This window comes from Ooceraea biroi, chromosome 11 (assembly GCF_003672135.1).
Source record: "Ooceraea biroi isolate clonal line C1 chromosome 11, Obir_v5.4, whole genome shotgun sequence".
Classification (NCBI taxonomy): domain Eukaryota; kingdom Metazoa; phylum Arthropoda; class Insecta; order Hymenoptera; family Formicidae; genus Ooceraea; species Ooceraea biroi.
In genome coordinates, this window is record NC_039516.1 from 5,922,244 (window position 1) to 5,994,332 (window position 72,089).

General features: G+C 45.1%; 1 protein-coding gene across 2 annotated transcripts; it reads left to right on the forward strand.

Annotated features, from left to right (window-relative positions):
* The first annotated feature begins 3,486 nt into the window (after nucleotides 1-3,486).
* Nucleotides 3,487-49,175, forward strand: LOC105275856 (T-box protein H15). Of its 2 annotated transcripts, none has more exons than XM_011333016.3 (6): nucleotides 3,487-4,715; nucleotides 22,775-23,030; nucleotides 26,895-27,168; nucleotides 30,278-30,442; nucleotides 45,746-45,822; nucleotides 46,226-49,175. In XM_011333016.3, exons 1-6 carry the CDS (start codon nucleotides 4,223-4,225, stop codon nucleotides 46,821-46,823), a joined length of 1,863 nt encoding a protein of 620 aa, XP_011331318.1. In that variant the 5' UTR covers nucleotides 3,487-4,222; the 3' UTR covers nucleotides 46,824-49,175. The 2 variants fall into 2 exon arrangements, with proteins under 2 accessions (XP_011331318.1, XP_011331319.1); XM_011333017.3 differs by having other exon boundaries at nucleotides 46,238-49,175.
* Nucleotides 49,176-72,089: the final 22,914 nt, after the last annotated feature.

Genomic DNA, 72,089 nt, shown 5'->3' on the forward strand with positions numbered 1-72,089 from the left:
GTCTATGACTATAAAGAGATTTGACGATTTATTAATTGGAGGATGTAAATAAATATAACGAGACCTTTGTATTTTAATTAATTTTGATTTTACGATAACTGAAATTTTAGTAATGGCTTAATTATTGTGTGTGTGTGTGTGTGTGCATGTGTGATGTATAATATAAATATATTTAATGCATTTGAAGTTACACCGTGAGATTCTCCTAACTGCCGTTTTTAGAAATTTTATTTTCGCCCGTCGTAATTAGCGATCTCGGTGCAAAATTAGCGATTGTTTAGATTGATTAACAAAATTAATTCGATCGAGTCACAGTTGCGAATTAAGCTCAGCTTCTGCTGAAAATTGGGCCCGATAACACGGTAATCATGAGTGCATCGATGCGCTCACCGTTCACATCCGGTCGCAGGAGTAAAAGCGGGATCGATAGCCGATCGCACGTAAATATATTGGTCCGCCGAATCGCGTCACGCCTCGATTAACTGTTTCGCACGGTTCGCAATTTGTACGCGAATGATTACATTTACCACCCGCGGGATAATAATACAATGCAGCGCGCGAATCGCGAGATTTTTAACCCCCCGTCCTCTCTGCTCCTCCCTCATCCCTAACCCTCCTGCAGCGGCGGCAACGGCAACGCAACAACAACGGTATCGCGCGTTGTTTCTCCCGCGATGTGCCGCGCTGTGTAATTACGATAATCCGCTGATGATATAATTTACGAGGCCGCATCGCTACCCGCGCATTTATCACACGAGGTAATTTCCTGCTTTATTATAATAATATCCGGGGTAATATGCCTCCGCCTGCGCGCCGAATACCTTCTTATTTTCGAGCATGCCGCTTCTCTTCGTTAACCGGCTCGTACCGCCTTAGCGCGACGTTAATTATTTCGCGCAGTTGCCGACTTGTGCGTTTTCGCGTCGCCGCACTTGGCGGTGAGATCAGGAGATTGTATTAAATCTTTCACTTGCAATCGGGAGATATGTAATTTAGAAACTCGTGATTTATCTAGAAAAACGTGGCATGCGATTAAAAGTATCATTTCGCGAATCTATTAATGGAGAACATGTTTTCAATTGCAACGGAAATTTTTTTCTTCTTTTCTGACAATGTTATCGAAAGAGATTATCTATTTGTAATATATAATATTTCCGTCTTATGTATTTTAGACAAAAATACCAATAATTAGAAAACATATATATCTTCTTTCAAAGTCACAAATTCAATCGTAATTGACGATTCAGTTACGGTACAGTAGAGAAATCTAACTGTGCTGTTTCGTGCAGACTTAATGTCGATGTCGAGGTTTTTTTACGGGGATCTCCGAGCCAGTTAAAGCCAAGACTTATCTTGAAATGTTACGTTCGAAACCACTCGCGAGATATTCGACGAAATAATATCTCGGAATACAAGCGGGCGAGTACGGGAAAGAGGAAAAAGCGCCAGCGATGCAGGGTAAGCGGGCTCCAACCCCCATTCATCTTCAACGCTCGTTCCGGCCGAGGATAACGCTATTTCGACCGTAATACTTCTGTCGGAGAATCGCCCAGCGGAAAAAGTAGTTCGGTATTGCAGCTGCTGGCGCACGCGCATTTCCCGGTTCCTCGACAAATGGCAATAACGACGATAATAGCGCGTCGAATCGCAAAGATGTAGGATAAAGGGAGATCTTGAAAGACCTGAGTAGATATAGACCCAGAGCTGTGAAGTATCGTTTCTATCGATCCTATCGATTGTGATCGGAACTCGACGATTCGCAACGATACTTAATACAACTTTCCTTACTTCATGTAGCGTCACTTTCGACTTTTTAAGAAATGATGGTTCGTTGATGTGGGAAACATAGAAAATCGAAAACGAAAAACTTACAAACTTGATGAAGTACTTCTATAAATGTAAGAAACGTTTAATGGCATTAATTATTTTTTGTTTTCCTTTCTTTTAATATTAAATGGTGGATTATTTCTTTATCATAATCTTTCATGATTGCTTTCCGCAATCCTTTCATGGCATTGATTTTTATCTTTTAATGAAGAAATACAGGTACAAATATAGCATATATAAAAGTGTTCAGTTATACAACAGAATCATGACCTAGGAAAAAAAAGACAGGAAGATGCACAGAATGCTCGATCAAAATCGTCGTGTGATCGGCAAAGTGCGACGTTTCCGTCTCTGCGGAAGTGTTCATGAGTATCACGAGAGAAAGGTACCGATCACAGAAAGGCTAAGAGAGGTTTGAATGATAGAGGATACGCGGTGGGGGTACGAGATTGGGAATAATAAGAGCGCGATCGGCGAAGTGTGGCACAGCCGCAGTGGTAGACGTTGACGGGATTTCCCAGAGAAGTGCACAACGATATACTCCCACGTCTCCGCTCGACGAGCGGACGAACCCAGCCGAAGCGAGCCATCCGAGCAACCACATCAGCCACCCGCCTACCCACCGCCCAGCCAGCCAGCAGCGAGCTAACCACCCACCTGCGTTAGCCACGGCAGCCGTTGTCGCTGACGCCGACGCCGCCGCCGCCGCCGCCACTCGGTCGTGTTTAAAGCTCCGCCAGTAAAACAATAAATTGCGCTCGAGAGAACGGCTGTGTGAGGAAGAAAGAGAATGAGAGAGAAAGAGGAAGACAGAGGAGGTGAGAGAAGGCGTAAAAGAAAGAGAGGTGAGAGTCGCGGCGTACTAGCGCGGAGGAAAGCGGTCCCTGTCAGCAATTGCCCCCTCTCGTAAGAAAAAATGGCAGCTGCCGTGGCTGGATGGCGCGTACGAGACCATAATATCGCGCACCATCCTACCTCGTACTGTACGTGTGGACGTCAGCGCGCGAGCGCGACGGGCGGGGCGGGCTGCCACGATTGGGAAGGGCGGAAGGAGGGGTAGACGAAAGAAGGAGGCGTGAGGAAGAAGAGACAAGGACATGGAGAGAAATAGAGAGTTGAAGAGAGAGATAGAGAGAGAAAGAGAGAGGAGAGGCAGACGGCAAGAAAAAAAGTAACGTGCGACGAGGAGGGATGATCTGAGTGAGTAGCGACGACTACGATGACGACGAGGACGATGATGCCGAAGACGACGACGAGGACGACGGCGGCGACGACCACCACTGAGGCTGACCGAGACTCCTCCTGTGAATGTTCGAGCGTGTGGTGTTGTATCGTCGGCTCCCGGTTGGCAGTTTCGGTCAGACATCAGCGCGAGGAAAAGAGAGGGACGAGCGCAAGAGAAACGATACGACATAATAATGTGAGGTGGCTTCGCGCGAGAGAGAACCCGAGGGCGGAGCCGCGTGCTGAACCCGGGGGCGGAGCATGTTGGTAAGGTCCCGCCCACCGACATCCGCAGGCACACTGTCGAGTATTCTCTCCTCTCGCTCTCACTGCCGTGTTTTACCGTCCCTTTGGCTCGTCGTCCGTGCTCGATCGTGTGGGGGGTGGGGGCCGAAACGAAGAGGCGACCGGCGGTGGCGCGGGTCAGTCTGTCGGGCAACCGGTCGGTCTGTCGTTCTCTGCTCTGTCCGCGCCACGTTACGCTCGCGCGACCCAACCGTAAACGATACATCAAGCAGCTCTGCTTTTCGCGCGTGCGACAGAAGCGACCACGTTCCCGCGACGACGTGACTGCTCCGACGCTGTTGATAGAGTGGCACTTTAGCGATCGCTCGTCGGTGATTACGTCGGATCATACCTAATACGTCGAACACCGAATGACAACCTGGCCGGTTATTTAGCAACGTTTTAGTGTTGTGCTCCGATCCACTGCCGTACGCTTTGATCAGGACTCTGTTCCGATTCCAACGGACCCGGTCGCGCTCTATTGGTCACGCGACGTACGAGACGATCACGGCTGACCAATCCGCACCCGCGGATAACCCCTGTGCACGAGAATTCGCTCGCGACTGTCTTACACTCCCGCGCGCACGTGCGTGCACGCGCGCTGTCATATCTTCGCGCGCACGCATGTCAACGACACGGGGTCGAAGTTGACATTCGCGAGCAGCAGAGAGGATGCTGATGCTGCATGACCGGCGCGCAAGGCGTATCGACAATAGAAAACTGTACCGTTTTCCGAACGGCCATTGTCAGCACAACGGTTATCAGCATTGTCGTGGCACACGACGCCCGTAACGACGTCGCGACGTCAAGCAATTCGGCTCGCGGACGCGCCCCCGGCTAGTTCATCAATAGACCCCACGTGGCCCAGGAAGCAGCGCGCGAGGTGATGTTGCTGGAGTCGCGAGGCCTCACCGGTAGGAAGAGAAACGGACTGACACTGACCTCGTTCGGCGGCGGTGGTGGCGGCGGTGACGGCGGCGGTGGCGGTGGCGGTGGTGGCGGAGGAACCGGCAGCGAGGAGGACGACGAGGAATCCCGACATCATCTCTACCTGGGTAGGAAGATGCAGGGCGAGGGCACCGCCGCCCCCGCGGTATCCACCGGGTTGTCCGGATGCGCCGGCGACGACGGCGACGAGAGCTCGAGTCCGTCGCCGAACAGCAGCCTTCTGAACAACCTCAACAATAACTGCAATTCGAATCGGCAGTGCGCGACCGACTTCAGCATCGCCGCGATTATGGCGCGGGACTCGCGTCAACAACAGATGCAACAACAGCAGCAGCAGCAGCAACAACAGCAGCAACAGCAGCAGCAGCAGCACCACCACCACAGGCATCCGCAGCAGCAGGCCGTCGGCGGCGGCAAACTGCACCAGCACGGTGAGTCTCTTCAGGGTCGATAGAAGTCGGTGGTCAAGCCCGGAGATTCTGAAGGTGTCGTCAAGCAGGTTCCTTTAAGTGCAACGAATTTTGAAAGTGGTTTGTTAATGGCAGGATGTGAGATCGATCATCGATGGCAAAATGGGATCATTTGAGGAATCATACGCATATGGAAATTGATAATACTTCCGTTCGAGAACGAATTATCAAGTATAGAATGTGGAAAAATGATAATTCTATGTATAATTGAAACAATTTGCTGCAAGCCTGAATATCGGAAACACTTTACATGGGTTTTTAATAGTTCTCGTAAATGTCACTTTCAATAAGGGGTGAAAATGCTAGTTATTAATTCTTATCATTAAGGAAGATTTCTTTTTATTTTTTTAATGATTTTTTATGTTATACTTTAACACACCAAACCGTTTTGATTCTGTTTCTTCAGCAGATGTTATATTTCATACATTGAAACTATATTAGACTAATTCTGCAAGCAATAATTGTGGCAAATTTTTATTTATATGTGTATCACCGTTGCATAATAAATACTGTTGATTTATTTTTTGAAATTTTTATGGAATTGTTTCGCAATTGGTCGTGCGGGTCTTACAACATATGCGAAAACTTTACGAGCGTGTCAATTACGCTTCACCGATAAAAATTAATTGGTTCCGCAAACTTTGTTGCAACATGTGCGTTGCATTGTTACTGTTACGATGAACCATTATGTATATTCCTTTTGTTTAAATAAGCTATAAATTATCTAATAGTCCTGTATAAGTATTTCGCATATCTTGGATAACTTTTGTATTATTTTAATATATATAGTATAACATATATTTTTTTCTTTTAATTATGTAATAAAAAAAGGTAACGTGGATAGTTTGAATGAAATGGAATCAATTTTAATATGAAATGGAATCAATTTTAATATAAAGATATGTCATTTTATAATTGAATGTCTGTCGATTCTACGCATTTGATTTCATACTGTTACTGTTACATGTACTGTTGACCGCGTAATTTAGTTAAACAATATGTAGTTCTAATCTTGACTCGTGATTCATTCAAACATGTATCAAAATCTTTAGAACTAATGACGAAATAGCGATATACACCACAAAGTGGTAAATATGATCGTACGTGTTACATTTCAGCATCATTAATTCTCAGATCAATTTCATTTGTTAGTCCGAAAATTTCGCAGTATAAATTCATGTCGTTTTCTTGGCTCGGGAGAACTCATTTCTCGACAGTCGCGTAATTGACATTTCACGTCAGTGTATCAACGCACAATTACTCGCGTGCCTCGCCATAATGGTGACTCTAATTTATTGTTAGGAGTTATCTTTGTAGGGAAACGCGATCATAAAAATTTAAAATCTTCAGTTTTCGTAAAACTTGAAATGTCAAGATCTGTCAAAATTTGTGTCCAATCTTAAACATTTCATATATTTTCGTAAGAAAAGTTTCTTCGTAATGTACTGCATATTTCTTTATTCATCAGTACGATCGCGATTAATAACGTATATTTTATAACAATATTTGATATTGTGAATTGAATTCTGGAATATCATTGAAATGATTATACATCGATACGTTTGTCGCTAGTGCTTTTCACGAGTCATCGCGAGATGATATTTGCCTCGAGTTCACCGTTAATTAACCGGCAGCTTCATTGCACTATTACGTTTATTGTTGTCGTGTCGCGTCTGCGAATGGATCGTGGCCGTTCGCCGACACGATATTGCGCGACTCATAACTCTCTTCTTGTGGCGCTTCTCTCTTGCCGGCGCATTAACCCGAAGAAAAATCGCTCACCCCTTTCGGTACGGCCATCCATAACGTTTAATGCGGCCATTCCCAACGAAAATGGCGAGGCCAGTCTATCGCACAATTTCTGCGTGGTACCCCCCGACCTACCTGTCCGCCGTCACGGATCATTATTTTTATTACCCCGTTAAAAACTTGCCAATTAATTTTCGGCCATTAACGTTTATCGCGCGCTTTGTTCATACTCTGATCCTCGTTGAAGTGTTTCGATGTCATCACACGTGAGTGAATCATGATAGAATTGCAAACAATTGCAGTGAAAACAAGTGAAACAACCACAAGGAATCAGAAAAAGAATTATTTTCCAAATTTTAATTCTTTAACACGATTTTATCTACATGAACCATTATATAATTATCTTTATACACATGTGTTTATTTTAAAACCTCACTTTGAAAAATGGACGTCTTAAATTATAATGAAATAATCCATTTTGAATTAAGAAACGTTCATTTTTCAGTTTTTAATCCTTTCCAATTTATAAGAAAAAGAATTTTATAAATACTCCATATACAATGTCTCTTTACATACATCAACATTCTTTACGGTATCAGAGCGGCTGAATGTTTCGAATACTTGCAACTAGTTCTCGAACTCGTCAGCAAAGTCGCCACTCGAAAAATGAACGAGACATGCCTCGATGTTGAGAAATAAAATATGGTGACAACCTACTCGATGGGGCATGAATTGCATGTGGAAAGTTTCCGGCTTGACATCTTCGTACGTTCAAGTATTAATTCCGGAAGTTCCGATGACGTAGGTCGAAACTTGGACTATAATTACCTGTCCGCCGACAATTGTCAACGTTAGCTGTGTAAAGCTCCAACACTTGATGCTATCGCAAAAATTCTAACACGAGTAATATTATGCTGATAATATCTCTTTGAAGTGTTACTGCACACCAATAATTAACATGATTATTAATGATAAAATAATTATGTAACAATTTTAACATGACAAGAATATTTTCGAATATTCTTATTCCGATGAGGACAATATATTTATATAATAATAAATTTATTATTATATACCACATATATAATATATAGTAATACAAGTTGTAATACATTTCATCTTATACAATATTACGAAAATAAAATTCATAAGAATTGCATTAATAATTAAGCTAATTCACAAGATACCAAATTTAATACAAACTGATATTCTAAAATTGTCTCGCTACCTTATATTCAGCACACCTGTCTGCATCTAAAATATTTGCTTATTAAAAAAATATTCGTGATTAAGCAACGGGTCGAGCGTAGAACACACTCGCTGTCGCGTTTTAATTCGCGCATTTGCGGACGTAAAAATGTCGACGGGGAAAATTACAAGCTGGCGCGGCGCCCTAATGAGACCCTCTAATATAGAAATTGTTCCGAACTGTGATTATCGAGATAAATGGCCAGCGAGGGCCGCAGCATAGAGCTGGGGACGAAAGCGGATCGTTTTTGTGGGGAAACGGGATAATGGCTCGTCACTTTCGTTTCTTTTAACGACCGAAAAAGGCGTCCGAAGCGAGAATTCGCGCGGCGAAGTCGTTCCGTAATCTGTCGCGCATATTTGGATAGCTATATCTCGTAAATGGAAGGTAAATCGACTTAAGTGAATGCTAGAAAGTCACACAATATGCGCACAAATTGCTGCATTTAATAAGGAAATTATTAACGTGACAGCAAGTGTAACAGAAATTATAGTATTTATAATTAGAAATTATAGCACTAGAAGTGCATTATAAATTATTGTTATTAATAATATAGCAATTAATAGCTCCATTTTAATTACTTATTAATTTACGAAAATGGAATAATTGAATTCTAAAAAGAGATTTCTATTGTAAAACCTTATTTAAGCGGTTGATTCTTTTACAGTACTCTTACTAAAGTGCATTGATTGATTATCATAACTAGATTTATCAGAGTACAAATACTGTTACTTTAATTTTGTTGGAATTTATAATTTTTCGTCGCATTATCTTCATGTTATTATGAGCTGAATTTTTGATGTATAATTTATTTCATTAATTTATTCTTGAAAAATAAATAACACTGAATTCTGCTGTTCCGAGATATCGATATCAGTGAATATAGATATCTTTATACATAAGAGATAATGTAGCTATCTCTGAATTTATTATACAATTCATGTGCGTAGCAATTTGCAAAATATATCTGCAATAAATTACGTTAAAAATCGGCACTTGGAGATGTGCGATTAATTTTTAATCAAACTTAGGCATATCATGGCAGTGTTATTTTCGACATGCTTCTTTCGAAAATCGTTTGCAGAATATTTGATTATGCGACTGATAATGGAGATTGGATTTGTAGTGAATTTGTGGCTCGGGTAACGACCGTAAATTATTTCGGCGTTAATGAATTATTTAACGTGCTCCGGCGTGAATGAAACGGTAAACAATGTGACCATCTAAACCGTCGAAATCCGTTCTCGCGAGATAATCAGCCGCGAATATTTTATGCAAAAGAAGGACTGCATGACTGCGGCATTTTGTCGCTTTAAAAACTCGTTAGAAAAATGCACGAGACAATGGAATCCGGAATGCCCGACACGATTGTGCCTTGTTTAAATGCAAATGAATTATGTTAGGCGTACATACATGTGTTAGCAAAGGGAACAAATGAATAGATGAGTATGTGAATGGCTTAATAAATAAACCTAACAAATATATATTTCGAAGAGATAATAAGAGAGAGTTTAACGAATAATAAACGTTTCTGCACAGAATATATATATTTGTTTATATAAGATAGAAGTAGTTGTAAACGTTGAAAATAATGTAGAAAAGATTTCTTTTTGATAAATACATATTCATTACATGCACATATTTATATGTGCATATGCATATAGAAGATTTATTTCTGGAAATGAATAAAAATGTTTATGACTCTTCAAATAAGTGGCTCTCTTACTTCCGGTAAATTCACTTTTCAGCACATGTTATCTCGTCGAAATAATCGTTTCGGAAATGTGGGCGAGGTATACATTTCTATTCCAACAATTTGTATTCAAGCATGCCTGTTGGTTTTATATCACGATAGCTGAAGGATAATCTCGCCAGTTCACCACGATTCACTATCGGAATAGACTTCATCGGGTAACGCTTAGGAAAAGTTAGGCGAGATTTACTATCGGGCCGCGCAAGATAAGGGACGCTGCATTATTCAAGAACACGTGTCACGCCTAATTGGGAATGTTACTCACCTGTCAAACGCATATTTTGCTTAGAATCACAAATTTCGATTAATCGACCGGTGGTGAGATTCAAGCGGGCCCATTAGAGGAAAGAACGGGCGGAACAACGAGGTTCGAACCACTCGATGTCTGAGATGCGCATAAATTGTTGCCGTCGTGCTAATGAATTATTTAACGCTCGACGCGCATCAATGAAATCCGTGTCGTGACTAGAAATGCTCAAATTTAGCATTATCGATATTTAATCTTTCAAGATTGACTCTCTTCACTCCACATTACAAATCGAAAACCCAGAAGGAGAAAAATACATACATATTTATATCCTATAAATACTTAAAATCTATGCGACTGATTAAAACAGGCATCGAGACTGTACACATTAGCCAAACCGTTAAGCAAAAACAAATTATAGAAATATTGACACTTGATCCTGGACCAGGCACGCCCAAGTTTGTAATATCAGCAGGTGCGAGAGCTGCGCTTGTAATTACCTCAATAATTTATCTCACAGTTTGTTCCTTAACGCATTAATCTCACATATTGCTAATACATGTTGCTCATACGGCAAGGTTTTTAGAGCAATCTCAATTGACCCGTAAATATTACGGTTAACTTTTGATCAGTCGATTCCATTTTCTTGCCACGGTACACTGGCTACCGGAATGGCGTAATTGACACCTCGACGGTGTTTAATGAAATAGCGTGGCCGTAAGCATGAGGCCCAGTCGAGGCGAGGGCCCGAAAAACCCGTTGTGCTCCGCGTATCGGATCGACCAGGTGAGGTGTCCCATCGGAATTCTGGAAACGGCCGTGGCCGCTCTCTGGGCCCAGCCAGACGTCCGAACGAGACTCGATGGTGTTCGGTTTCATCATCGCGTATCTTGGACGCCCGCGGCGAATAATCGCCCACGAAGATCCTACGCGGCGCGAAATTTACGGTCGGACTCGCTGCAATTCACCCACGGAAACGGGCCGCCATTCCCAAATAAACTCCGGCAAACGGCGGCATGAATCGAGCTCTTCGCCGGGAACACGCGTGCACGCACGTACACGTACATGCACGCACACGCGCACGGGCGCACGAGTGCGCGAAGTAAATCCGCGATCTCGCGAACTTCGTCGCATCGTGAAACTTTGCTGCGACAGAGTTTTTTTTCTACCGAGATCGATTTTCATGACGCGAATCTTGAAGAGGGAATTTTCAACGGCGAAAGAGGAGGAAAGAATTATACTTGATATTTCCGCATAATTAGGAGGATGAAGAGATGGTATCTTTATTTCATCGAGACAAGTAAATGCACGAGTCAAGTTTATCAGTCAACAATATGAAATATGAAATATACTTTTGCGAGTCCTTAGCTCTCCGTCATCGAAATGGACGCAACTATTGATTCCGCTGTTGTATATAACTTAATAGCTGATTTCAACAGGCTTTTCTATATTCTTCTATCTGAATATATGCGATAATTTCAAGTTCTAAATTTTTTCTAAATTTCTCTGCTATACCATGTAAAGACGAACGTCAATTCCAGCATCAGAAAAATTATCGAGTCGACGTGGAGCACGACTGTCAACGACAGTTCGAAATTCCTAAATGCAAGCACCGAAAAATAATGTAGCGACTTATCCAGGACATTTTTATTGGTAGATACGCGCTTATGCGCCCCATGTCCTTATGTAAATCTCCGTGTGTGACGACGCTTGTGTGCTGCTTGATGCCGTTGTTTGCCGGCGTTTGTTTTCTTGCACCTTCGCTCGCACGCCCGTGGCCGAGAAATTTAAATGAGATGTTAAAACGAGGAAAGTACCGTGCGTCGTCGAACGACGGAATCGACGGCCGTTAGGCGAGATTTATTTTTACTATCGGCCGTCGAACATTTGCGTTAAATCCGACGTGTTACGTACCGTGGGGAAACCGGTATCCGCACCCCGGGCATAACTCCGGGATTAAGCTCGGCGCGCGCTATCGGCCCCGCGCTTAACGTTTAACATTGTTATCTCAACTCGCTGAAGTTTGTTTGAGTTTGGCTGGCCCGAGGTCGACGCAGAGACAGCGAGAGATGCGCGGTCCGAATTCGGGCCTGAGTCGTCGCCATACTTTTCTCGTTGTTGAGAGAACGTGCGGTATACTCGGCAGCGAATTTATAGTTGTATCCGCCCCTGGGGTAGGGTGGCAACGCGCGTGCAGAGGCTATGATAACCGATAAGTCATAAGAGGCTGGCCTGGAAACTTCTTCGGATATCTCATCTGACACGTTTACGAACGGAATTCATCAAAATAGATATATTCAGCGGCAGATATGATTTACCTGACATATCGGAGAATTAAAAATACGTTATATCAAATCCGACGTAAAGGGTAAAGTTTATGATATTTTGGATGGCCCTATATATGTCTAATAATATCGACGATCATAAAGTCATGTATTATCTAGTCTACAATTACAGATCGCAAAACTATTTGTTTAGATAAAATCGATAGAAATCGATAAAAGTCACGAAGGATTGTAATAAAATCCGTGTTTACCCTTACCGAGTATCCTCGAGTTGACCATCCCGAGAATGGGCTCTTGATTCTCGGGAGTCTGCGTTTGAATAATCGCGGTCCCTTAAGCTCCCGATCCTTTTATTTTTCCACGCGCAGGTGCGGAGCCTCGCGAATTCTCGATTGAAACTCGGCGGGTTCGCGGACGACGCGAACAAAGCGGGGGTTCGGGAAGCGCGTTAATTCCCAAACGGCCCACGGGTCCCCGGGATACGCGGGAATAAACGGTAGCTCGTTTTCACGGGCCGGTCGTGCGGTGCCCGGCGAAATAAAAGAGCGTCACGGGGACATATAGGGTTTCGTCGGTGTGTCAACTGTAATAAATAGCCAATGACTTAGTTAAGTGGGAAGCTACTCGGCCGAGCGCGAAGTTACGACCAGTCGGAATCGGCCGGTTGCATCGCCCGGGTTCAGCAGGAAACAGGTGGTGGTGAAGCGACGTGTGAAGAATCTTTGTGAAATGAAATTCTAATGAAGAAAGAGAAACAAAGAGATCATACTTTAAATCTCTGAAAAGTAACGAAATTGATAAATATATGATATAATTGTATATTACACGTTAAATATTCCAATAATCGCGATTAATAAGAAAACATTACCGTAGTATATCATGTTGAGATCATAGTTGTATTGATTTTGAAAAAAGATATATTTTTAAAAGTATTTTTCTTATAGTATTTTTCTTATAGTAGGATACAATATACACATGCAGCATCATGCCATGTATGGACCTATCCTCGCTTGTTTTATTCAAATCATTAACAAACGCCAAGTGTTGACGAAAAGCACAGTCAGCATTTATGCAGTCTGTGTTTCTTACTCGAGTCGTCTCACTTGCGGCCACTTGGCGGTTCACCCACCTGGTTCCACGTCGAACGCTTAAACGATCGTTGACATGGACGGGCATCGGACGCGATGTGTTCGAGGGACACACCTCTCGGTGCGGACGCGATGATCCTGTAATTCCGGCGATTTGTGCATCCCATTCCGAGGTGGTCCCGGCGATCCGCTTCTCCTCATCGCGCTCGTCGACAAGCGTGTATCGACGATACGAGAGGGCTAAGTTTACGCTCATCGCTAAACGCGACCCTCCTCGTCGTCGCGCGTTGTCAGGACATGTTCGATCTTGATCTGGAGATTACGTGTGGTCGTATCTCAAGTCAAGAACGTAAGATGCGAACGGCGATCTTGGAGTTACATTTTTCCACGTACAAAATGCCGCGAAAATGTCGTGAAAATGTCACAAAGATCGCTTCGATCGACAGTTATGCGGAGTGTTATTACGATACGTCCTCACCTGATTCCACATGGTGACTTACAGGAATTTTCGTTACCTAATCGAGAGTCATAAATCGTCGCCACTTAAGAAGACAATTTAAAACAAAGTCTAACAATCAATTTCGCACACCCACACATGTACATCCACCTACGTGGATAGGTATACATCGTTACCTCATATTTATCGATTTACATGGTTATTGTTTAGAGATGAGAGTTTGCGATACATTTTACACTTATTACAGAGACATTCGCGCGTGCAGATGGACGAGCATCGTTCTCGAATGGCAAAATGCAACGTAAGAGCGCACCCATTAGAGAGGCGTGTGTAGAGCTCGAGATTACATTCGCATACCTCCGTTCCGATAGTTTTGCAAATTGCCGGTAATGATGGGCGATCGGCCGATTTTTCCAGACTACGGAAATCGTTCGCGGAAAGCACTGCGGCGAGCATCGAACGATGACGATATGCTTCGTTCAGCCGCGATTACACGCTGCGTTCTTACTCGAGTAAAACCGATTGGTTTGCGCGCTCTGGAAATCACACAGACCTGCCTCTCTCCGTCCGCCTACGGAACCTCACCGACCATTAGACTATCGATCAGCCATTCCCGGGTAACCGGTAAAATGGCGAATGCCGCCTGTTAATTGGAAAAATAATGGGAAACAGACTGGAGCCGTGGTCTCCCGTCTAATCTCGAGATTGACGTTACACAACATCGAAAATCGAGGGAAATCTCGAAACGACTCGCATCAGGATTGCTTAATCGCCGGTATCGATACGCGGACTATATTCTGGCGTGAGCCGCCCACATTGCTTAAATGACTCGGCGATTACGGCGAACAATCCGCGGTGAGGACCGGTTCAATTTCATAATAGCGAGAGAGGCGGGCAGGAAGAGAAAACGAAGGAATCGTCGAAGTCATCGTCACTTCGTTACCTCTGTCGAGAGCGCGGCGCAGTGTACAAATGACAGTGCTTGAAATACGAGGCGCGAACGACATTTGTTAGCGCCTTCCTGCCACGTTGACGCTCGTTCTGCGGCGATATCGAGGAGATACGCGTAACGACACGGGAGACACACACGGCGTGTTCGCCACACGCGTATTCGATTTGCCAATCGCGTTTCCTTTTGTGTTTCCGCGTGTTGGCGGCTCCGGCGCCGTTGACTGCCCAGTTTCCACATTTGCGCGAAAAATCATGAACATAATCGAACGCTACGAATCACAAGAAAGAATGAAAAAATAGGCTAATGTAATTTTAGAAGAGTTGAATGTCCACTTAGAAGATATTTATTCTATTTTCCGAATTTAAATAGGAATTCTGATCGTTCTGATCAAAGATTCCGATCTGCTGAAAGAAATAGCTTTCAAGGGGATTAATGGTAATATAAACTGCTTTGATGACTGATGTAATAGCTATGTAATGACTAATGTAATGCAATCTGAACCCTAATAACAGGCGGTGTTAAAGCTGTTGCGTTTACCATATTTATTCATTATAACTCGCAGTTCTCTCGATATATCGCGGATTGAGCTATAGTTGTAATAAAAGACCAAGTCTCGCCTTTTTATTGACTTCGGATCAAACGTTCTTATAAGTTCTAATAGAGGCTGTGCTATTAAAGTTCTAATTGATTTCCATTAGCTGTCATTTATGTGAGAAAAAAAGAAATCTATAAAAAAGATCAATCTCTCTAACGAAATGTAAAAATATGTAGAATCTATCATTGAAAGAAAATTGTGTGAAAACCATACAAGAATATCCGATATAAATAAAACAATTGACAATGAATTAATATATTGAATTAATTTATTCTTTAATTAGCGTAGCTAATTTTATAAATCTCCACTAAGGCACTTATCTCAAATATCTTTGTGACAAATCTGTTATTATTATATCAATTTCGGGTGTGTGCTCTTTCTCTCGTTGCATCGCGATTATTCGTAGAGACCCCATTCTCTCCTCTTGCAAAATCATTTTGCGAACGTCGACGCAAAGTGAGACGTCGAACGGCTTAATCAATTTTTTGCGTATGCCGGACGTGACGCGAAAGGACGTCTTCGGCGGCGATTGAGGAAGGAACGCACCGCGTCACGCTCAGATTAATTTGCGTTTCACGAACAAACAAGGTGCCGGTTTTAATTACCCGTCGACAGATTGATTGATCGATCCGGAGACGTTCGCCTATCGCGATCAGATACGGCGCGTCAATACTCAATTTACCTGGTTGCACGGCAAACGCTACGCTTCCGCGACCTCGTCCCTCCATCTCTCCCCCTCCCCCTCTTCTTTCTTCGCGCGCTGCACGCCCGGTGTATCGCTAATTTACTTTTCATTAATGACTGATCGGTGAGTTGGCGTAATTTCGCAGGGACGCCTAACAGGACGCTTTTAATATATTTTTCGCTATCTTAATTAGATATTTAGACCCTGAGAGGAGAGGAAGAGAGAGAGAGAGGAGAACAGACTTCGTATTATTAAGGATGGACGATTCGTTATCGTCGACGGTAAATTGAAACTGCACGATTCGCGGAAACGATCGCGACATTACATGGTCTCGTGAGATGTTAAACGTATGTTCCCGTCAGTCGTGAGTTCGATTTTCGGTGACGATCGTAATTCATCCGCGCGCGCTGCGCCCGCTCGTAAACTTGTCTGCTCGGGCGGACGTCGACTTCCGTTGCAAAGAATTTACGATATCACCTTCGTTTCTGCCGTTAAACCGCATTGTTACCTCTCAAGGAGCATCGAGTTGTATTGCAGATAAACTTTGGAGAACATTCTTTTGTTAGTTTCATACGCGCTCCTCATTTGAAAACGAGACATCGTCCGGCATTCAACGTCATGAGATCTCTCAACCTTTCCAGATTAAAGATTGAATTGTAACGCTCCCTCAAATTTCAGAATATTTCTCGCGGTAGCCTTCAAACATCCGCTCGATGCTGAATCGAGCTGAATCGAACGCTTGCTAGTCGACGTGTGGCGTGCGCTCGCGTTCTCGCGGCGTGTAGCTCAAAGTGTAGACGTGAATTTGGCAATGCTTAGCGATCCTAATGAGTTCACCCGCGTGTATTCGCGTAGACCGACTGGTTCGCTCGTAAATGGCTCGCGGGACGTGGACCACGTTCGTTCCCCTCGTCGAGCGAGTCTCGTAGATCGCGCGCACTCGGGCAACCCGCTCCAATCTGTCCCGCGAAGCGCTTTGATCCGCGCGCGCACCGCAACCGTAATTCACCACTCGGCGTGCTGTAAAGTCCGCAAGGACCGCCAGACGAGCTACGACGAGAACGCGGTTCCGACCGCTGCAGCGACTCGCCGTCATCCGTTTCGTCGGTCGTTTAACACGGCCGTAGATCGCATCGAATAAAAATACGCGGTTGACGGACCACACATCGAGAATGCGCGAGCGAGCCGCTCGCGCTTTACTCGCATCCCAAATTACGAGCCGCCGCGCCGGTTGTCTCTCGCTCCGGTGAACGCATCGGACGAGACCGACTTCCTCGATGAAGATGCGTTCGTGGTCGGTGAAAAAAATTACACGATTCGATCAATTCTTTGCGTGCAATTTCATATCGACTTGTACTTGATTTTTCACCTTGGCGTGCCTGTAAATGTGTATATTGCATTTCGGATCGTAACAGATGATTTCAAGGTATCTTTATTATGTGTTTATCTGGAGGTCATTAACAATTATGACTAATCATTCGTTACGGATTCATGCATGTCGTGACACGTGCAACACCGACGTAAGAACGCGCTGGAAAATGGCCTCGCAAGAGGTATCAACGGCGAGGCAGCGCGACTTTATCGAACCGCCGCGTCGCCAACACGTCGCTTTACGTAACACCGGTATACGATCGGCGAAAATCACCGGCTCCTGCCGGCCGGTTATTTGCGCGACGTCTCGAAAAACCGGCGGATTCACTCGTACGTCCGCGATCGACGTGACGCAGCAGGTATCGCCTGATGCCAGGCTCTTATCGCGTCAAGACGCGCGACCCTCGCTGGCAACTTAATCACGGACATCCGAGGACGCCGATTTTCTCTTTCCCTTGTCGTTCCTCCGCCTCTCCGCAATTAAGCGAGGGAACACGCTCGATTTCAGGCCACGCGATGCTTCCCGGCCGGGAAATAACGCGTCTCGCCGATGCAACGCCGTCGTCCGGGTTTATCCTGCCCAATCGACGAGTGTCGGACTCGCACGCACACGAAATTAAAAGGAGTCCCTCGTATAACTCTCGATATTCCAAAATAAATCGCCCTTTAATCTCGGTGAATTCCGCAGGTGTTAATAAGAAATGAGAGATAAGAACCGCGCGAAGTTACAAGATGAGATTAAGGGCTCGTCAGTGTTAAATTAATTACATTAATTTTTCGTGTTGCGAAGGCAATCGGCGATGGTTCGGCCAGATAAATAGACGATTAAATCCGCAAAAGGGTGGACGAGCTCTATTCTCTCGCGCACGCAGACGCTCGCCTGAAAACGCCTATCTCGCGGAGCCTTCCTTTACACGTTTCTGGCTAATAATCTCCGTAACGGGGAATTCCGCGAACATCTTCACGTTACCGCTCACACGTGTAGCTATAATTCCGGCTACGCCCATCGAGTTGCACTAATGAAGCAATATCGCGATCGGCCGTTTGAGGATTTATATCCTCGATCTCGCGGCTCTTAAATAACTTCTTCGTGGCGCGCGCGCACCCCAACTCGCGCAGGTGTACGCGGGGAACTCTCTCGCCAGGTAATAATCGCCGATAAATCGGCGTATCGGTGCCGACGGTAATTAATTATTGCTTTGTGGTTATCGGGGCTCTCTGCGGTGGAAACGACGAGTTGCGTGCGGATAATCCTCGCCACGAAGATCCTCCTATATTGAAAGGTTCGCAGCCGCGAGAGCTCAGAGTGCAACGTAAATACAGAGTCCGGCGACCGCAAGAGACTCTCCGCGGCGTTTTACGGCTAAAAGCCGGCCGACGAATGAAGATTACTGTTATTGCAAGTGGTAATTTGTATCTAATATTCTGCGATGTGTAGTGGCCGCAGAGTGGAGTTTGCTATTGCGCAAACACAATCGGCCGTTCTATCGGATCGGATTCCCTTTAACAAAATCTTTAACAGAACGGTCCACTTGTCTGCAATAATTTGCGAGCGAGCGAACACTCGTCATGAATAAGAAAAAAAAGTTAGAAAAGGGTGAATTATATTCAAGAAAATTGCAACGGAAAATCTGTCCCTCGTAAAATTGCATGACTTCCTCGCGTAAATTTACACTTAAGAATTCCACAACACACTGCATACGTTCAAGCGGTCTTTTATAGCGATTAAGCTCAAAAATTTTGAATTATACGTTACGTTTTCTTATTCAGGCGCAAATTAATGCAGCATCAACGGGTTAATAACCATCGGATCGACGCTAAACGTTTTCTATTCATATCTCAAGGTTTGATAAATATGTCGACGCTCATGAAGGTAATTTCAGCATTTTGCATAGTACATCATGCGTGTTAACGTTAAATAACGTCGCATTCCCTGTATAGAGAAACAAAAAACGTAAGCGAACGATACGCAGTCATGTAAAACGAAATGGAGATGTTATAATCGCGAGATAATTTATATAATTTATATGTCGTGCGCGATAATTTGTAAGGCAAACTTGATCCAAAGGAAAAAGATATATACCATGAAATATGTATTATAAGATGCAGTCGAGAAGGTAGAAGGATCAGTCAATCAAGAACGAATGCGTAAAACAAAATGTAGATATAATTTTTTTGCATTGCAATTTATTATCAAGAATGCAATTTGCAATATTAATTTGCACTAGAAAGTTCGTTTTTTCTGCCGCAAAGAAGATTACATTGTATTTATTGTTAAACGTATCCATTCGGTTTTAGGTTTTATTCCTCCGACGTGAAAGTCGCATTCAAGGTAATCGTGAGCCGGGGATCAAATAGCCACGTTTAGCGTAAAATCGTGTGCGGTGGTAAACACGGGGTGTGTGAAGTAACAGTGGATGTGGAACGTGAGGCTAATTTACATATCGAGCCCAACGATAATTCGTGACGCGTATTACCGGCAATCGCTCTTGCGGCCGATCAATAATATTGCAGAACTTTCGTGGATCGTTCCTCTCGCATCTCGCCGGTGGTTTAGGCGCAATTAAATGCAAAATGACTAATACCCTCGATTACGGCAGAACGGTCATACACGCCGCCGCGCGGCATAATGAGCGCGCGGTAGCGCCTGGAAAAAGGATAATTATCCACTTACGACGAGGCTTGCTTTAGTTTAGCGTTATTAGCGTTGATGCCGACCAAGAGCGGCGGCACGTGAAATTATTACCTCCAGTAACTTAAGGTAAACCAAGAGACTTTATCTACCACGGTGTTACTTCCTCCATTTGTGCGTAAATCGGCAGACTGTTACCCTGAAAAAGATTTTAACGTCACGTCGCGTGAATGTATCACCGGCTAAACTTATTTTCTTTTCTTGTGCCCGTAACACGCGCGAGTAAAGTCCAGATAATTTGCGCGGAGCGCAAACAACGTCGGATTGTTATACGATATTAATCGCGAGACGGTGAAACGCGAAATGGACTCGTTACTTCAGCAGTATCGAGGCTTTCGTTTCCGCGTGCTGGTTTTGGAAGTAATACAGAGGAAGACGCGTGCGGTGAGCGATCAATTGCGGATTTTCGCGCGGAGAAAACACGGGGAAATGGCGGAGGCCATAATATGGCCGGATTTCGCCTTATGCCGAATGGACAATTAATTTCTCGCGCGCGGCATCAACGTGCAAAATTGATAGCCGGCACCTGACATACCGGCCTGGTCGGTACGGTAACTGCCCATTACGAAGTTTATTACGGTTTCCCTGGGTACAACGGCTGCTCTTACTATGGAAACGCATTCGCGCGAAAGCGCACGTGGTGAATACGTGGTCGCGAATTACGCGAAGAAGGGACCTGTTAAAATGGCAGATGCTGGGCTCTCGTGTATGTACGCATTTCTGTTAGGTATAAATAAGTCTGATCTCACAACAGTCGGAGACTTATCGCGCGCGGAAATACTCCAGGAATCACCACTGAATGTATCAAACACAACGGACGGATAGTCCTGTTAGGTTTTCTTGCAACTCACATGAATATCGCGAGTTTACCATCGGGAATCGCGAAGGATTTACTCTTTATTTGTGAGCTGTGTGTGACAAATTGATTTAGTTAATTTAATCTGAATTTTAAGCGAATCACTTCGGCTGAATCCGCCACGGTTAATTTTATCTTAACGACGGATGGGAGTCGTTATAATTTACCTTTCGCGCTCCACCTCGGAAATCACGTTAAGCGTTTAGTCTGCGCGACGTATGGTCGCATCCTGTAGAAATTCGCGTGTATCTTGAAAAGGGAGCTCGACTTCCTGTGCGACTTCCCAGCGCCATGGCGCAACGATTAATCGTCGATGGCAATACCATCGCTTTATCAGCCGATTACTTTTCCGTTGCGTCATTAAAATCGGAGACAATCTGTGGAATATAATTGTAAGGCAGGCTTTTTCCGCGCCGGCACGCTCGTGCCGTTATTTATAATACTTATAATCGATCGATGCCGATTTGTCGAAGGAAATCGCTTATCGGACTACCGCCGTTTATTTTGTTGACGATATCATCGATAACTGGATATATGTACTTATAACCACTGCTAAATGGATTACGTTTAGATTTACGTCGATGTGATTGTGACGGCACGTAACAACCACCGTTGCGCGACGTCGATGTGCATTGGTGCAAACTGAGGCACTTACGCGTATAAATGCGGAGGATTAGCGCGATCCGCGCGCGAGAAATAAAATGCTTGAATAACGCGGCGTCTCCGAGTTAATTTGAGACATTAATCAAATGAGTCATTTTAATCAACGTGAGCTTCTCGGAACCTTACACCTCCATTGCTATATCTCTCAAGTGCTTTTGACACATTCGCGATACTATCTTTATTTCCGCACTATACAATAAAAAATCGCGCGATAATATCTTGATGTATATGGAAAGGAAAAAACACGTTTAAACTGGATTAATCAAAATGTATGAAATATTGATTAAGTAGCATTATTAATTTCATGATAATCTTTTTCGTCCAGATGTAATTTTTGGTTATCTACTAAGATTTCTGCGACGCAATACAAAGTTTTGTTAAGAGCTGCATTCATTTCTATTTTCAGTTGCTCAGCGCAATCATTTAATTTCCTATTAAAATTATTATAATTTCGTTACTTTTCTGTATCATTCCGTTAATAGAGTCATATCGTGCAGGCGGTAAATAATTGCGTGTCGCGAAAACGATTTTTCATTAAGATCTGTGCATACGTAAACGCGGGCTTCCGTGCGCGAGGTGGTTGCAAAAAGTCGCGGAATACCGCGCGCGGCTTCGAGGGGACCGCAAGTGGGATGCAGCGCAATAAAAGCGCACGGAGAAAGATATTAATCGGCGGCGAGACCTGTCGTACATAATTTAGAATCGAGTTATCGCAACGCGCGCGGCAATCGACTTCCTCGGACGAAATTAATAACAATTTGTGATAATGGGGGGGTCTGCCGTAAATTGCGCATCGACGAGCGCGCCTCGTTTTTAATTTGCTTCGCCGCGCGAGTGGCGGCGAACGTACTTTCGCCGCTCGCGAGGAGTAACACGTCGTCCTACGTCGAGGAACGTGAAACAGCGGCGAGATATAACTGTAATTGAACGGCTCTTAAATATTCATCGAGCGTGGTTCATTCACGTTAACTCCCGTTCGCCCGTCGCTATTTTAGTGACTACGGTTGAACGGATAAAAACGGGCGTCAATGACACGGCAGTGATAAATGCCGGTCCTTAAACGCGGCTGCCTTCTCTCGAAGAGAGGTTTTACTGCACGCTTCAACGATCCTCGATTTTTATATCGGATCGTGTCGGAAGCGGTTTCCCTCTCGCGGTCGTTTCCGGTTGTGCAGCCGGGATGGCGGAGTGCTAATGACGAATAAAAACCGCGGCCGTAAGACGGATAATAATTCACAATAATGACTGTGACGAATAACATTCTGGGAGATAATTTATTACCAGGAACGCGGACCTCTCATGAATTATATTTCTGTACTTTTATCGAGTTTTTTGCAAGAATAACCGTTAACTAGAAAACTCAAAATGTGAATTGCAGAAAGGGAAGCTAGCGGTTCTGGGGTCGTTCGCAGTGCTCCGCCGGTTTCCGAGACGATCAACGCCGAAGACGAACCGGAAACGGACGATACTGGCAGCACTAGCGGGAAGGGCGTTTCGCCGGTGGTGAACCCTTTACTCCAGGAGCGCTCGAATTGCGAGGAGCTCAGGCACGTGGTGTGCCACCTGGAGACCAAGGATCTCTGGGACAAGTTCAACGAGCTCGGCACGGAGATGATCATCACAAAGACCGGCAGGTAAGTTCAAAATACTTCGACTTATCAACTTCCGCTGTCTAACATGATGATTGATGTCTGGATTGTCATGCTGATTTATTTATCGGCACGAAGCAAATAACGCTAATTCTCGAAATTGACATCGATAATTTTTAATCGCGCGACAATCGCAAAGCGATCGATAATTCATTCGAATCGCACGCCATTTACAGTTATCTTTGCGTAAATTCGATGTGATAGATATTTTAATGTAATGTGTAAAAAGAAAAATATTTTAGTTTGTGAAACTAAATTTTCGATTTACTCCGCGATGATGCGAAAAGACAAGTGCGCGTTTCACAACGCGATTAATCGAAAGATCGCAGGCGGAAACAATTCCAACCACGTTCCTCGGGGGGGGGATAAGCGCGATCCCCGAGGCAACCAGATGCTCCATGGGATTCCCTCGGGACGATGTACCACTAATGCATCGCAGGCTGGATTTCTCCTGGACAACGTCGGGGGCGATTGACTCTTTCTCATTACTCGCGGCCGCTCACCCCTTCGGTTCTCGCCCTGAAACCGCCGCCACCGCCGCCATCGCCCCGGGGCGATGTCGCTGCAAACTCAATCACGTCCTGCCACGGGTCACGACACGACACCCACGAAAATTCCCAAGAGGGACCCGGCGATAGAAACGAGCTAGGGTTAGGGCGAGAGGTGTCGTTACCCTGAGCAAGCTGTCACTCGCCTGACATGTTACACCGAAACATAAGCAAACGTCCTAATCGCATGGAAATTACGATCCTTTAATCGGCGAAAGTTGAATGGGGAAAAGAATAGAATGAAATAATTCGGAGAGCAATTGGAAGGAATACGAAATTCGTTTTAAATTGATCTTTCACTGTTACAATTCAATTGGACTGAAACACGAAAAGATAAAAGGATGGAAATTGATGCCAAACTTTAAAAGAATCCGGTTTTTTATCATCATTTTGAAAATATACCAACCAAGACCAAGACTTCAAAATTGGCTCAAAATTTTCAGTTACATGAGTCTTTCTCAAAGTTTTACTTTATCAACTTTCATAAAATTTTTATTTGCGAGAGAAAATTTAGTTTTAAAGAGACGAGGGAGAAAGAAAATTGGCGAGAGCATTAGCGAGTTCGATGCAGTTACCTGTCTTGTGATTAGTCGACATTGCTTGACGAATGTCGATTGCGATAACGCGGAATGGATTGCCAGCTTGGAAACCGCAAAACTGGATAAAGACTCAAACATAAACCTGATATTGGGTCATAAATATAAAAACGCAGCGAGAAGCAATCGACCAAATGAGACGTAATCCTTGTTGCATATGCAGCATTTTGCACCCCTTACGGACCCTTCTCCGGAGGAATAAATCTTGTTATCCATATTCAATTGTGAATAACAAGATTGTAATATAACGCGGTGTATTGTACGGATAAAAGGATAAGAACATACAAATGTACTGCTCAGTATAATACAAAACTGTGAAAGAGTAAAGACTACCTGGACACCGGGAGCAGAAATAGAGGGGCGAGAGAGGAAGAAGGAGAATATAAAAAGCGGGGAACGAGCTGGTGGCAAGCGGCGGGTTAAATTGCTATATTGGCCGTCAGTCAATTAGTCGGGCCGGTGTAGAAACCGGGCGAGCTTATGCCAGTTTATAAGGGTCCTTGGGACGAGCGGTGGCGACCGGAGGCGTGAGGATTCGAGTGGGATCACACTGTGAGGGGAGAAGTCCTGGCGGGATCTCGCAGGGCTGCCTCTGCCTCTTCGCGGAAGGCGGTCGAGGAGTTTTATGTTCGCGTTCGTCTCGACTCGCGGTACGCCACCTTCCCCGGGCATATATCTCGGACTTAACGACGGAAATGCTAACTTTGGACGTGAAGTTAGCTAGTCGGCGAGAGATAATTCTTTATATCAAAGTGGTGGACTAGTTAGGAGCGATTAATTGCAGGACGCGAGATTCACTTTTATATTACGATAATTGGAGTAAAACAAAATTGCTAAAGAAATAAATTCATGTTCTATTGAAATAAGGGTCACGTCTTTAAGGGGAGGGTTACATGAACCGGCCCTGGATGGCAGTGTAAGATGGGGTGCGAGGGTGGTCGTGGAAGGATTCTCGAAGGAGCTCCGGGAAACTCCGGAAGCGAAGAGAAAGGAGGCGGAAAAGATGGAAGGGACGACGCGGCCGACGCGCACCTAATTGCCCGCCACGACGGGCAACATCCCTGCTCTTTATTCGTCGTCAGTTTCCCTCCTCGTCTGCGGGAGGTGTTCGTTCCTCCAGCCGGCTGCGCGCCTACTCGTGCGTCGGTAATTAGATCTGAGTCTTAGTGACGCCGGTCGTCGCGCTCCCTTCAGCCGTCAACTTACCACCCCTTATCGTCTCTCCGCCACTTTCCGCCACTAGGCAAACTCGAGGCTCCCCTCTTCCGACGACTTTTCCTCCTTTTAACCTTCCGCCCCATGTTCCGTCTTCCATTATGCTTCCTGAACCATTCGCTTTCTATTGGAATATTCAAGGCAGAATTCGATTATTTTGGAGTTCTTATATATTTAGCAATTTTGTGTAATCTGTGCCGCATATTCGGCGAACATAATTCGTCGTATAGATGAATAAATTATTAAATGTTTTAGATATTAGACTTTTATTCAATAAATATGTAATTTAAATTTTGTAATACACACACACGCAAGCTATATTGTTTAAGCATTTTCTTAAGGTTTTCTATCGCGGTTTGCAGTGTTAGATCAAAAGATCTAGGTGAAATTCCGGGAGCGCGTACTGCACGTCAAAAGGATCGTCCCTCATTTTTAAGGATCTTCGCGCTCCCGGAGCTGAGATCAGAGTCTTTGAGAGACACGTTCTCTACAAAGCCACCTTTCATAGCACGGTGAGGTGGGAATTTGGCGGATAATCCGGTCGAAAGAAGTCGCAGGCGTCTCCGAAGCTTGTGCTCGTGTCACGAGAGAAATGGTCGTGCGAAAGGGGGAAAAGGGAAGGGTTGAAAATCAGGCAAGGGCGAGGAAGAGCGGTAACGGGGTGGAGAGCGACGAAGGCGAGGGGGCCCCAAGCTTCTCCCTCGTTCAATTCATTAACAAAAGACGGCTTGATAAATAAAAGCATTACTCACACTCGTGGCGCTGGCGGGATGAATGCATACCGAGTCGACAAGGACCGAGGAGAAGACGTAGATAAGATCGGCGGGTGTCCCCGCGTTTTAGTGGTCAAGCAGCGGGGGGCCCGACACGGTATTAATGTTTGGCCTCCGAGGCAAAACATTCACGCCAGATCCCCTGGTCCCCGCGACACCTTCACCACTAACCACCAGTCTGGGCCCATCGCGTCCTCTCGTCCCTCGTCTCCCTCCCGTATCTTCTCGCTCCATTCTCTTCTCGTTGGTGACCGTGAGCGGGTCAACCTTAAAATTATCGCCAATCATCCCGGGTCATTGATTACTAGAATGCAGCAGACTTATATTCTGTAAAATCTTGAAGAAAGGTTCTAGTTCTGTCAAAGCTTACAGTTGACTTCAACTAATATTTGTCAATGTTATCTCGAAGGCTGTGTATGGTTCATCGTGGAATCGATAGGAAATTATTCGTGGTTTCTCCAAGTATGAGAATGGAATCGAGTTAATGCATAATTAAGTATCTTAATTTAATTATTAAATGTCATAGAAATTTAATATAATTCATGATCTATAAAATCATCTCATTTTCTATGCTCGCGAGATATTCGACGAAAGCAGTTGGATATCTGATTCGTGACGATCGTGTCACGAATTTGATAGTGTTCAGAAGCAGTGTATTTAAAAGTCTGATCTGAATTTTGAAGATCACCTTTGACCGGTCTGTTCACGTTTGTGCAGGCGGATGTTCCCGACCTGTCGCGTCTCATTCAACGGGCTGAAGGCGGACAGTCGATATGCGGTTTTGATGGACATCGTGCCGGTCGACAATAAGAGGTATCGGTACGCATATCACAGAAGCTGCTGGTTGGTGGCCGGAAAGGCGGATCCGCCGGCGCCAGCCCGGCTCTACGTCCATCCGGACTCGCCTTTCACGGGCGAGCAGCTCCGAAAGCAGGTCGTCTCCTTCGAGAAAGTCAAGCTCACCAACAACGATATGGACAGGCATGGACACGTGAGTACCTTTCCCTTTTTCAGAGGCATGAGCCTTTTCAGCCCCTCTTTGTTCCCTCTCGTCAAGATCAATCGTTGAGCTACGAATTTATGTAAATTGGACGTCTTTGTCGTTTTGTCGTGTATTCATTTATTTCTGAGTTTCCAGTATTACATTTTCTCGTATGCCGGTCGTACGACATTTACATGATATCTCGTTAAAATATTTAAAACACTTTCCTTCAGTTTTACGATATAGGATAGATAAAGACAAGAGTAATAACGAAAGTTTATATTAGTTATACCGTTGATCGAATTCAATTTATTAAATTAAGAAAACTGTGAATAAAAACTTAATAGTTCAACGCTGATTATTCCGTATGAATTATCTTCATACTTCCGGCATATCCATGTCAGCTCGCTATAAAAAGCCAATTCCGACGAAGTGCAGACTCCAATTCGCATTACGGCGGATGTGTTAAGTTTCTTATTAAATTAATTAATTAATAAGCTTCCTCCATCCGTCTATTTCTCGCGCCGAGGCATCCGGTTAATTCCTCGTGACACTTGTCAGACCGCCGAGAAGATCGACCTTTATTATTAAGCTGTTATAATGGCAGAATGAGTAACTTAATTGTGCGCGTTTACGTCCTAACGTACATAGATTTCCCGACAACGATATAACGTGCCTTGCCGTCTGAATGATTCGCAAATCGATGAAAAGTGAATGGAACAAAGCTAGTAGACGCTTTCTTATTTCCTATCTAATTTAATCTTGGTATTAATTCATCTTTTCCAAAGGAAGAGAGATACACGCGGATTATTTTTCGTATGAAAATAAAATTGTAAGAATACATTAATTCATTTTATTTTTACATATTTTTATTTATTATATACAAAAAATATTCTGTTAGAGTTATTTTGGAATTTTATATGCTTAACTTGTACAGTGTAACATAAATTTTTACAATAAGACTTTATATATTATTAGAATTCTTCAAACTTCAAGAAATAACATTTTATACTTTTTTAGCAAGAACCGAGAAAATAGCATTCTTTTCCCGCATCTCGTTCGACTATTTTTGATTGTTACGCGTATGAGCACTTTATCGAACCGTCGACGTTTCTTTACAGACCGTTTCACAGAGAGTTTTCCACGTTCTCTCCATGATGGCAGACGTGGCCGATTCCGCGACAGCCCGCGCATTAAACTTTTACGCGTTACTCGGCGCAGCTGCGGCTAAAGCTACGACATCGTCGGCGTTGAAGACAGCGAGTGCACGCCTATCGCGTCCGCTGGTTGTTGCATTAATAAATCGACTGGCATCGATTGTTAGGTTCAACAAAGTTCAGCAAAGTGGAACGCAACACGGTGGCATTTTGCCTCGCATTTTGTCGCGGAGAGCTTTTACGTCGCATTTATCTTACCCACCTCTGCGTCTCTTCACGTCGCTCCTACGACACATTTTCCTTCGCGTAATTTTATTCCTCCGTAATCACACTATGACACAATTGGTTTGGGAGAGTTCGCAAATGGTGGAGTTCAACGGTGATGACATCGTAAACCGCTTCCGAGAACTTTTTGAAAAATGAAATTACAAGAAAAGACGAGGTGATAACGTATGACTAATCTTCCAACATGTAAAAGGGCAACACATTCACACTCGAAAAGAATATCATTATATGGAGAATTAATTGGCGCAATTTCTCATTTAGCTTTCTGTAATCAAAAAATCATTAGGGATGTCATCATCGCTGCTACGAGCTCAACTAATAGCGACGTACCGCGCAGAATGAAGAAAAATCGCGGAACGAAAATGAGAAAAATGATAAAACGAGTTTCATCGTAGCGCGATTTAGTCGCTCCGCGGGATAATTTGACAGTCCGTTGTCTCGTTTGTCATGAGACACGGGAATCTCAGCCGCGTCTTCGCCCTTCTCGTCCTTCTTCCTCGGTCTCCCGTACCTCCGTCTCATTGTCAGCCCGAGCTCCTCTTTCTCGCCGGCGCATCGGGGCCCTTAATTCATCGGATGACTGACGTAAATAGGAACTCCGATCGGGGCAGCGCTTCTTCACGGTACTCATTTTGTATTCAGGATATTACACGCTGCCAGACGCGGGCAAAGTGATTCTTTTGAACGGTAACGGGGAACGCGCCCCGGCCCGAAGTGCTCCTAATTCATACGCTTTTTCATGCCTTGGCCGACCTCCCCGTCGCCGTTAATGCTATGGCATACTCGATGGCTTCGTCGCCGATTCAGATCCCCGGTGCGACGAAAGTCGACGCAACGTGAAACTCGATGTAATCTCCGCCGCGTCTTCGGGAAAAGATGAGCCGTCAACGATCCGGGAACCTTAATGGGGTCCCGTCGAAATAAGGGCTGGATGGGAAACGCGAAGCACCAGGAGAAACGAAGAAACTGCCCGCACGCGTGTGACGATGTACGTATCGTTATCCATCCGTTTGGATCGTTCAGGTTGTCCGTTTCGGCTTTAATTGGACGAAATCGGACACCCGCGAATTTTGCGTTGGGAGATCTTCAGATTGCAATGCATTTTTATCCATGCCTTTGAATTATGACGTGACTCGGGCAGTTGTCGGGATTTCGCGCGTGATCGAAAATGGTAGTTTACGATAATAATAAAAAAAATGTTGATAATGTGCATGCACCATAACGGATCTTTACCGCATGATTGCTATTCATTTCTTCATAAACATTACATATCGACAAAAGATATCGAGTATAGAGTGTAATAAGTAATCATTGCATAATGTTCTCTTGTCTTTCTCTTTAATAATTTTCTATAAATTACATTACATCTAAAATGAATGATACAAGCCATCGATCGACAATGATTGATAGATCGCCTGTAACATCGTACACACTTGACACGCGATATCGAAGTGACGCGTGCCGTGAGTGTTTTTACATCGTGCAAACAAAATTGCAAAATGCTCCTCCCCGTCTACAATCCGATGAACCTGATGGTAAGCCCGTGCAAACGACGGGAAAGGGGGAAGCGTCTATTTGGGAAATCGAGCGTTCACCGGGCCCCCGCGTTTATTTGCGAACGTATCCCCCGTCATTAGTGGTATCTACAGCCGACAGTAAACCGAGACAATTTGCAGCTGGTGCTGAACTCCATGCACAAGTACCAGCCGAGGATCCACCTGGTGAAACGGCCGGACTCGGGCACGGCGAAGCCGATCATGGACCTCGAGAAGGAACCGCACAAGACCTTCGTATTCCCGGAGGCCATATTCACCGCTGTCACCGCCTATCAGAATCAGCTCGTAAGTTTCACTTTGTTTCTCGCTACCGTTACACTCTCGGCTTTCCTTTTGCTCTCACTGGCTCTCTTCCTCTTATTCCCTCTCTAGCTCTCTCTTTGTCCCTCTTTTTTTCGCTTTCTTTCGCTCGTAGCCGGTCCGTACATCTTCTGTCCGGTCGTCCGTCCGGTCGCCTCCGGTCCTGCGCGTCTCGCCACGTCTCGGCCACACGGGACTGGTTCCTCCATTTCGTTCGCCGCGGCTCTCTTTCATCCTCGATAATCGTTTCTGTCGAGAGCGAGCGACCGTGCGAAGACACTGGCGTAAGACACCTCGCGGACACGTTGGCGTTAAGCGATGCTGCGAACGCTGCATATCAGAACCGCGTTCGCTTTCTTCTTAAGTGCAGCGATTATACACGGATTATATATTTTGTAATTTTTTTAGATTATCTTCAAAACACGTAGTATTTGCTATTTCAATTTAATTGTTCGATAACAATTTTTCACATTAACATAAGCACAAAACGCGAATATATTCACGGAATTATTGTAATCGTAGTTTATGACGTATCTGAATCAACACAATTTTCCAAATTTTGTATTCTCATATATCTATTAACTGGTAGAATGTAATATAATGTAGAGATGCATAACGTGCAAGAAATATTATACTTGCTGAGATATTCTCGATGACTTTGACGAGGCAAACAAATTAGCAGGTATAACATCGATGAACGCACGAGTTTCCAGATAGTCTTGCCGCTGTGTTAAAGCCTAACTCAAAAGACGCAACAGTCATGGGGGGAATGCGACGTTTACCAGTCGTAGTGCCCGGTTCCCCGACGAGCTGTCTTCCGTGTCCAAGTTCAGATTCCATGTTCAAGCGCGCGCGAGAGAACGGCGGGCATTATCGTATTTCACGATAGTCGTTTAGAGCCGACCGCGACATCATGTGTGGTCCAGGTCAGCGTCGTTCGCATTCCACGGGCGTCGCGGCGCGTCCCGTTCCACCGCCACCGCTGCCGCCGTCGCCGCTACAATTTCGTCGTCCCCCTCGCGCTGCAGCAGCGGCTGGCATTTCGAACCTCGATGTAGGTAAGATCTATGATCTTCGGAGGCGACAACGGACAACTATCTGACTGCGTTTCCGATGTTTATCCTGGTCCCGTTTGATCGATCCCTCGTCCTTTTGCCGCGACAGGCAACGTGCCGGCTGCGGGTAGCTTACATTGGGGGATGACAGGCTTTTTTCGAAGGGAGAACATGCAGTTTGACTCCGACTCGGGCGAAATTCCACGCTTTGATCCTTGACGGATTATGACGCGCGTGTATATTGTAATTTGAATTGTTTCTGTCACATCAAGTCCAACTGACAGTCTGATCATTGTTGTGAGAAATTGTTCGCGGCAATAATATTTACTTGGAGGTTCTTTTGCATTTAGATTTTTAAATATATTGATTATTAAAGAAATGCAATAAATTGTCTGTTAACATTCTTAGATATATATAAATTTATTATTATAAAGTTTTAACACACATAAGACGCGATAATCATGATACTAATTACGATCGGCAGGTCTTAGCAATGATCCATCGGACTAAAAGTATAGCGAATGTTTACGATTCTGTTTTATCCATCAATTGCAAAACGCGTTTATTTCGTCTTGTTGGCGCTTCGACATAGACATTCTCACGAAGACTTCATTCGCTGATGGAGACGAAAACGACGGAATCGGCATCGTTGACTTTAACGGGTGGTCCCGGGGACCCTCGATGGCTACGGCGACGGCGACGATGACGACAACGACGACGACGACGACGACGAGAACGATGCGGCTGTTGATGATGATGATGAGGTGCGAAGAGACGCCCCGGCAATTACCTCCGGCCAGTTTCTCTTCCAGAGCGTCCTCTCTTTTGTGCATCTCGCTTTCTGCGTCCTCTTGCCGTCATTATCGTTCTTTGCGGTTTCCTCGTCGCCTCCGAGTTTCTTCCGTCGCCGTTCTTTTTCTCTCTCTTTTTTCCGCATCTTCGTGAAGAAACGCGACGAATGTCGTCGACCATTTCGTCGACATTTCGAACTTCGGAATGGTACTGTGATATTCTTTCGCGCTGAGCGGAAGTCACGACGATGAACCTTCACGCAAAGCTCATTAAGAATACTCCGAAAGATTTGCCGGAAGATTTCTGTATAAGAGATGCCTCAGGTCTATTCAGGAGTTTTCAGTAATTCTCCATAATATTCTTTTTCTTTTTATCAGAATATTCTGATCATCCGACGGTTATTAATGGCGGATAATTAATGATCAGCGTTAGAGCAAGTATGAAAAGGAATAGGGAGAGGCACGGTAAATTAGCCCTGGATTTTTCTGGCGGCATCATCGATCAGGACGAGCGTGCGCGAACATGGCGGTGCGCGCGAACGTCGCTGTCGCTGTGGCTTTTCAACGAGCTCGAAAATAGACGGGGTAGAGCAAGCGCAAAGCGGCGGGACAGAGGGAAAGAGGAACAGCGGAGGGCGATCACGAACGTCGACGGTGGGCGCCGCGTCGAACAAGAGCAAAGGAGAAGCAGGAGAACAGAGGTGCAGCGTGGAATGCACGTTAGCGAGACGTAGAAATGCAGCCGCGACGGACGACGGATTCTGCGGGGTAGATAGATAGGTAGATACAACTTGTTTACGACGTGAGACCTCGCACCACTCGAGATTCGGTGGAAAAGGAGGCTACAGTTGCGTTGACAAGATCGGGTTCGGTGATTAAAAAACCGCATATGGACGGATGGTTGAGCTACGGCAGTCTACAGGTCTGAAACAATCGTGAGGATTCTTCTTCGCGAGAATTAGCAGAAGTATTAACAACATTAATTCAGCATAATTAGAGATGACACAGATTTGCAAAAACAATGATAGTATTAATTTTAAGGTAGACTAATTTTCTTCATTTTTCTCTGAATTTATGTAATTCTAAAGGAATCCATCTGTCTCGTATATTCGATTACTACATTAACGTAATTAACATTAATGTAATAATTATTTAACGTTAACGTCTCTAGAAATTTTCAACGTACTAGGGTTAACAAAAAGGTCAAGGAGTACTCTTGAAATGCGAGTTTGCATGGTCAGTGCCAGGTCGCGGTTGGCTAGCGATGGCAAATGATCATAGCGTGTTGGTGCGAATTCTCCCCATGAGCGCTGGTGGATATCCACGTGTACAATTCATCGATTTTTGGCATGGATCCTCCGTAGTATGGATCCTCTTGGGGCGCTGGCTCGAAAGCCATTCGTCGCGGTTTACGCATTCCCCATCACTCATGGTCGTCGCGTCGTCTTAGTCATCGTCGTCGTAGTAGTCATCGTCACAGTCATCGTCGGGGGTGCTCGCTCGTTTAGTGTGGTCTGCCTTCTTTCCCGGCAATGCTGCGTATCGTTGCAGACGCTTTTTGCGCCTTCCCGTTCCCCGGCGGGCTTCCCGTTTCCCTTGCCGAGCCTCGTAACGACCTACGCGACCGACTCAATTCGTCTTTCTCGCTCGCACCACGTCATAATTCATAACGTAACTGCCGCCTCTCTTGCTTCCCTCCGGCCGCACTCGCCAGAGAGTTCCTCCATCCGTTCTGCCGGCTCCTTATCGCCTCCTGATGTCGCTCTTCTCTCTCTTTCTCTCATGGTGGTCGTGCTGCTCGCTGTCCTCCCCCTTATTCTCCTTTCCGTCGTTGTGGACATCCATTATGCGAGCTAACGCTTCCACGATCGGCCTCCGTCGGCGATTGTGGTGGCGTTTCTCGCTTCCTCGATATTTCTTCAGTGAAAATGTGGGAGGTATCCGGTACTTTCGGGGTAGATAAATTGAAAGGCAGTACCGGAGTGAGGTTGTCCCGGAAAATGGAAGACTTTCACGATGCTAATAAGTCATTTATCATTTATAATATCAAGGAGACTTGATCTTAATATAGTTACAAACTCAGTTCTCTCTTTCTCCCTCTTTCTCTAAGACGTTCGGTATACAAAATAAATATATAAAGAGGGATAATTTTCTATTAAAGTTTTACTAACAATAAGGGGAAATCGAATTCAGGTTGAATTCAAACTGAAAGGCCCAAGTCTTCCGCTTCTTCGATTCACTTGCCAGCGTGAAGCCCGTTGTCGCAGTCGTTTTCTGGTCGTCGTTCATTATTTGCGTCAGCGTTCACGCCACCGGACTTGAGTCACTTTCGTTGCTTTGCATTTATTTATCGACGACGATGTCACAGTCGACGCTTTCGTCGTTGTCTATTATCCGCGGTCCGTGCGCTTTGCACTCGCTTTCGGTGCTTCCGTACGCCTTCTACTTTTAGAGATTTATTTGTCAACAAGGTAGCTCTTGGTGCTTTGTAGTATTCTTGATGATCATGTTAGAGGAAACCATCGTACGACGAGCTCGAAGTTTCTTTGATTGTCCGCGATGTTGCAATCCATTTTCATCTGTTCTGCTTTTAATTGTCGTCTTTATTAAGCTCAAATCTCTTTGACTGCCCGCAACTTACATACTGTATTTCTTCGACGCTGAAATTGTTGACTCTAGGTCGGCTTTAAATTCCCAAATTACGTAAATCAGCCATAGTAAAAGAGCGTAATGAAAATTGAAGACTAGATATTAATGCAAATTAAACGCATTAGAAAATGTATCAAGCTTGCTAAAAATATAGCTGTTTTATTCCATCAAATAAATAATGAAAGTGCTGGAATCGAATACTTGAGCATTCACTGGTATTATTTTATTTTTTTTAAATCTCGTATAAAATAATATTAATTATATTTTTTTATTATCTTTATTACGCCATTTTTAATGCAATTTTATAAAGTTCTTAATCAAATTACTGTAAGATTTTGAGAGATACATGTAACGAAGTACAGCTTTCTTCTGTATCTATTTTTATTATACCAGGCTCCAAAATTTAAAAACAAGAAAGTCTGAATAATTCGATGAAAAGAGAGGTAGAAGTTGATTACCCTGCACTTTGAGTTGGAATCGAAGTAATTATGGTAATCACACAAAATTATCTTATGGGGCTTACTCCTGGAGTACATAATAAATGATGCCGTTTTCCTTCTTTCCTCTCTTCAACTTTGTTTCTTACTCCATGGCAAAATTAAAAAGTGACGCGCAATGACTGCGCGCGTTTCAGTTCCGAGTACCTAATTGTACAAAGCGCGGTACGAAGACGCGACATACAAAGAAAGGCTCTTGATAATTATGCGATTACGAATAATTATCCGGCGTCGCAAGAGGACGCCATGTCCTGCGGATGCACCGTTTCCATGCACCTGATATACCCGGTGATGTAATTGCGACGTTTAACGACGTGTTTGCTCACGCTCGCGGTTGCACGTCGTCGTGTCCTCGCAGGATGCGCAGCTCTCCCGCCTGCAAAATTGCGGTAAATTAGGTGCGTAAGTGCACATTAACAGTAAATGAGCGTGGTTTCCTTTGCAATCGACGCGATACGGAAGTTCCGTTCAAGGTTGCAAAACGTCATCGGGCATCATCAAAATGGTTCGTGTTCTGCGTCGTTTTTTATTTCCGTCTTCGTGACCACAGCAATTCTCGTTAACGCAAACTCCACGAAGACTCCGGCATCATTTCATTATAAAATGATATCACGGCGGACATTGGTAAACAGGATTACAGATAACTAGAAATCGCCTGAAACATGGAGGAGCATCGATCGTGTTTTTCTCAGAGTTTGCCGAAATAAAGTCGCTGAAAAAGATAGACATGTTGGCTAAATTCACGATCTAACGACACGCCAGAAATAATCGCTCGGCAGCGCCATAAACTCGTCGGTAGTCCTATGTAGGGCAATGTCCAAAAATATGGGCGACCGTGCGCCTTAACAATCGCCATATGTGTCGGGCAATAATTCAGACACTTGCCACCGCGCTCGAGCATTACCAAATGAGCCGAGCGAGTCAAAGAAATAAAAATGAAACGCTGGAAGGAAGAATGAGAGCAGGAGTGAGAAAGGGACGGAACAGAAGAAAAAGAAATAAAGAAAAGCAGGCAGAAAGCAACAGAAAACAGAGAGCAATCGTATTATAACAAGGGATTTCGAGAAGAACATCCTCAGATCCTTGAATCTTGCAATATTTTTTAGAGATCTGTAAAGACCTTCAAGATTTAAAAATCTTAGCATATTTCTTGATTTCTAGATTTTTGAATAATTACAGATCAGCGATTTAAAAAAACGGACCGTTTATATTGCACGCTTGCGCTTTATTTTTTATTTTTTGTTTTTTCCTTGGACCAAACTACTCTCCGATTCCTGAATAGACATCACTTATATCGGTTCTTCACTTCTGGATCTCCGATCGTTCGTGTCCCCTTCGTTTTTCCTTGATCAAGGTCGAGAAGATCGACGTTCAAGAAAGGAAGAAGGAAGCAGAAGAGGTCGAAGAGGCAGGGGGCGATGGTTTTAGTGGCTGCAGGCGTCGGCGTCGGCGCGGGCGCGAACGAAAGAAAACATAAATAATCGCGTTCAAATGAGACAGGAGGAGGAGATGGAGGAAGAAGAAGAAGAGGAAGAAGGGCTGAGCCCCCTCACGAAGCCACACACGGCGGCTGTGTGTCTCGACCTCATCGAACCTGATGGCTGCCTGCATGCGTGGCTACGCTACTCCGCCCTCTCTCGTCGCGCTCGCGACCCTGAAAAAGAAGCTGACACGGAGGACGACGTATCGTCACCGTGATGCCACACCGAACCCTTGAATCTTCTCCCCGTTCGCACCCGTAGACGACTTATCTCGCGATCAACGCCGTCAGTCCGTCGTCCCGAACGAGTTATCTCGCTGCCGAATATCGCTCGTCCGACACCTCGGGCGGGATACCACGCGATCCGATGTTCTTCAGGGCCTTGGACGGACTATATTAGAGTGCGAGTGCGAGAGAGGGTTAATTAATTCGCATCCCGGCCGAAGCAACACGCGTGTCGCGTGAGCAGAGATTAAAACCCGCTTCCGCTCGTCGACGTCGAGGCGACGTTAATGATCACGTTCGCATCGCACTTTTCTCGGCTTCTCGGGGCCCTTCGATACCGACGACGCGCGGCTGCGCGTCGGGAATTAACGCTCAAGTGGTCGCGTGAATTTTCATGAGCATACTGCGATATCCCAGCGTGTATCAAAAGCATTACCGATATCATAGACGGATGTTTCTTTCATTAATACATATATAAGATACTTCAGAGATCTTACGATTGTAATTTTAATAAGGAATTGAACGACTAAAAAGGAATGTCGGTCTCTTTTCATCTAGAATATCGCACGATAAGCTCTAAAGGAAAGAAGGAAAAAACCTTGCAATAGAATATAAAAAGTTTTTGAATTTTTTATATTTTATTTTTATAATTAACAATTTTTAATTTTATAATTTAAGTTTTATATTTTTAATAATAAAATTTGAATTTTCCAAGATTTAAATTCACAAATTTAATTACTCAGATTAACATTCATATTAATAATTTTAATTAATATCCAAGTTTATGATATTCAATAATGGATATATAGAATCTTATTTCACTATTATATCAAATTTGATTATACTATTCTAAGTAAATTATTTAATTAATGTTACGAAGATAGAAGACCATTGGAATCGAGCTCCTAAAACTCGCAGCGAGATCGCGGACTTTGGGACCACCCCGTTGAGAAAGGGCGTCGCATTTGGATTAATATGTCGCTCGCGACGGCGTGTCCGCGGGCGCGACGTATTTATAAATCAGCCGGCGTATGATAATTTAATTTTATCGCTAGTCGTCACCATAACGACAGCGCGGCGTTTCGGCGGCAAAGGGCGAAAAAAAGCGGCGAGATGGGCGAGCGAGCGTGGCGGCGCGAGCACACAAGCGGCACTAAATAGCGCGCCGAGCCGAGAGAGCGCGCGGGGACTCCTTCCTCAATGAGCGTGTCTCTATTAAATCTATTATTAGAGAGCCAGGTCTCGGGTGCGAAAGCATCCCTTTCAATTATCTACAGCTTCATTTCGCGCGGTCTTCTACCGGGTGTGCGACGCGGGGAGCGCGACTCGCGCGAGGGTACGATAACGCTCATAAGCTCCACGGACGAGTTTCGAGGATCGCGAGACTTGAGGATATTATCCGGGGATCTAAACGGCCTAGATCGGAGCATTGGAGGATCCAAGGGTTTAAGGACGCGAGGATTAGAGTATCAGAGGATCCGGGAAGTCGGGCTTCCGAAATTTGAGGACGTGAACATCGGAGGGTCCGAAAACTCGAGATTTCGAGGGAATGAGGATCTAAATAAGAGAAAACCCGAGATGCTGGAATATTCGAGGGTCCAGGTATTCCAGGATCCAAGGATTCACGAAGACCTACGAAGATCTCCATAGGAGGCACGGCGAACGCGTACAATTGGCAGACTTAAATATGAAGCGATTCCGAAAGCTAAGGATTTTAGGGTCTAATCGAGGATTTATTCGACGATCCAAAATGTACGATAGTCTAAAAATACGAGAATCTAGATAAGACTAATAGGTATTTGCGAATCATTCAGGAATGAGAACCCATATATAGACTGAAAATGTGCGTTGCGACGGAAAAAGAGACAGACTAACTATTACAAATGCCGCCAATACGCGGCACAATATAAAATATTAAAACATCAGATAACAACGTTCAGATTTCGCTCCGCGAATAAAATCTGTCCACGGTGTTTCTGTCAGCCTGATTAAAAATTAGTTAGACTGTCCATTACGGAATGTGATTTATTGTCGTGTAAGGTTGCCACTGCGATTAAGCGTGTACGGTAACGCAATGTTACGATCGCGTACTCATTTTGACGTGATCGACGCGCATCAGCGTCCCCGATAACGAGAGAGCCGCGTGCGTTCCTCGATAAACGGAATATTATCGTTGCGTGAAATAACGTCGACTTTATTCCACGGTAAACTGAAGTTTACGATGCTTATCCACCGCGTCGCCGGTCGCCTCTCGCGCAATTAGTCTTGCAAATTCGATTACGAGCGTGCGCCGGAACAATACTGCGAAGCGCTATCGAGCGATTATTAGAGAAGCCTTTAATCATCGAGCGCGCGCGCGTTACCAGCATTTTAATTTTAAATTGGCGTCGAACACGCATGCCTTCTCGTATTTTCATAATGGCTATCTTGCGCGCCATTAACGACTTTAGCTATCAAAAATCTTTTGCGAATTACTCCTGCCAGCAGAAATCGGCCGATTATTATTGAATTACGATGATCTTAATCGTCGTGAGGGAGAATACGCTACCACGCTCCATTGCAACGTAAATTGCACGACATTTAAATATTGCATTTTACCGAGATGCATTTTTTCTGTGTATCTTTTTATTATTATTATTTTGAACGCAAAGTATTAATAACTTGCCAATAGGAATTGATTCTGAAAGTACCAAGTTTTCGTCGCGATCTTAAATCATTCTTAGAACTCCAACTGACGATTTGAATTTATGTAAAAAAAAGAAAACAAATTCAGAGGCCACCTTTTGATGCTTTCAACCGATCGACTTCTTCCTCTTTCTCTCCTTTCTTCACGAAGAAATGCATTTCCTGATTCTGAGCCTGTTTGAACTTGCACGCGAACTACATCGGAACTGTGTCGGAACTGGTCGAACTGCGAGTGTCTATGGTGATATCCGGAACATCCAACGGGGCCTGCTCCGCCTACTGTGTTTGCAAATTCTCTCTCAATTTTCTTTGGCAGCCCGGCAGCCAGCTTCGCAGCTGGACATAATTGGCTACCTGTCCTTCGATCAGCCGTCTCGATCTGTCCTCGAGTCACCAGTCGGATAGCAATGCAGGCCTTTGACATGAGGGCTCTGCATGCGCTTCTGACAGAAAATTACTTTTCGCCACGCCGCGCCGCCTCGGAAACGCGCGAATTTTGCATTGAAGTTTTCGTCGCGTGACGCTCTTCAGAACTCGAAGCCGCGGCGCTTGCGAATATACTGGGTGTCCCATCGAGTGCAAAATATTATATGGCCATGTGCGTTAAGTGAATGTTAAACAGTTACCATTAAAAATGATTATATAAAAGATTTAGATGAAACTTACATTTTAATTTTTCAAAAATTTTGTAATTGGTAATTGACAGAAATAGTATATTATTTATGAAATATAGTATTATTTAAATATTTAACTTGCAGGACGCACATGTTTGATAGTCGGAATTTGTGAAAATATGAGACTTAAAATTGCCGTCGCAAAGAGAGCTCGACAGCGGCAAGACACCTTGTATACGAGGCTTTTTGTTCGTTGATTAGCCGACAGTAATGACGACGGCACCTTTCTGGACGATCGGCGTGGAGTGGGTTCTTGAAAATTACTTTGCGAGCACGGTATGCGACGTACGTACATACATCGGCGGCCGGCGTTTAAAGACAGCATCGGAGCATCCTTCCGCGGGAAGCAAAAAGGGCTGTATAAAAGGACGTGCGTGATGATGGCATGAACGTTTTCTCGCATCTCGTGAGCCGAGTTCGAAACTTTTATTTAGCTCCCTCAGATCTAAATGTGTCTCACATTTGAATCTTAAATAAAAATTTTCACGTTCTGATAATATGGAAACAATGTCTTTCGCAGCATTCTCTATTTTTACCAAAACTGAAAAATTTATGGGATTTCAAATTTCTAAGCCTGACAGTTCGTAAATTCTACAAATCAGCACACTTTATCGCCATCTTTCGTTTCATACAACTTTGATCTTATGTGATGTTCGTTTCTCTTCCATTAAGCATATTGGTCCCGCTCGATATTCCTACGGTTAGTCATTTCGTTCTCCCTAATGATTCACGATCGCGAAAGAGATCGCCGGACGTCTCGTTCGCACTTCTCGCACCACGAGTAACATGGCATGCGTTCCCATGCGTGGCGAAGCGTCATCTCTCGCGGATGCATCTCCCGCGAGGATTTATTCGCGTGCGGCGAACGATACGCTCGGGCATCGGGCTCGGTGGCTACCGAGCCGAGCAGAACGGCGTGCATGCGGGGCGAATTTATCACGCGGTGTACCACTCGCTGCGCGCTACACGGCCGACATCGTAAATCGGTCTGGGAAGTGGTCCAAGCGTTTGGTCGAGTCGTGTCAGCGAAACCGTATAACTTCGACGGGCCAAACGCGTTTGTCGGGAAGCTCGCGCCAGTGGCGTCGAGACTTCAACGCTGGAAATTCCGTCCGTCAACGTGGGACGGTAACACCTCCGTGTGACACATTAAATTAAATGATTTTTGATTTACAGTTTGTCCTGATTCTAGAATTCTGGTGTAAACGATGTCTTTGCGAATCTGTAAGTCCGTGCAGTTAGATTTACGAAGAGACAGTTGCAGAGTACTCTTCTACTTTGTATCTTCCTTTTCTTTCTTCTGTTTAATAAATTTTTAGATTGAATTTCAATATAGATTTTAACAAAGTCTGTTTTACGAATCAGCGTTAACAAATTTATAACGATCAGAATCTGAAATAGATAACAGGACTACTAGACATTCTTCATTTAATACCAAATAAAAACTTTTCATTAAACTTGAGAAAGATAAAAAGTTTTAAATACTAAAGATAGTGTGAGGGTAATTGACGTTTAATCAAATGTATGTGCATGAGAGAGAGGTATAACGCCACGCCATTGCGAGCCGGTGGACCCACCGTAAAGCAGAGCGCTCGACAAGAGTGTCGGTTGGTAAAGCGTGGTAAAGCGCCGATATCAAAGACCAGAAGTCGTTCTGAACTTGCGTCCGGTATATGCCGTCTTGCGGATCTCAAAGAGCAGCGGAATATCGCCAGCGATCCGCTCGTAAAGTGACGATGACGGCGACGGCGACGACGACAACGACGAGGACGCGAATCGTCAGGCGGGCGACGGATGACGAGAGGCGAATGCAGACAGAGAGGAGATGTAGGACAGAGACGGAGGTGGCAATGTTGTCGAGGAAACGACGATGCTGACGATGCGACGGTGCCGGTGATGGTGGCGGTGGCGGGCCAGATGTTTGGCTAATGATGTCAGCGGAATCGTAACTAAAAGCGAGGCGGCCCCGGGCTTAGCACCGGCTTAGTCTGAGCTTTGAAGGAAAGAGTCTTATTACCGTGGGGCCTGCACGTGCTGCTCGTGAGCGCGAAACCGTAGGGTAATTGGACCACCCACTCGACACACCAAGAGTGCCACTCTCCGCTGTCTCTTTCACTCTTTCTCTCCTGCCTTTCTCGCCGCCTTTCTTTCTTCCTATCTTTTTTTTCTTCTCCCGACCTCCGTCGCCGAGGACGCGAAAACGGCGGCGAGCTTTCGACGAGCAGATAAACTGGAAGTCGCGCGACAGCTTCCAGTCCTGGCAGTCGCCGATGCGGCGATGCGCTCCTGCCTGCGACGAACACGCGGAAGGAAATGCTGACGCGTGTCTTCAGACTTATCGCGAACACCGGTTTACCACGAGTCGTGAATCATCGCACTACCGATAAACGCGGTGTGACGGGAACAGGCTGTCATGGCTGCTTCATGTAAGAGCGTTGATCGTAGATTATAGATGTTGCTACGGAGCACGTCGTATCTATCTGCAGTACCTCCTATGTCGCTAAATAACGGGATATACTGGGTCCATTTTGAAACCCATTACCTCCGTCTTTGTAGAACACCATTACACGAAAATATAATCTGATGCTGTATTATTGCATTTTTGATTATGCAGGTATATGCTAATTTGCATCACGGAAACACGTGATTCTTCCGTGTCAAATCGCGTTGTTAGGTCCATACATTTAATTACATCTATAAATACACATTAGATACATAGATTGAGAAAGCCATGATAAGAAGTATCATAATTTCTATTTTCCGCGCGATAATCTTCCTCGCATAATTGGGCTATTATCGCGGAAACTGAACGCCTCGTTTGCTTCCGAGTTTTGGGACAGTACAAATTAATTGGACCACCTACCGACAAACCAGAGTTGCGACAAGCGGCTCCCTTTTCCAAATAAATACGCGCGTGTTGCGCCTTGTCTCGGGTAAACTGGGGGTCTTCCGAAAGACATCGGTGCTCCAAGTCGTAGCAGCAGAAGCGTGTCGTTCAAGCGAACCGCACCACATCTCGTCCGTGACACTCGACCCGGAAGGCAAGGCTGATTTATGCCTGCTGGCATGCCGGACGGAAATTGGATGGGTCCGTTTCGAGAGATATCACTGTGCTTGTTTGACATTTTTATGCGCTACCGCCGGTGTTTTCCTTCGTTTGAGTGCCATCGTGTACACGGGAAGACGCTAATTAACGCGTCGTCTAATCATCCAATTACCAAGCACGGGCTAGCTTTCGACTGACTAACACCTTCAGCATCTGGGAAGTTTGTCAAAAAACAACGTGCGTTCGTGCCATTACAACATTCATTGTGAAGACATAATTAATTCTTTAAAGACGTATTACACTGATTTATTTCAGTTTTCTATAATGAACTGATTCTTTATTATTTTCATGATTTTTACTTTGATAAATATGATTGATAATAATGTACGCCATTTATTTTAAAGACGATACAAATTCACTTGAGAATATATTGCCAGGACTAAATCACATCAGTTTATGTTTTGCAATTTTTCCGTTTATTCTTATCTTCTCTACATCTTGCTGTGGAATTTGCAATTAATAATAATTATTATAATTCAAAAATAACTATACAGCATTACGCAGAAGACAGCTAGATAAAATATGAGAAGCTTTCACGGTACGTGCCAAGCACGTGCGATGCGTAAATGCGCTTTCATGGTCCTGTGCGTCCTGTGACTTGCGAATGCTGACTCGTTTCGCGCTTAAACGTGCGGAAAATTTCGTTAGTGCAACAAGCTTATTTGTGTTTGGAAACTTCGCGACAGTCCGGGCAGGTATGGGAATCTGCTAACGAAATTCGTCTTGGTGAAGGCTGAACAAGGCATACAAGACGAGGGCAAGGGCGACGCCGGTTAGGTTGACGCCAGAGATCTCGAGAGCGGGGCCACCTGTGCATCCGTCAGCGTCGTGGGTGGGCACCGTAGGTAACGCGAAACACCCAACTTGGGGCGTACAGCCGACTTAGGGTAGATTTCCGTAGGGGCGGCACACACGGGAGAAAAAGAGAGCGATTGAGAGAGACAGAGCAGGAGGCAGATAGAGAGAGAGAAAACAGTCCGACCACTTAAGAGGCTACTACAAACGTGACGATGTGTAGTCCAACACGTAGACAAACTTTCTCGGATTTCCTGCGTCGTCGACCACCATGTCGTTCGACAATTCTTCAAGTGTCGAGCGCGAACAAAGCGTTCCTTTGCCCTCGCAGCGAGAGGGACTCGCTAACGTGACGAAGAGGATGCTCCAATGGATCTATTATGTAAAAATAGACGAGACGAGTAGAAAGAAAGGAAATCATTTATTAGATGTTTTGTGAGCAAACTTCTGAGCAAAGTCAGCATGTATCCGAGCTGACAACGAATGGTATTGTTATTGTAACTGCGAAAATGTAACTTTTTGAAAAAATTATTTATAGCTTCTTCTATGATGTCCTTTGTCTTTCGTGCATTCCTCATCCTCAAGCATGGAGGTATACCTACTTTTATTAAAACGTAGCTTACCTACCTGTATTATACTCGAATATTTCCGTTGCGTCTCCGTAACGTTTTTCATGTCTTTTTTGGAACTTTCGGATTAGCTTTTCTGGCTAATCCGAATTTTCCGATGGATAAAGTATAAGTATCTAATTTGTCAGAAGAGCATACCTCGAAAGACTAATCATTTATACTATATTTATATCGAGCAATATTGCGTTCACCGTGAAAGCAATATCCGATTCGCCTCGGATGATGAGAGTCACTTGTCGATGTGACTTTCTGCTGGCATTTTCTAGAAAAATCTCAGAGTCGGTGCATCATCCCCCTGATTCGCTCTCGTAACGCTCGCGAGGATTCCCGTGCATCAACGAGATGCTCCCCTATCTCTTCTCTGAAATCCCCCCGATTCCGCGCTTCCTCTATCCCCCCTGTCCCGTAACGGTAGGTACGTCGCTTCACCGCCTTCTTCTAATTTTACGAGCCGTTGACTCCCGATCGATGGAACGAACCGTTTCGAAACAACCGGCCGTTTTCCGCCACGCGCCGTTGGTCGTCCGGTGACGTAATTTTCCCTGAGCAGAGCTGCGCGCGCTGGGTGATTTTATAGTCTTACTCAGGGAATTTGCGAGAGATCGCGGATGTTAATGCCAGTCCGAGGGCGACCGAATCCTCCGATTGGCGATCCAAGGTCCGCCACGAACTAACCAACCGCCGCTTTTCCGCCTGTTACAGATCACAAAGCTCAAGATCGACAGTAATCCGTTCGCCAAGGGCTTTCGGGACTCATCCCGCCTTACCGACTTTGAGAGGTGAGTTACTTGACGACTTATGTTAAGAATGTTACGACGAGATCAAGTCCACAACAATGAAATCACTTTGAAATTACACGGATTTACTTATAAAGTCGACCTCGATCTGATGTTTCTCTTTTGTACAAATTCTTTGCCAATGTCATCAGGAATCAGATTTATATAATGCTATTGTCTCTATCTCTTCTAAATTATTTTACTTTAAACATGTAGCTGAATATATGGTTAAAGACATTTGCCAATTTTTGAGACTGCAAGCTTGAAGAAGAGAGTTAGTTTTGAAAAACCACGCGGAAACCTACATCCAAAGAAAGCGAGTTTCGCGCCACAGCCGAGAAATGTCAAACTTAAATTACCCCAAAGAATCCCTTGGCTGAAAGAGACAAAATGTATAATGGAGCAGCTTCCCTTTCAGGGAGACGATGGAGTCGATGCTGGCGGAGCAGCAATCGCTGAGGTTTCCGCATCGACTGCCCTTCGAAATGGAGCAGCTCCAGGCAAGCACGGTGAGCAATCTCAGTCTCGAGGAAAAAGCCCTATGGGCCGCACGTTCCCAGATGCTGCTGAGAGCGGCGGCAGCTGTAGCGGTCAGTCCGTATGCTCAACTGGTGAGCCCCGCGCTGGTCTATCCGGGCGCGTCCGCAGCTGGTACTAGCCACCAACAACAGCAGCAGCAACAGCATCAACAACAGCAGCAGCAGCAACAACTGGGTCATCTATGGTGGGCTTCGTCCATCGGACCGACTCTCTTTGCGGCGGCTCACCATCAGCAACAGCTGGCCGCTTCCAGCTCTCAGCAGAACCCGACGGGTCCTGCGGCTCCCCGGCCGCTCTATCCATCGCCCCTCGCCCTGGCTCATCACCGATTCTCGCCCTATCACACGGCGACCGCGCCCAAATCTTCGACACCAGCTGCGCCGTCGCCGTCGCCGTCCAGAAGGGCCACACCGTCGCCCACGGACAGTCTCAGTAGAGAGGCCCAGGACCTCTCGCCCTCGTAGTCGCTGGCTCTCACGTGACTTCGTTAAAGAAGTATCTGACCGCGATCACCTTGCGGAGGAACTCTGTAAGACCTTTTGCTAAGGCTGCGCGACGAGAGCCGGTGCTTCTCCCTCGAAAATGGGAGATTCCGATAGTCGGAACTGCGAGTTGTGTACTCGCGCTAGGCGAAATGGAATTTATGCGAAATATGCCCCGCGAAATCGTATCGCCTAGTGTTGTTCCTCTTTCTTGCGAAAATGACGAAGATTTGACTTGAGCGGTGAAAGCCGATTCCCTGTATGTGTCGAGATTTAAAATAATTTCCTTTTTCTCTTTTAAATCTCCAGGGAACTCCGGTACTTTTAGCAACTGTAACATTTTGTTCATTAGAAGTGCAATATCCATCAGACGGTAATTTTCTCGTCTTTAGAATTTTGAAGGAGCCGGTCTCCATTCCGTTAGATAAATGTAAAGATGATTGTACAAAAAACAAGAAGAAAATGTTCTCATGTTTGCGTAATGCGACGGATTACCGTAAAGTGTCTGCGCAACGGAGATCGACTTTCATCGCGCGTGTCACGCGTCTCATGGCGTCCCATCGGGGGGCGTTAGGAGGTTGTCGCGCTGCGACGTCCGGGTGTACCGACGAAACTTGCGGAACCCGGCGTGAATAGCGACGATAATTGTGGTGTCAAAGGTTCTCGACGGCGCGCGCGGTCGAGTTGGCTTCGGCGTCGCTCTCCATTTTTCTTTCCTGCACAGCGCAAAGGGGGAGTGCGGGAACAGAAACGTAAAGCTCACGTTCCCCCCTGAGAGTCTGAATGCTGGCCTCTCTCGCGGCTGAACTCTCGACCTTTGGCGGGCATGGTGGCAAGTACAGAGGACTTGAGCCGCCTCACGTGACTCGGCGATTCCGTTGTCTCCCGACTTGTACCCTGGGACCCGGAGAGAGGCCTGGACCTGTGTGTATATCCTTGCCTCGATCGGCGATCGGAAGCGATAGGACCTCGCCGCCGCGATCCTGGTAGTCAGGACGCAGCGTCGTGGATGCACTTTCGTAACCGATACGATAGAGTATCGTTACGGTATAACGAAAGTCTGTCACGCGTGCAGATGACGTCGGAGATGAGGTATCTTTAAGTTTTTTCGTTACATTCGTCTCTTTATCTTTCACGCGAGATCGCGTCTCTCGACGTCACATCGGTTCTTCTTGCGGCCACATTCGAAGCGAAAGCTGCGAAGAGGCGCGTCGCTGGAGCAATCCCCAATAAAGTGCTTTGCACGTTTTCGGGAGAGAATTCTTATTATAATCTTAAATATATATATATATTATTATTTAATTTAGTAGAATAAATTATTTAAAAGGTTGATTCTTTATATATGAAAGTTTATGAAGTACAGATGTTTATTAGTGACTAAATATAATTTGATAAGTACAAGGGAGGAAGTGTCCAGTCTGATTTTTATTGAGAAATGTTTATATCTCATTTTTCCATATTTCATCGAACAGCCTCTTCGCAGTTCCTCTTTGCAGCTATTTTTCTACACAAGAAACGTCACGCGTGATTGATTGGGCCACGTTGCTTCGAGATTTTAGGCGAGCGATCGCGAATATCACGGCAATCTCTGCCGAGTTGTGCACACGAACAATACAAACGTTGTAAATATGTAACCAACATCCTGGTTCTCAAGGTGGCATAATTGCCGCGCATAAATACACACACGTATATGCATCTTTAAGGACAACTAAGTTGTACGGTGACTAAAGAACAAATCTACTGTATATAGGTATACATATATTCTACTTGCGACGTAAGGTAACTACGGCTCTATCTCTTGTAACATAAGCTGTATATTTCGTATCACGAGCTATTGTTATCGTTATTTATGTTTTCGATTCCGTACTTAGGCGCGGAGGTGCGCGAAGTGGGCGCGCTCGACGAAGGAGCGGCGACCTGGGCTTTCGACAAATCGAGAGTTCAAGGGTCTAAGGACTTTAATCCTCGGCAATCTAATTACATCTAGGTTGGACACGGCGAGGAATCAGAGAAATCTTCAATGCCGAAGGAAGATTGGAGACCCGAGCGACGCTTTGCGCGTTCTCCGTGAGCGCCTGCAAGAATTATTATCGCTGCGGCGACTAGTGTTTAGTGTAGAGCGTTATATTGTTAATGCTTGTGTTGTGAAAAACGCATACACGCATCTATTGCTGTGCAAGCTACTCCCTTGTAAATAAACCCTAATAAACTCTTGTACCGAGCGCACCGTTCCGAATATATTTCCTCTTCGTCGTTTTACACTAATTTCTTTTTCCGTTGTGCATTTATCCCCTAAAAAAACTGTCCTAATTATATTATAAAACTTTGGAGAAATCAATGAATATTTTATCACACGTTCAATCATCCGTTTGTAACAATTATTATCTGGAATATTTCGCGCGTATAAGTGTCATATGTCATCATTAGCATATAATTGCATATTAAATAACAAGAATGTTTCCCCTTGTAGATTACTTGTCGCGCGGCAGATACTATTCTTCGAACAAATCGCTGAAGGATCTGTTTTCTCATCGTCATCGTGGGTAAGTCTTGGTAAGGAGCTCTATTATTTCGGTCGCGGTGATTCCGCACGGGCTGGCGTGTACACGCTTAGGCAAATGTTGGCGGTTCTGTACGGTTAACCAGTTACAAGATGCCCCGTTTAAAGGCATCATCACGCGATCCTTAAACCGACCGTGCGATTAGGGGATGAAGGAGTCACCATCTGCTGGGAAAGCGAGCCGGCGAGGTAGGCTGACCGCCGACGCGTCACGAAATCGCCCGTCTTGCAAACGCTCGTCGTTTCCGCCGATGGACGTTTTTATTAGTGCACGTGATGCAACTCCGATAAATGTATATACATGGTGTCCACGAAGCACGTAAAATATATATGTTAGGTGGAAATGTACATTGGTCAGGTCAAGATAGTTTCTCTCATAATAATGTAATATCTTTAATGTAAAAGCAATTTTAAAAAAGCAAAGTTGTGTTGAAATTTATAATAATACGTATTTATTCTCATATTAAAAATTTAAAGTCGACACACACACACATTAATTTGTATGAATCTAGTATCTAGAGTATCTAAGCGAATTAGTTTTTGCCCATTAAATTTGTGCTGTTGAAAATGATAAGATATATGATGGTTCTTACGATGCCATCAAAGAATCAATTAAGTACACTGAACTTTCGTGGGTGGTAGTGAGATCTGTCGTTCGCGCTGAAATATTCGCTTTATTAATTCGTCGGGCGATCATCGTGTCGTAAAGTGGACATGATGAATATATTTCCGTCGTTATATGGTCGTATCAGGCGGACATTAGGCATGAATAGAGAGACGGCCGACCGATCCATCCTTCGGTCGTAAATCACGCGTGCGTTCGGCACGAAAGCACGGACGGGATCCGGTATTAGCGGTGGCGCCGAGAGGAATGACACGGTGAGAGCGTTATGACGAAAAAAGAGGAAAAAGCAGCGCAACGTCGCGTCAGTATGAACATCGAGGATGTCCGCCGCTTGATTAGGGCCCCACCCGTTGTAAAGCACGCGATTGCGAGCACGCCTTCGTGAAAGAAACCGAGAACGACCGTTCATGAGTCTCCGTCGTTCATTAACGTGCGTGGACCGCACGTTATTGCGAGCGGCTTCTAGTGAGAATGTAATTTACGGAAAAGTACCTCGGAAAGGAGAATTTTTTTGAGATACATTTAAAATCTTAATCTGTCGGCAATTCACAGCATCGCGAAGTTTTACACACGTCTCAAATTTTTCTATCTTTAAGACTTCCGTGTTCTTTGACGCGTCATATCAAGAAAAGAAAAACTGCTCCTTAAAAATTATTTATGCTAACTTTTAAATTATAGTTGTAGATTTAATTTAATTATTACAAATACGAAGAATTGTACAATTCATTGCACTTCTGTTGTACTTTGTTACACTCTGAAAATCGTGAATGAGTTTTCCCGGAAAACTACTTCCTCAAAAATGATATTTTCTCTCCGAGAAAACGGTCATTAGTCGTTTCGCTTCCAACATACATCATGCACGATCATAATTCCACGCAAGAACGGGAACGTTATTCCGGACAGGAGGCGGACTGTTCTCCATCGAGCCTGGTCGGTCCCGCAGGACACTACTGCCGAGAACCGTCGCCGAGGCGTCGGTGAGCAGTGGCGTTTTAATGCAAAATGAAGGCATTATAAACCCATTAGCCGGTGGGCGAGCCCGGGCTCAGCTTGCGTGCGAATGTGCACACGTCGCCGTCGATCTTTATTTGAATACACAAAACATTAACGGCTTTGCTGACCTCGCCGTCGCGCCTTTTCCCTCGTTCTGCGGTGCATCTTTCGATACGTATCCTTGGCGCCGTCTCTCTCGCACATCTTCTCGTCAGGAACTTTTTTTCCGAGCGTTGATTGGCCTCTTTCTTGATCCCTTCGTCCGTTAATTACTTGTTTCCGGTAATTCCTTAATGTTTTACTCATCCTACAGCTTACAGTGAACCTTCGATCTTAACAAAAATGTTGATACAAAATGATATATTTTTTCGTGCCGTTTAGAAAATTTAATTCTGTAGAAATGTTCTTTCTACAGAATCGTTCAATCGTCATGATCGTTGTTTTATAAGATAATCCTTATTCTCTTGTATGATATTTATTAAATTAATATACCCCTTGTCATGACATATATATGTATAACAGATACCAGTGGTTCTGTTTCTGCTTTGCAGGATCTTTCGTACGTGGTTTCCTCTTTACTCCTTTATTCGTTGATGTGCATTCATTTGCTTGATATTTTATTACGTTCTGATCTGTACTTCACGATTTAATTTCTTGTACGCAGAATGCCTTGAAGAGGATTTATATTCTAAGATCCGTGATTAGCATCTTCTTTTCTTTCTATCATTCTTGCTTTACACCGACTTCGTCTCTTTTCCATCTTTCTCTCTCTTCTCCGGTCTTCAAAGGATACTGCGTCAGTCTTAATAACAACTTGCTTAACCGACTCACGGCACTGCTCATTCAGCGTGTCTGTTAAATCGTTAATTACCCCCGCGAGAAAGTGAGGCCAGAGGAAGAACAGTCGGCGACGGGAAGGGAGAGAGATCGGACTAAAAAGTATCGGACAGGGGAGAACAACCGCGAAGCGAAAGAAAGATAGAGAAAAAGAGAGAAAGAGGGAGGAAGAGCCGCTTTGCGAGCGAAGAAAAGCGACGGCGGAAGAAGGGACGGACAGTGACGCTCGAGTCACCTCGTCGTGTCTTTTTTCTCCATGTCCCTCCACCCTTCTCTCCCCTCCTTCGCACCTCCTGAAAGCTGCATCACAGCGAAACGCCCACTTCCTGGCCGATCCACGGCCACTTTATTTCGCGTTTGAGAGCCACACGGACACAAAAAGATATACTGGAGAAGGGAGAGTGAAAAGAAGAAAGAGAATGGAAAGGCGAAGAGGGCGAGCGGGGGAGAGGCAAGAAGTAGGTAGTCGGTTTGCCTAATTTGCTCGGTAATGTCCCGCCGAGAATTAACGAGCTGGGAAGAGAGACAGGGGACGGGTGAAGGATATGGTGGAGGCAGAGAAGAGGGGGTGACTGGCACCTACCGTCAGCATTAATTATGTCGGTTACCACAGGTGCCAACATCCTGATTATCAGATCTCGATCGAATCCCGATCACCCGTACCGATTACGTCGGTGTCTCGGGCACGAGCGGGGCACCAACCCCTTGTGCCATTGCCGGTACCTCTCGTTAGTTAATACCCCAGTATTGGCTCGTATTTCTCTCGGCGACCCCCTCGAATCGGTCGTCAATGGAAGGTATGTAAACATCAGTGCGTTAAATTAACGTTGAGTGAAGTAAAGCACGTTTATTCTTGAGAACACTCTTTGATATATGTTCCTATCCTATTCTATTAGAATTAATTATCATTGTTTAATAATTTTATGATAACTTTCACTACATCAAATTTTGGCTACGAAAAAATCAAATTGAAAAATTCACCATTGTTTTATCTATCTTACTTTCTTGAAACGAAATAAATTTCCGTTCGGATTCCAAAGGGAGAGCGAGAAAATACAAAATAAAATACTACCGAGAAGTGTAGAAAATGCGGCGCGCTAAGAGGAACAAATGCACAGTGCTTCCTCGAAGGATTCGCGCATTCTGGGGGTGCGGCGGAGCAAGGGATCGCCGTGAAATAAAATGGCGCTCTACCGGCGATGCCACCGGTATCGATTGGGTTCTGCCGGCGCACCGTACGTATATACGTGTACTCGTGTGTGCACAGTCGTCGCGTTGTTCAACCCTCGCAATCGCGTAGGTGCGAACCGCAGGGCAGGGCGCTGTTTCGCGCGCGCGGGGGATGATCGGCGAGATGGCATCCGGGGTCGGCCGGGGTTATTAACCAATGCGCGTCGCGTGCTCGCGTTCGCGCTTAAGCACGTATTAATTGATCGAATTAATTTGCCAACGCACGACGCCGCGAGGCTCCGCGGGGAGTCCCCGCAATTTGGGTGCAAGACGCGAAATGTCGACAAGGGATGCACGATTGCGAACGACTTAGTAGTTCTTAGTTTTTCCATCAATTTTCGAAAAGATTGAACGCAACTATATATTGATTACTGAGTCGATAATCGCAGCTAATTTTTAATTTTGTCACGGAAAGTGCCACAAAAGGGCATCGTGAATTTTAATCTGCATTTCCACATTGGACGTTATCATAATGGGGCAGAAACTAGGTGATAACATTACCGCTTTCGCTGAAATAATGTGAGAACGATATAGCTTTATTGCTCCATAAGAGATTATCCTAAATTAACGAATGGTATTAAGCAAGAGCTATATCGCGCTTTTCGCAAATTCTTGTTGCGAATAATGGCGCGTTTTAATCAAAAGAACCCATGAATCCTGGATTAATTAAGATTCGACCGTTGTGATACCAAATGATCGAAAAAAACTGTCATCAAAATCGCATCGACAGTCATCCCCTTCGTCTCATGCGATGAAGGGCTCGTTACTAGATTTCTTCTATGTTGATGAATCATGATAGGTTGTTTTTTAATGACGCTCGTTTCAGCGACGCGGAGTCTAGTCCTCGTTAGATCCGACTTATGCGACACCCGAGCTAGTTAAGTTACGAAGCGAGCCGGGTAGTCTGGATGCCGCCACCCGACTACGGAGAGGTAGGAGAAAGAGAGCGGGAGAGAGAAAGAGAAAGAGGAAGAGAACGAGGAAGAGAGAAGAGAACGAGGAGAAAGAAGTCCTCGAAGGGCGAAACCCGAGCCGATCCGGGCTCGCTCTCTTTTTCTTCCTCCCTTCCTTTTCCACTCCTGCCGGATAGAGGTACCCTCTATTCATTCATTCGCGCTCGTTCTCCGGCGTGCGCTCGCGTGCACGACCTACCGCGCGTCGCTGCTAATCTCGATTTACAGCTGGATGGAAAATCGACTGCACTCGACATCCAATCGGGTATCGGGTATTGGGTTCCGATACTGGGTGTCGCGAAATCACCGGTCGCCGCCGGTCGTTTTTTCTCTTCGCGGAGCGGCTCTTTTTGGTTCTCCTATATCTGCACGAAATTCGACGGAAGTGATTCTTGTTGCTCCCCTTGAGTCGACGTGTTATTCAGCCGGGGTGTTATAGATACGAAAGATATTCTTCGTCCTGCTGGTATATCCCAGGCTTTCAAGTGTCGCGTGTTCTTCCTTTTCTTTTTCACGTCGAAAGGGGCTACTACTGAGTTTGTGCGAACATCTTCGCGCTCGGCGAACATTCTTACGCGTTTCTTTATTCTTGGTGAATTATGTAGCTTACTCTCCTGTATTTGAAAGCGTACGAATGTTTCTTTTTTTACTGTTCCATGTAACGCGCAAGCGACGCAGTCGTTAAAATTCGGTTGGCATGGCGAATGATTTACATCTGTTTGACACGGCGGAAGGTTTGCGACGTTGGTGGAGACTAAATAAGCGCTCGGAAATCCGCGACGGATTCGACGCCCCGCGTCCATGCGGCCTCTTGAAAAATTCAAACAGCCCCGCCGGTGGATTTCGCGTCGGTCAGCGTGCGCCATTAGGGTCGTAAACGTCGATAAGCGGAACGCACAATAAATTAAGGACAATGGATCTGCGGATAAATAATAAATCCCGCCGTACGATTAAGCGGTCCATTTTTAGCCGCGGCGACTTCGGAAACGCGAACGGATGTCCCCGTTAAAGCCTCCGTTTTCACGAGCGATTCGATTTAGTATCCTGCGGGCCCGCTACCTGCTGAGAGTGTTTCCTCTCTGCAGTACGTTCCTTCTTTTGAATAGAATGTAATCCGAATATCGTGATGATCGATCATACTCTTGACTTGAAAAGAGAAAGTCGTTTGGTAGTCTATCGTTATCCGTTTCGCTGCCGCCACCCAAGTGGTCCTACAGATTTCCATGAACGTCACACAATTCAGTTTATCGAATAAAATTTCAGCTCCTTCAGATCTTATGATCCTAAAGGACCAAATTGGATAAAATTGGGATTGACACTTACGAATATTGGCATAGTATGGATCAGGAACGACTTTGAAGTATTAACATCAATTTATATTTTTAATACCAAGATTAATTTATTGGCAAACTTTTGGAAAACATATAGCATAACGTAAATTACAAATTTATTGCTTAAAATTATATCATTTACAGAAATTCGAATAATGACAACTCATTTGATTTTAATAACTATTAGTTTAATTTTTATATTTGTTAAATTTTTTAACCATTTACTTATTATAAAAAATATACTTTTTGTTAATCCTACTTTTAACTGACAAAAATTTGACCACGACAGCAAATCGAGTTTTGACCAAGTCTTTGTAGCGGAACCAATGGTGCCAGTCGCGCCCTTCAAGGTAATCCCCGAATTGACAATAGGATGGCGTGGCTGTGAAAATATTTCGAGTCCTGCGACAGATTCCCAGTGAATGTGATTCAACCAATGCAATGTTCTCCGCCCTTTTCGAAAAGGTTACGGGACGGAGAAAAGAGCGCAACGAGGAAGGATAAACGAAGTCCTTATAGTCCTTGATTCGCTTGGTAATCCTGTGTTTGAGGCTGTCACCGGTCTCGCTCATGATCGATCGAGCTCGAGGATTCTTGTTGGTTTCTGGGAATAATATATCGTCGATCATGCACGATCATTCGAGTAGAGTCCGCCTGTCAGAATTAACCAACCAACCAAAAATACATTGCGTATATGTACAATGATCAACGAGCACAACGATAAACTTGAAAATTGTCTCGGAATGTTGGAAAAATAAATTTGATCCAATTTCGTTAACATTGCGATCCAAATAGTTTCACTTTTCTTAGCATTTAATGATGAATTCTTCAAAGAATTGAACGTTAAAAAATTGGAGATTAATAATTTAAGCTTTAAGCAGATAGAAATATATTTCCATAAAATTTTAAATAAATTTTAATGAGAATTTTTCATCTAAAGTTTGATCATCGGGATATATAAAAAAAGATATATATGTATATATATATATATATATATATATCTTTTTTATAATATTAGAAATAGAAAAGTCGTGGCAACTACTGGTGCCGTAAAATCACAGGCATATCCATTGGAAGTTTTACAGTGCAACTTCCGCGATATGTATATCTCGGTGACGTCCGGAAAAACGAGAGTTGCGGCTTCAGCCCTGCGATTACAAAGTCGTGAAGTTGAGGATTACAAAGTTGATCGAGCTAAGCTTCGATCAGGGGATCAGGGAAACGCTCCGGATCGCGCGATCGACAATGGGGATCGCACCTTGTCCAAATATTTGGAATCACCTCGTGGCTGGGTGACATCGAGGAAAACGCGCGGCTAACCCGCGTGACGAAACGCCCGACTGCAGGTGGCCCACAGATGCCGGGGGATTATGGGGTTTATTCCCCAGCGGGATATTGATCCCATTGTGCTCCGGCTATGAAGCGGGCGACTCTCGCCGAGTTGCTCTCGGTTTCCTCCTCGAGATGAACCCGAGGACGGGTGAGGCGTGTTCACTCTCATCTCCATGATGTGGAACCTGTAATTCATGAATGTAACGGCTGTTATTTACGAGATATATAGAGCAGCTTTACATTTCTTATCATTTACAGTATATTTCTAGTAACGATTATGATTTATTACTATAAAACAGTTCTGACTTCTGAAAAGGTATCGTCTCAAAAGCTCGGTATCTTTTATGTTTTAACATATTTCTATAACGATGCACAATGCAATTTGTGAGTAAAACACATGTTATATTATAACAAAATTCAACGTTACGAATGTAATATTGCAAATTCGAAATGTTACGTAACGAACGCGGCGCTAAATCTACATCGCCATTACGCCGGGAATGCAATACTTTATTTATCAGTAAAAAGAGAAAAAAACACGATGCTTTATTTATGCATCTATATCCGATTACATCTTTCATTTCCGACGCTTTAACATTATTCGCTAAAATAGCTTGTCCGTCGTACGGTTTTATCCATTATCCATCAGACATTTCTGCGATAGACCAGCACGAGAATCTCGAGGAATGCCTGTCGATGCGATTACCCGTATTCAGCAATCTCCAAGGATCTTCGTTAATTTATTTATCCGGCAATCCTTGCAAATTGCAAGAAGTGCCATTTGCAATGCCGATTGTTGCTTAACAATACAATAGGATCTACTCGAAAGATTCCCGGGCAGCGCGATCGCGTGAGCTTGATTCGCCTACAAATCGAAGCCGGGGAGATCCGTGATCGAGGTAACCGCTCGCGATTTCGATCTCGACGCTCGAGCGATTTCGTTGGTGGCGAATCAAGCGTCGGCAGGAAGGAAGCTGCCAATTTGCACCGCGCACGCCACGTCAGGACACGGCTAACGGGGATGTCCTTCGGCTCCTCCTACTTCACGCTCCTTCGAGCAACGATGATTGGCCTGAGCGCGCAGGCTCCCCTTGCAGGCAAGAGTTGCAACTGCACTCGTCGATGCGAATCCGAAGTCAGCCGATTCCCTGAATTTCCGACTTTACCAAACCTTTGAAGAAAAGCGAACAAAGGATGTATTAAAAATTGTTCCTGTATTTTAATATTCTAATATTATGTTGTAAATTTCAAATGTTTGATTATGTTATTTATTTTTACATCGTTAGTGTTACATCAGAAATTGAATATTTTTATTCAATTGTGAAGCTCGTCCATAGAAGGCTTCATTGTTCTCTTTCTCTCTGTCTCTCTCTCGCTCCCTGTATTACTTAATTTGCATTTAATGCATAATATAAGTAGTAAATAACTTTTATTTTGATTTCTGGGATCGGAAAACGCAGTTCCTGAGTTTTATTTAGCCAGATGAGGGAAAGAGAATTTATATCTGCAAACAACAACTCGCGCGGAGTCATTTCGATATGCAGATTGATTTCAAAGAGTAACGCGAGTGGAGTGAGATAAACCGTGATCGTTCGATTATATTTGTGAAGCGTACGAATCCTATTAGGGGTCGTCGGGGCGCCTTTTGGAAAATAAGCTGTCACATATCGTCACTGAGCGCGAGGGGAGCGCAGGATAGAAATAAAGGGGAATCGTGGATTAGGTTCTAGTTATTCCCCGTATCGAGATGTTACTTCCCCACGATATCCTCCGTATTACTGCGGCCACCGTGTACATTTAGGGAAGCAGCAGCATATATTTAAAGCATCACTCATTTTTCACGTCGTGTCCTGCGTGTATTCCGCTTCAATTCTTGTGCTCATGATTATTTGCTCTTTTATGCACCCCGCGTTACCCTGTCTGATGTAGTTACATCTGATTACAATAACATATTTGAGTGTGCTCTATTTGAGTATTTGCGTATGGAGTTTTATAATTTTAATGCAATTGGCATATCAGTCCTTAAACGAGTTAGAATCGAAATTTGATTGGCCCTTTTCTTCGTAGATGCAACTTCGGCTCGCGAAAAGAATTAAAAGAAGCTAATTAATAATTTTGTGTATAGCTATTCAATTAACGTTGTATTATATTATAACGACGTTTCGTGGAAAAATTGCAACTTCGTGACGCATCAATGTCGACCGACCATCGATTAGGCGAATTATGGAACTGCAAAATTATCGGAATTGCGCAAGAGGATCGGATGGAGGATCTCGCGAGGCCTCTTCGCGGAAGAGCAACGTCCAGCCGCGACGGACCTCCCGTCCGTTACACTTGGAAGGGCGCAAACTATATCAGGAAACGCGGCAATTGTCCTGTCGTGAGGAGAAGAGCTGTTCGGTCGGGGCGCGCAACACTCGGCACGCAACTAACAGGAACCCGATAATTCGTGTGATCCGCCACGATCGGCTCGCGAAATCGCCTGAAATCACTTTCGCGCGCGCCTCTCCTGCGAATTCAGGCCATCGAACCAAGACGAGTACGGTCATTCGTTTCGCAGAAAGGAATATCGTATGTTGAGATCGCGCGATTATGTCGTCGAAGATGATATTATATGAAATGTGAATTTTGAGGCCTAGGCTTTAAAGCTCTGAAATCTACAAATTTGTATATTACTCTCTAAAGATATAAAAAAAATTGTCTATATAAATTTAATAAAATATTAATATATTTGATTCTGAATTCAACGAGTGTTACTTTGATTGGTGTTTCTGAATGGAACCGAGCAGATCTTTTCACATCTCAAGCATCCTTGGACGCGCTTAATCCATTCCGCGAAGTTGAAAATTCCCATTTACGGTGTTCGAAGACAGTCATACAAAAAACTGCCTTAATTTCCGGCAACTGGAGCGCGGATGCTCGCTGATTGTTCGTCGCGGGCGACACACGCGATGCGAAATCCTGTTATCCGGCCGGCTGATTTTCAGCCGGGGAGCATCCTCGCCCGCTCGCGTCTCAGCAGCTACACACGGAGTTTAATTAAGCGTTGTACCTCAAGTGAAATGCACGGAGGAACAACAACGGCGGATATCTAAAGCCCGGCACGTAAATTACAGGTAAAGGCACAAGACGCTCGAGCACGGTTCGAGTTCACGCCGGCTCGCTGCTAGTAATTAACTCGGAGGGACGCTACAGTTCCTTCCGCCGAACGCGTCCTTTTGCTCGTCCTTTTGCTACGGAATTGTTTAACCGCCACCACCCGCCCATGTTTCACCATATCGATCGCGCCTTCGCGCGTTGCCGTTACATGCTCTCACCTCGTGACGCGCCAAGGAATTTTACAAGCCTTGAGATACTCTTACAGCTTCGGGATGCTCGAACTTTCGCAACTTTGAAATTTCCGCGGACTGAAACGTAAAGATATTTCAGACTTTGAAATATCTGGGATCTGAAATAATGATATATGATGCATTCAGGGCCCTTTGGGATTTTCTTGATCTTTATGATAGCGTTGTGCAATAAAGCAGCAACAAATGGAGGGATGTACAACAAATGTAAATAATTACGCAGAGCTTATAGAGCATACAGTGACAGATAGCATCTTCCCTGTATGAAAACAAGACTGCTTTTTTTATTAAAGCATTATGCCAACTGGCTATCAGCTGTCTCCCTACGGCATATACATATATAAGGTGATTCTCGTGGAAGTATATTCGCCAACGCTTCTGTCGAGCGTGTTGCTAGCAGGATGACAACCTGCGATCGTTGAAGGAGAAAATACCAGTCGAACAGGTGCGCGAAAACGCAAAAGTGAAGCGTGCGAGTGTCGCGAAACTGGGAGCCCAACATCATCGATCGACACGCGAAACGAATTTAAATACGTATTTCAGTTCCTCTCGGGATATGTCAACCCTAATTTCACGTTTACGCTTTTGTGAAGATAACTTGATCTTATAGTTTAAGTTTGATATCAAGCAACGCAGATGTTAAGAGCATTTAAATGTTGCTCTTTTAAAAATATCGACAACTGAAAGAAGAATTCCGTACAAAACCTCGACACTCGTTATTCTTTTTAGCTTTAGATTTTGTAGATGATTTAGAATTTTTTTATTGCAAAACTTTGATCAAGTTCAATGTTGAATTCTTGATATTTTTTTTAAGTGTCTATAATTTAAAATTACGATCGAAATTGCACTCGAAATTAAATGTGAGCGTGCTTAGCTGCATCGCAACCCGAGGATACGTTCTCGATGCGCGCATTCATGGACAAGTCCTGCGGCTGTGTATCGCGTCGATCGTGTGTACACGTAACCGTTGTTCCGCTATCGAAGAGAATCAACGCGCATCACGCAACGCTAATTTGTCTTCGATTGCCCGGCCACGCCGGGCTTCGTGGCGTGGGAGATTCTGTCTGTCCCTCGCTCTCACCCCAGCTCTCTCGTTGTCTTTCATCTCTCCGGAAACGACGTGCATCTTCATTGATTATCTCGTGAACGGATAAACAAAAGTCTCAAGTCAGACATTTATTATAAAATTAAAAGTTGCAGCTTTACTGAATTTTGCAATCAATGCCTATCAGTTTTTGCTCTTTTTATCAAAGGGTTTAAAGTTCCAGCAGAATTCTCACGCGAGTCTACTAGCGTTCTTCTCGTTATCTACATCTGAATGCGAACTGGATTAGAGATATCCAATGCAGGTCCACATCCGAAGGTTCCCTCGTAAAGGACCGCGGCGTTTCCTCTTTCTTCGACCCCCTTCGGGGTCTCCCGTTCTTCCCTCCCGCAAAGAGAAAGCGCGAAGCCGGCGAGGCCCGATGCGAGCACGATGTCGGCACGGAATATCGCGGGTCATCACGCCGGGGCCCGTTTCGCAATGATACCGCGCGCGTCATAAATAACGTTTGTTTCAATGTTAATCTGCGGCGCGGATCAAATCTAATAAGTACAGAGGCGACGCGGAGCAATGCCGATGGCGATTGGCTCGGCGGTATCGCCCGCCGCTCGCTACGGAACGTGGAGGTGAATGTCGAGAGGAACGGCGGGAGAGGAGGAAGAGCGGCCCTCTCAAGGGAAGAAAAGAGAGGAAGGAAGAAGGAGAGAGACAGAGGAAATCCTCAGCGGTGAGCGAGAGAAGGAAGGAAAGAAGGAGGAAGGACGAGGTGGAGGAAGACGAACAAGAAGGGCCGCTCGGCATTGTTCGCGGCCGCTCGCTCGTGACTCGTGACTCTTGCGACCCGGATGACCCCTAGCCTCAATTACCTCAGACACATCCGCCCGCTCACCCTCCCCCCGCTGCCTCACCCTCACCCTTCCTCCAAGGAACCCTCCTGCCCCCCTTCGACGTCCATCCGCGGCCCGTGACTTCGTGCCAGCACGAGCGAGCCGCGCGTCGATACTCTGGACTCTCCTCTTCTTCTTCTTCTTCGCGAACCAATATATGCCTCTTACCCGAGTATATGCAACCCAGTATGTATAGACTCACCGCTGCGGGGTAAGCTTGAACGATTAGATTTATCTTAGTTTATCTAGTTAGGAACTGGTCTAGTGGTGAATTCTGTTCATTTTCGATGTTCATCATTGGATAGATTACTATTGTTCTAGGATGTTTATAATATTAATAGTTACTGCTTTCAAAGTCGCAGAAAAGAGATACTATAAAGAGAAAAAATGGTATAATTAGGATTAATTGCCAATCGAAGAAATGAAAGATGAATAAATAACATATAAAAATGGTAAATTTAGAACATTCTTTATATGGCTCTTTCTCTCTAGTAGATATAAAGAATCATTTACATATACACATAAATATGTATACATCCAAATAATCCTTTAATCGCTAAATCTTGAATCGATACCGGATTCACAAAACATATGAAGCTTATAATGTATCGGGTGTCGCGAGCGGGTGTCGCCTTCACTCACTTGAGGAATCTAAATGGCGACTGGTCAGAACCTGGCGCTGGTAGATCCTGTCGCGATAAAACTCGGAGTATCCGACATCTCAGTTAGCCGATTCGGTGTTTAAGAGAATCGGCGAACACAGTCGGGACGCACGTCAGCTGTTTCGCTGACTTCCGGTAGGACCAATTCTGAAATCGAGACACTTGTCCTAAATGAGGCAAAATGAGCGCATTACTTCCATCCTAGAAAACTGGATACGAGAAAAATTAGTTTGAAATGGAGGAAATCAAATGCTATATAATTTTCTCAAAATTCTTCAAAAAAAGAAACGTCTATTAATGGAATACTAAATATGTACAAAGAATTACAAGTTTCGACGTCAGAAGAAAAAATATGAGATGTTTAATGCTATCTACACATATATGCACGAGAATTAAGAAATAGAGACAGAGAGAGAAAAAGAAAAAGACAGGGAGCGAGAATCAGATGTTGAAGGGAGTTTAAAGGGCCAAGCGTGCATAGATCGGCTCGCGCGTCGATCTCTATCGCGGAAGGATTTACAAACACGTTTCGAGCGGTCCATAGTTAATCTCCTGCGGGTCCGGGAAGATGCGGAAGGAGAAGGCTGGTAGAAGCGGGGCCCGTTCTCGCGGCTAATAAATTGGGCGCCCTTGTGTAAAGGTATCTACCGAAATTCCAGCGCGCGCGTCTCTCGACGTCAGGGTATCGGGCGACTTCCACGGTCCCGATAATTAGTCGAGTTATCGTCCGGCCTGACACTATCCCAGGCCGATCTACAAGTGTTCGGAATCCGAATGCTTCACAGCGGTTCACTCCGTCGTAAAAATTTGACCCTCACGCGCGCTGACTAATGAAACTGCGCGCGTGTCCTCGGGGTTTATCACCCTCTCCGGATAAGGATCGCGGGAAGCCCGCACGCAGATCGGAACAAGCGTCGCGCGTTAAATAACGCGAGTTATCGGCGCCGGACGGCGCGAGTTTCGCAAACCTACGACCGGTCCACGATCGTTTGCGACAGCCAGGAATGTTAATCGCCGTCGAAAGAATGCGACCTTTCAACGACTGAATCCAGCTGCAATCAACCCTGGTTCTTCCGTCGATTCGTTAGCCGACAACGAGCTGACCCATGTAAACAGATGCGTTACGAGAAATAACGCCCAAGAGTGTGCTATCATTCTTCTGGAGTTTATTACAAATCTTATAGAAAGTCTCATAGATGAATCAAAAATCATGAATGTATCAAAAGCGAATTTGCTTGTAAAAACCATAAAGTTAAATTTTAATCTAATTCCGGAGATCAGATCAGATCAGATCCAATTTCTCAAAGTAAATTTTACATTACTCGCTGTTGACTCTCCTGAACGAAACTTTGCGTGCAAATCTACGTCGACGCAACCTTCTTCGTGATCAAGCCGAGTATCATCGAGTCTCTCGATAAAAGCAAGGAACGTGGACGATAATTACGGATAATGGTAACTGCGAGCCTACCATTGCGTCGTGCCCAGGCCGAGCTGGCGAACTCGAAGACAAGATCGACAAAGAAGAGTGAGAGGAGATCGGGTTTGATCTCCCGACACACGCGGATCCGCCCACAACAGAACCGAGGAATCAATGTGTCCAACGAGGGGAACGAGAAGGTTAGAGTAACAAGTATCTCCGGAATCTCGAGGTCAGAGGGCAAAGACTCTCAAGCTCTAAGATCCCGCTGAAATTAGTGTCCCGAGGATAATTGTTTTGAGCAGAGTCATTTCCATAGCGTGAGTACACCCTCCGATCTCTTCCGCGTTATCTTGCGGTGATACGTTATTTGCTTTGCTGGTGCAATGTTGGGGGTTTAACGTTGAGGTCTTTTATGAAGAGAAGATATATTTAATAGAAATATATAGAAAGATATATTTAACAGAAATCATATTTTCAGAATTTTCTTAATATTTTATAACACGGATCTACTTTCTACAGTTTGTTCATTCGGGAGACACAGAAGTATACCTCGATTATAATTATAATTTAACGAAATCGATCCTCTTCTCCATGTGCATGGTACATTTTGACATCACGCTGCGACAGGAATTTGTACATTTACAGTTTATGTAACGTAGATTCTACCTGACTAAATGATAAGAGCCAATCACCAAGGATCCGAGATCAAGCGCGTTTTACAGACGTCGTAAATTGAGTCATGAAAGCGTGACGAAATCACCCCGCGACCCGATTCGCGTCAACGTCATGAAACCCCCGTGTCGCGCGTTCGCCGGAAACCTCGCAGCTTGTTTAAGAAAAAACTGTAACGCATCGGGACTCTCGGACGGCGAGCAATCCGCTCGCGGGCAGGACACGCGACGTTATAAAACGTAGGAGCGACGTTGATGGATTTCACACGCGGGCCGTACGTTATGAAGACATTAGGGGGACGGAAAGGTGCACGAAATTGCGACGTGAAAATGATCGTTAAATTGCGTCCCGACTGCAACAACATGCTAACGACGCCGATCAACTCAGGCGTGTCCTCTGTGCAGAGAGAGATTGAGAGAACATCAGAAAATGAAAGAGAGAGAAAGAGGGGGAGAGGGGGTGAGAAAGAGCAGAGCGGCCCAAACTTTCGGCTGACTGCAAGAGCCCTAATTCGTACTTCGTCCTCGTCGCGATCATCGACTGCGCGGATCACCCTAAGCGAAGTATAATTGGGCTCGTTAAGACCAGAAGGCACCCGGTGTAACGGCGGAATTCGTGCGACGCAAGTCAGGCAAACGGGCAAGCAAGCGAGTTGCACCTGCTCGCGCGCAGTCAACTCGCTCGACTTCTTAATCCGACAATGAGCTTTCATGAGAGATCTCGCGTTGTCCCGTTCAAGATCTCGCTCGCGCAATAAGCTCCCGAATTAAGTTCCCCTCCTTTTTTTTTACCATGGTACGTCTTAAATCTCCGTTCGAAGGAGGTATCGGACCGCATTTTTATATTGGACATAATTTTGTATGCGAATAGAGACTCTCAGATCGCGAAAGCGTGAGTCATCCGTACATTAAACGAAAACGAATTCACTTTTATTTTAATTCGAAGTCTAATTATCGAGGTATTAAAACTTGATGAAACCGGAGATAAAATCGGAGACTGATATTCGGAGAAAAGATTTCGTCGATGTGATATTGTCGGCTTTCGGAATCCTTCAAAGAATCTTTCAGCAGAGGAGAAGCGCACGACTTCTGGGACATCTTGTACACGTCCACCGGACTCACGTCACGGCGTCACGGTAAGGTGAGGTGTTCGAAAAAAATATAACATTGAGAGTGATCGAATCACGGCACCTGCCTAAGCGGTCCACCAAAGCGGCGGCGGCCGCCGCGGGCAATTTAAAAGCCGCGCGAATTACAGGGTTCGCCATCATTACTCGCGAAGAAAGGAAGCGACTCGAACAAGAGAGAGAGAGAGAGAGAAAAGAAACGAAGAGAGAAAGCGAGAGAGCGTCATCAAAGGAATGGCGAGAGAGAAGGAGAGAATGAATGAACGGAGCTCTTACGAAATAATTGCGGATTTCGTTATCTGATCGCGACATAGATGGTCGGTATAGAGAGCACCAATGAAAGACAGCTATCTATATTACGTATATTACCGCGTTCGCGGGGGTAGTACGTGACCCCGAAACTTTTGACCTGCGACCTTCGAAAGGTGCTCCGAAAGGTGCGCCCGTGACGATAAAACGGCCACAGGTCCGAGAGATAATTCGCGATCCCTCTCTTTTCCGTTTCCTTTTCCTTTTAATAGAGGAAACGAGGCCACGTCGCTGCCGTTATTTTCGGAGCGGCGAGTTATCGCGAGGAATCTTAATAGATCGATCTTTAATGTGAAACGCCGCGGGTAGCCCGAATACTCTTCTCCTTGTCGATTTGTCGCGGACGACGTAGAAATTATCATTGGATAAGAGAATACATGATTGTTTCTATCGCAAAATCTTTATTATTACAAATAATAGGAATTTGCTGCAATATTTTTATAGAAATAATATTGTGATCTTTCTATAATCAGGTTCTGAATTTATCAATCTAGAAACTGTTTTCAAAATTAAATAATTTCGTCCAAGAACTCTTTAAGATATTTATCTCTATCAAAATAAATTAACAAAAATCTAGAGTTATTTCTAAGAAGTTTTTTTTAAAGAATGAGTCAAGCATGAAAGAATTGAAAAGATTCTTTTACTCTCATACTTCCACCCTTCTCTCCCCACACTTTTCTCTAGCAAATTTCGGGTCATTCTGTATTACGGGCGTTAAACCGTAACGGCATAATCAGTGTAAGGTGTCCGCAAGATCGATCAAAGCCAACCGACCACCCGACCGAACAAGCAACCAACCATCCAACAACCACCAGCATCGGTTGAGAGAAACGGCAGGAAGGGAAGACCAACAGGGACAACAGTTCGCTATCGTCGGTGTGGCGAATTTGCTGTCGCATGGCTTACGGTTCTTCTTCCCTTCCACAGGGGATCACCCTGGAGTCTTCGGACGCGAGGGTGAAAGGACCGAGTCGTCCATGCCACGTTTCACGCCACGTGCCGCACGCGCCTCGTCGCGTTTCCACGGCGACGCTGCTCGTCCTCTTCGCCTTCGATATTCGAGAAGCACACACGACCCCAGAAATGCCCAGCCACATGAAATTGCACCAATCTTGAGCATACTCACGCGCGTCACGTTCACGTATCTGCGCATCGTGACTGTCGATTGCACGAGCAAACAGCAACAGATTATGTTTTACAAATTAGATGTATACACCTTGCATTATTAATATCGATATTAATATCAGAATTGATGAGAAAATAAAAACAAAATGAAATTTATATGCACTATGCATGCATGAGTACATCCACATGAGTGAGTCCATCGAATTGTCCCACCTCACAATTCTTATAACTTCTGTTTTAGGAGCAAGATAGATTGAGCTAATCTATATCTATTATTCTAATCGATCAGTTAAACAACTGATCACCAGTGACTGGTTTACTTAATTGGGTCTTAGACCCAAACGTGCTGCGCTCTCGCCTGGCTCCGTTTCACGCCGGCGTCAGCTGGAAGCTGATCTCTCCCCCTCTCGCCGCAGGGCACCTTGGTTCCCCGCGCCTAATTATCTTTTGAAAAATGATTCATTAGGGAAGTGACCAACGAATCAAAGCGACCCGGGTGCTCCAGGGTCGAAACCGAGCCAGCGCCTTCTGCTAGCGTGTTGCCATAGTGACGCAGTCGCTCGTCGTTGCGTCGGGTTTCCGACGCCGGGAGGGTTGGTGGTAGTTGCGCGCAGTCGGGGAGGACGAAGGGCGTACGCGCGGATGAGAGATAAATGTAATGCGTTGTAACGAGGGAGGAGGCGCGCACCGAGAGAGAAAGAGAGAGACTTGACTGCGAGGATCCCGCCAAGTGCCACTCCATTGTGGCGCGACTAACTGACTCGGCCCAAACAATTTGTCGGCGCGTGCAAGACGCGCACCCTCTCGACACCCTCGGTCGCCGACTGGCGCTAGCGAGCGATCTCTTTTACGGGGTTGTTTTGCGAATCCGGTGGGCGGGCACGTACATGCGTGTCGCCGTGAGAGAAAAAGAGAGACGGTCACGTGTGCGCGCGTTATCCGTAATTTGTTCGAGGGGTGAAGAGATATATGGAGGTCCATATCTCTCGGGGTAGACTCGTCGGCTTCTCTTGGAATCGACACGCTTCACAATTAAAAATTCAGCTCGAGATAATTTGCTGCTGATTTTCTTAGAGTAAAATCCATCGGAAGAAGCTTTTTCGTAAGTCACACAATAAAATGCATATTCTCGTGTAACATAAAATATGAAAGGGACGTGCTTGACGAGTGTAGGTGCAGTACTAAGGAAAATACAAAACTTACTATCAATTATCTAGCTTGATATAAACCTAGACACTCTTAGATTTACTTACTTTGCTCTTCTTGCTTCCATCAGACTTAGGATTAAGGCCAATAAGTGGAAATGAGAACGAGCAGGGACAAATCAGACAACGGCGAGAGAGTCCCTACGTCTCGTGTATCCTGGGATTAATACTTTTACGAGGGTGCCACGCGTCGGATCCTGCCGAGCGCAGTTGCCCTGATCTAAATCGTCATGCTCCATTCTCAAGGGACAAAAGAGATCGCGGGCAGGTCGGGAACACAGTTCCGTATCCTTTTAGTACCTTGCCTTCTAAATCTCTTAAAAAATTAATTAAATCGCGTATTTTCTTTCATTTTTTCTTTTTTTGGTTTAAGGTCACGCGATGTAACATTCGGTTCGGCTTGCCAATAATCGCGACCGTAACCGGATCTCGTTCTTGCGGGGACGGGTGATAGATGTCCGTCGCAATAAAATCGCTAGATCGCGCGGCGGGATTGCGCGACCGTTTTAAAATTCCGCTCACGAAAGGAATTTCAAGTTATTGGTATCAGCGTAGGAGATTCGGGTATAACAGTTTGGTAACTTTCGGGTCAAGATGGACGCCGAGCACCCGCCGGCGGTGCTCCCGGAGGGCAGGCGGACGAACAGATGCGAACTATTGGCAATCGGACATCGGAGTACGGTCCAATAATACTCGGAAGCCCTCCCGTCCTTTGTTTCTTTTTACATCCCCACGGTGCCGGATGCTCGCCGTATCTTTCGGTCCCCGGCAGCGTTTTACCGCGATTTCATGTAAAACTTTTACGGATACGCGGTGAGGTATGCATTTCACCGAAAAATACGTCGTGCGTTGTGCGAATTTAAATTCGCTTGTGTTTGGCCGACGCAAATCCTGCGAGACCCTCGCCCCTGTGCATGTTAGAAGCTTCGTACAATTTGTTGTAGCTGTGTGCGTGTGTATGTGAATATGCTTTGGAGAATTTCCAGTTTAAAATTCTCGGACTTTTTTTTTATAAAGTCTATTCTCATCTCCGCTTCAATCGTCTAAATTTCTTCAGGTGCTAATCTATAAGAAATCTATAAAAAAGTATAGATTTTCCAAGTTTGTAACTTTGCACTTATATTGTTACATCCCGGGATTGCAAAACTATTTTTTCCAACGTGAATTTGAGCCCTGACCATGTGACAAACTGACAAAATATGCGAGTTCAACGTAAATTACACCGTTTATGTAAATGATATCGCCGCAAACCGCGAACACTCCGCAACGCAAAGTGCGGCGCCGCGGTGCGCTCGATCATCGGCGGATACAGCGTAATCGTCGATGCCTCGACAACCCTGCCGAGGCGCGGCGCGCACGCACGTAAAAAGGATGCGCTCGGCAAGCGGCGAGCGGCACGGCAAAACGATTGCAATACAATTAGCCTGATTGGAGGCAATGAAGCTTCGGCACGGCACCATGTCCAAACGTTAATTAGTACGTAACGATTTTGCGTGTGGACACTGACGCGCGAGGCGTTCCTCGACGTGCCGCGGCATCATTACACGGGGCACGGGGCACGGGACGGATGTGCCCGCGCGCGCGGGGGACCCAGGGGAGTGCCGCGGGCCCCGTGGATGACGATGCAACACGGTTGTTATACGCGGCGATTCGCTGCCGCGCGACCGTGACTCTGCTCTTCGTGCAACCGACCCGATCCTCGGTGCGTGTAATACGAGATGTTTATGCGTCGTGAATGATTCTACGCGATATCAATGGGCCGCTCTTGAATGCGCCTTCAGACAGCTCGCGGAGAACAGACGCGCCACCCAGCGCGCAACTGCGCGCGTTTCGGAAATGCGCACGGAGGCGTGCTGCGGTCGCTGACCCCGTTTTTTCGGAGCTACTGGACGCGTTGACGCCTTCGGATCTCAGGATGCATCCTTACAACCGCAATTATCGTAATAGGGTTTAGCTCCTCGTTCCGTTTGTACTTCAACCCTTACGTCCTGGTCCTTCCAATCGTTGCGCCTTCGCGGCTCTTGAGGCGTTTCTTGCAATCGTTTCGCGTGAGAGTATCCCTTCGGATTATTTACGTTTATGTAAATTTCTATTCATCGTATCACGGGATTGACAGAACCCGGCGTGTTTATCGAGCCTTTGAGAAGAACCGTTTTTCGCGCGAATAGTGCTTTGTCCAATAATAGGAACTTGGGAACTTAAGGTGAAAGATTAAATTTCTTTTAAATAAAGGAGATCATCATACTTGAAATGTAATCCACTTGTGGTTTTCGCTAAGGAGGAATGGTGACCGCGAAGCGAGCGAAAACCACCATCGTCCACCATCGTCTTAGATCGGAAACGGATCGTTACGCGCGAGCAAAGCGGCCGGATTCCGATGCGACTGCTCGCGTGCCCAGTGCATTGTCGCCCAGCACGCGTGCACGTGGTAAACCGCGCACGTACACGCCGTGCAAGTGTATATTCCGCAAGTGCAAATATTCCGAAAGCGCGGCTGGCCGGCCGGTCGGCGCGGCACGGCAGCGGTTGCGAACGCTTATTATTTCGGCCGTTAAGAAAATAAACAGAAGGCAGGAAAACACGCGAGCGGCCGGCGAGCGGCCAACGACGGAAATTATAGGCGGCCCCGACCAAATGGCTTGAAAAATGCTCGACCACAAATCAAGGTGCCGCTTCGGCGTGGGAGCCATCTGTCCGTTCGTCGCGGTTCTCCAGCGCACGCCGCCCTTTTAACACGCACGCACACATACAATGGTGATATTGTACATGACGTGTGTACGTGCGTATTTTTTCCTTATTTTCCAGGGGCGGAACTTTCAGAGGCGGTTCTTCTCCTCGTTTGCTTAGCGAGATGCCTCTGATCCTCCGTACGACTGCTGGATAAGTTATAGCTTCACACTTGTCTAACGAGATCGAAAAATTCGGTCTCCCAAATCCTGAGAATAATTGAGGTAGCCATTCTATGCATTAGAATTCTTCATGGATCTCGAAAAATTGATTGACCACCGTAGAGCTGATTTTTTCTTAACTCCAAGATAAATTGGACATTCAATTTCATATTTTATTACATATTTATATTTTAATGTCATATGAATAAAACTCTATTTTATTTGATAACACTTCAACAAAATTATTATTAAATAGATACGCATATTTCCTTTTTGCAATAGGGTGAGAATAATAATTTTTCGCGAAAACTGCTTTTCGTATCACTCCTACCGTTAGCAATGCATCAGTTGTCACAAAAATATCATTCGTCGTGCGGAGCGGCTTTATGTAAGACGCATTGTTAAAGTAGTGATCGCGTACCCGCGCAATCCTCACGATTAACGAATCTCGGGAGAGAGGGGTGCACACCGCGATTACGTGATCAGAGACGCTCAAGTTACGTGCATCCTGGTCGACGCGGTCGTGATGGAAACTCCGGCGAGTATTCCGACAGTGGTTTCACGAGAGCTCTTGGCTTCTGGTCGTACACGACCTCATTTTCTTCGTGTCACGATAAATGTCGGTGAGCGCGAGAGGCGCAACCCTTTCTTCCTGTCACGACAGTTGCGGCGAGGCCGCGCGACCGCGTAAGCGGATTTAC

Bases quoted from the DNA above. Each gene is read 5' to 3' on its own strand.
- LOC105275856 (XM_011333016.3), top strand. From the start codon at position 4,223: ATGTTGCTGGAGTCGCGAGGCCTCACCGGTAGGAAGAGAAACGGACTG. The intron at 23,031-26,894 runs GTAAGTTCAAAA...ACGTTTGTGCAG, and splicing joins ATCATCACAAAGACCGGCAG to GCGGATGTTCCCGACCTGTC. The intron at 30,443-45,745 runs GTAAGTTTCACT...CGCCTGTTACAG, and splicing joins CCGCCTATCAGAATCAGCTC to ATCACAAAGCTCAAGATCGA.